This window comes from Serinus canaria, chromosome 5 (assembly GCF_022539315.1).
Source record: "Serinus canaria isolate serCan28SL12 chromosome 5, serCan2020, whole genome shotgun sequence".
Taxonomy (NCBI): Eukaryota; Metazoa; Chordata; class Aves; order Passeriformes; family Fringillidae; genus Serinus; species Serinus canaria.
In genome coordinates this window covers 9936642-9997830 of record NC_066319.1, presented here as the reverse complement: position 1 = coordinate 9997830, position 61189 = coordinate 9936642, and the positions used below count along the sequence as shown (strand labels likewise).

Below are 61189 nucleotides of genomic sequence, written 5' to 3'. Positions count from 1 at the left end.
AGGTCTCACCTGGCAGGTGTCGGATGAGCGGCCCGAGCAGAACCGAGCCCCGGTGGGCCCTCGTCCCGCAGGAGCGGCAGCGCCGGGCTCGGCCCCAGCGCCCGGCCCGGAGCGGCTCCTCCGGCCCGCGGCGATGCAGCTCCGCTCGTTCCGCTGAAACACGGCGGGCGAGAGCCCCGGGGGTGCGGGCACGGGGGCCGGGCCCCGCTCTGAGTACGATGGCCACCGGGGCTGAGGGGGCTCCGCATCCCCGCGGGGGCCGGGCCGGGAGCGCGCACGGTGGGGTGTCCAGCGGGGCCGGGAGCGCGCCCCGGGCCCTGCCGGCGGGGCCGCCGCACTCGCAGCAGCGCTCCGTGTCCGCCAGGGGGCGCCCCGCGGGGCGGTGGCGCTGAGGGAGCGGCCGGGCCTGAGGGGTCCCGGGGCCGGCCCGGGCGGTCCCCGCGCCCCGCCTGCTTCCAGCCGCGATCCAGCGCCTGCTCCCTCCTGCCGGGCCCGGTACCGACACAGCCTTGGCTCCCCGCGGCAGCAGCGGGACCTGCCCGGAGCCGAAGCTGGATCGTAGCCCCGCAGTGGCCGCGGTCCAAGCGGGAGCGGCAGCGCCGGGCTCGATCCGCGCCCGTTCCGGAGCGGCTCTTCCCGCCCGCGGTGATCCCGATCCCAGCCCCAATCCCGCCTCGGCTGTGCGGCCCCGCAGCCTGCCCGGCGAGGGAGAAGCGTCTCAGGCCGGGACACCCAGCAGAACGGGAGGGGCCGTTTGTTTCTCCGGTGATCTCTATGTGTTCCCTCTGCAGAGCGACGTGACCCCCTCTGCTTCCACCCCCCTCCCTCCCCCCGGGCCCCGGTCCGGCGGAGGGGGTCCCGGGGAGGAGGTTTGACTGGAGGGAAGAGTGCCCCCTCCGCCCCGCCACCCTCCCCGGGACCCCCTCCTCCGGAGGCGGCCCTACCCCCCCAGACCCCCTCCCGAGGAAGGGGCCCTGCATAACCCCCCTTCCGTACCCCCGGCCCCGGGGACCTCCAGTGTGATGCAGGGACAGCCAGAACCCCGTCGGTGTTGGGCGATGCATTGGACCGGAATGGGGGGACCCGCCGAGCGGGTCCAGCCCCGTGTGAGGGCCCCAGGGACACCGAGAGGCGCCGGGGCTCTGGGCTTTATTCTCCGGCTTTAAAGCCCTCTGGGCTTTATTCTCTGGCGTCCCGAGCCCCGCAGCTGTGGGGAGGACGGAGAGAGAGGACAGATGGAGATGAAGAGCGGTAGGGAATGGGGGATCGGAGTGCGGAGGAAAGCGGGAGGACAAGGCAAAGTCCACAAAGGGAAGAGAAGAAACGTGGACAGAGGAGGGAGAGAGGGCGAACAGACCGGGTAGGGACAGGAGAGGAAGGAGTGTGGGATTTGGGGAGAAAGGCGGGCAGGGTTTGGGGGAGAGGGGGAAAGGGGGAAAAAGCAGGCGAGCACGGGGAGAAGGAAGGAAGGGTAGAGGGGGGGACAAGAGGGGAGGCTGAAGCTCTCGCGCCCCTCCTGGGGAGCGCAGACCAGAAGCGGCAGTCCTCAACTTGCTCGGAGTGAGCAAATAGCCCCCGCCGCGATTCCTGGGGATTAAATCACCTCGGCCCCGCCCCGCGCACCTGAGCTGGGCCCGGCCCCGCCCCTGGAACCGCCCCCGACCCCACCCCGGGCCCCGCCCTGCCCGCGATGGGGGCGGGGCCATCGCTTGGGCCTCGCCCCTCTCACCTGTGGCGGGCCCGCCCCTCACAGCTGGGCCCAGCCGGGGCTCCCGACCCTGGGACCGGGACTTCGGGTCCAGGTCCCGGCCGTGTCCGCTGGGGGTTCCGGGGCCGGAGGACCGGACCGGGCCGGGACTGGGGCTGGGATGGGGACCGGGCTCGCCGCGGGTGGGAGGAGCCGCTCCGGGACGGGCGCTGGAGCCGAGCCCGGCATTGCCGCTCCTGCTCCGGCTGCGGCCCCGCCGGGGCTCCGGGCGCGGTCCCTCCACGGCCCCTGAACCCTCCATACCCCACCGGTCCCTGCAGCGCCGGAGGAATATTTCGGAATTTTTTATCCAGCATAGGCAAATAATTCTCATAGAGAAACCCCAAAAATAAATGCTATGGGGCCGAGGTAGGTGGGAGGGGCGGGCGATGTTCTCCTTTAAATTAAAACACATTGGGGAAAATTCATCTGTGGGACAGCTCATTTCCTCTCCCGGACTGGCTTCTGTGATTCTAGCTGTTCGCATGGGATTTCCAGCCCATGGGACTCCAATGGAATGCCAGGTGCTGAGCACGAGAGAACATAATGGGAAGTCTCTCTGGATCAGGCAGTGTCCCAAAGGTCTGGCAGCACCCAGCATTCCTGGCTGGAATTTGAGGATCCCAGCACAGCCCCTCCGTAGTGTCCCTGTGAACTGGCACTGCCCAGCATTCCTGACCAGGGATTGGGGGTTCCAGCACAGCCCTGCCAGCACATCCCGCTGCTTCCTCAAGTCCCCTCTAATCAGGATTCTTTATTTGGGGTGGGAGCACCCAAACCCAGCAGAATTGGCTTTAACCAATTTTGGGGGATCTCTCCTCTCCCCTCCTTACCCAGTTCCTCCTGCCAAAACCCAGCCAGAGGCTCAGCTCCTCATCCCCAGGCTCAGCTCCTCATACCCTCAATCTTTCCAAGGAATTGCACTTGGATTTCTCAGTCCAGCCATGCAGCAATGCTGTTCTCCTCACTGTGTATCTTAACTGTAGTCATTGCTGAAGAAATAATTAAAATAAATTCAAAGAATGAAGAGACAATAAAGAATTGCCAGCTCCAACCAAGGGCTGCTCGAGCCCCTCCTCAATGATCTGCTTTAATTAATCAATGCAAATGAACCAATTAGGATCACATCAAGATCACATTATTCTTTTTAATCAAGTTCTAGAGAAAAACTGCAGTATAGGAAAGAACATTTTTAACCCCAAAACTCTTCTAGGAGATCCACAGGGCAGGACTGCACTGCACCCCAAACTAAGGAGAATTAGGAGAAAAGACAAACCCAGACTGAGATTCCTGGGAGATTGGTGCAGCTTCTGCCAGCCAGCACAATCCTCGGTCTGAACACACACCTGTGAATCCTAGGAACCTGGGACATCATCAATATTCTCAGGAGCCTTTTTATTAAAAGCAGATTTCCATGGAGAATTAACAGAATACAGAAAATTAAACAGAAATGTAAAGGAACAGCTCCCCCAGCCCAGCACACTGCAGCATCCAAAAGAAAATGACCAGAAAGATGCTGGATTGGGACCATCACCAATCCCAAGTCCCTCGTGTGAAATATCAATCTGCTTTGGTTTATAAATCACCGCTTGTCTTGGTGGACAAACCCTTCAGCTTTGCTTCCAATTTGCAAAGTTCCCAACTGTGGCCACCAAAATTCTGCTGCATCATGGTGGGATCCAGGGAAACACGCAGGATATGGTCCTCTGGGAATGTTGCCGAGGAAGCACATGGCCCTCACCTGTGCCTGCAGCCCGAGGGAGATCTCTTCCTAATAGCTGCGGCTGAGCTCAGCATGTCCCAACGCTTCCCAGGCTGACACACCACAGCTTCCTCTGCCCACTGCCTCGGGAAGCATCCCTAAGGTGCCACCAGGAAAGGAGCCTCTTACAGACACAGAGTCTTGGGATTCAGGGGAAGAAAAGGAGATTTCAGTCTTTAGCATCTCCCACTCCGTCAGCATTGATAGCAAACATGGCTTCAGCCTCAGGAAGACACGGAGAGTCGTAGATTTTACAGATCCTGGTCTCACCTCTGCCTTTCCGCAGGTACAGCCTGACAGGGAGAGGGAAGGAAACAGGTCAGGATGGACAGCCAACTCCCAGAAAATCATCCTAATCCAGAAGGGAGTAAACAGAGCTGTACTGAGACGTTCATTTCCCTGCGGACTGAGGGCCCAGAGTGGCTCTGAGCTGAAGTACAGGCCTGCCATAAACAGACTGGAAACACCAGAAGTGAAAGCTACTCAGCCAATTCCATCAAATGTTCCCAACCCAGGCTCCTGGGATATGACCATCTCTTGTCTCACCTGGTGGTGGAAGCATGAGCAATGATATTGCCTCCGATGGGCTTTTTGGGATCTGCAGCGAACATGGCAGCTCCGTCTACCTGCGCCACCACCTGGTTCGTGATGACGACGGCCACGCCGAACTGCAGGAAAAACAACCCAAACCCAATTATTTCCCACAATCAGAAGAGAAAAGCAGGGAAAAGGACACAGGGGCACTCCTGGTGTCTGTAAGTGTGAGATCTAGCCTCTCCAAACCAATGGGAGCAGAGGTGGAGACAAAGCCCTTGGGACCTTTTCTCCGTCAGCAGTGGGAGAAGCCTTGGGTGGGTGAACTGACCATACCCCCCATTCCCATCTCACTGCACCACTGGCATAGGAGTTAGAACTGGGAAGGAGGGAGAAGTGGGGGTAAACTGGTTTTTTAAGAGCTTATTTTACTTCTCATTATCCTGCTCTGATTTTGTTAGTAACGATGTTACTTCAAATCTCTAAGTTGAGCCTGTTTTTCCCTTGCTGCTAATTGATGAGTGTTTTCTCCCAGTCCTTACCTCAACTCACAAACCCTTCATTACATTTTCTCTCCTCTGTCCAGTTGTAGAGGAGGGTGAGTGAGCAGATTTCATGGGTCCCTGGTGTTTGGCCAGACCAACCCATGCCATAAAGCCCAGTGGGTGCTCACCTCGTCGGCCAGGCGCAGCAGCATCCGCAGGAACCTGGCCAGGTGCATCTGCCTGGCAGAGAGCTCGCCCCTTCCTGAGTAATCCGTGCGGTACAGAGCCGTGGCGCTGTCCACGATCAGCAGCGCGTACCTGGCAAAGGGCAGGCAGGGCTCTAAGTCCTGGTTCCAATCCCAAGCTGCCTGCACAGCTCTCCTGACAGTGTGGAAATCATCAGCACTGTTTCTAACCACAGCTCTAAACTGAGCTTCCAGCTTGCTCCTCAAGGAGGAGCCATGAATTCCCTGTGTTTGTGCAGCCACACCAGCTGGAGCCAGTTGCTGGCACCCAAAATTCCAGCAGCAAGATGTGCTGCTGACAGCTGACTGCCCATGGAGCAAGCTGGCTCCCTGGAGAAGCCAAAGGCTAATCCCACATGGGAACAAAATCCATGAAATCAGTGTAGTTACCGTGACTCAGCCATCATGGCTGAGGCCTGGTACAGCAGCTGGGTCTGGTGGTCGGTGTTAAAGCCTCGGGCATAGGCCACGTTGTCCAGGACATCGCTGCCAGACAGGCCATACCTGCAAAATCAGGGAAAATAAAGGGATGAACCTTGAGTGACATCTTCATCCACAGCAGTTAGACAGGAGCTTTGCCAGAAGACTGGAAGAAAAACTCACATCTCTGGCAGAGAGAAAAAAAGACGGAGAAAAACTCAACCTGTGTTGATGAAAAGAGAACGGAATGATTGGAACCATTCAAAATGGATAAGAGGAAACAGCCTCACGTGATACCAGGGGAAGTTTAGGCTGAATATTGGGAAGTCTCTTAGAGGAAAGCCTGTCCAGCCCTGGCACAGGCTGCCCAGGGCAGTGGTGGAGGCTCCATCCCTGGAGGGAATCTAAAGCTGTGTAGATGTGGCACTTGGGGACATGGGACAGTGGTGGCCTCAGCAGCACCAGAGGAACAGTTGGGCACGGGGATCTCCCAGGGCTCCTCCAACCTGAACAATTCCCTGATTCCAAGAACACTCTGTACATTGCCAGCACAGACACACCTGTGCCTACTGCAAACATCATTTCACTTCCTCTCCTTTGCTTGGCTGCTAAATATTCCCTGATGACAAAGAACATGAGAGCAATCCTAGTGGCAGGAGAAGCCAGAAGGATTAAATCAAATTCCCTTCGGAAAGACCAAACAGGACCCAGCCAGTCCTGTCCCAGCTGCTTGGGAAGCTCCCAGTCCCTCCCAGTAGCAAAAGACAGGGAAATCACCTCATGCCAAGGGACAATGACATGAGAGCTCTGGGAAAGAGACCGGAGGGAAAAGGAAAGGAGTGGCAACACTAGAGCTTCCCGAAAGGAACATCTGCCATATCAACCCCCAGAACCTGTGGAAAACATTTTCCAACTGAGTTGTGAGTCCATCTATTCCTGTCTCCACTCACTGACCTCTCAGCCACGGCCAGGAGCCGCTCTGGACGGAAAGTCCCCTCCGTGTCGATGTACATGGCTTTCCCCTCGCCACCACCACGGTCTATGGGGAGCTAAAGGAGAAGGAAAGGAATGAACTGGGAATAAAGCATCCATAAATACAGCACATATTGGCACATGCCCTCAATGAGCTCATACAACAAATAACATCCCAAGTTATTGTGTTTAAAGTCTGATTTAGCTGGGAAAAGTGAGAGCAAAGATCCCTGGTCCCCACTGCTGCTGACAACTTCCTTCTGTAGTCCCTGACACCCTGGAGTGCCAGAACAAGGGGGAATGGCTTCCCACTTACACAGGGCAGGGATAAATGAGATATTGGGAAAAAATTCTTCCCTGGGAGGGTACTGAGGCCCTGGCACAAGCTGCCCACAGAAGCTGTGCTGCCCCTGGATCCCTGGAAGTATCCAAGGCCAGGAGGGATGGGGCTTGGAGCAAGCTAGGATAGTGGAAGGTGTCCCTGCCAATGGAACTGGATGGGCTTTAAGGTCCCTTCCCACCCAAACCATTCCAGCTTTCCATGACTACACAAGATGACAGGTGCTCAGCTTTGAGCTGGGAAGTTCAGGGAGTCAACTCAATGATCAAATTAAGTCCAAGCCTCTAATATTTTAGGGAATAGAAACGTCTAGACACTTTGAAAGTCAAAGCAAGTGCCCAAATTAGCAAATATCCCAAGGCTGTGGAGTCTGAATATTGGACTGAGGTGAATGAGGTGAACCCCCACCTGACAGGTGACGGCCAGGGTGTGACACAGCTGAGTCTTCCCAGTACGGAACTCCCCGAATAATTCTGTTATTGACCCTGTTTCTATTCCTCCTGAAGGGAAAATAACAATAATAATTATTAATAAAAATCAAAAGGTCACACACTACGTGTATGATCTAGGTATCCATGTATCTATCTCACACATAAAATATTACATTTACAGATACTCAGTTAAACACTGATTTTGGCTGAAAGTTTCAAAACTAAGAAGGAAAATTGCTTGTCATCATGAGGTTTGTTCATCGTGGGGCAAACAAGCCCATGGGTGTTTTTGAAGATGCTGAAGAGCTGAAATTACTTGTTTTCATTTTTGGATTATCAGAGGAATGAGGAGATGGTGATGCCTGGTTTTGTTTTCCCTAAATGCATCATGGACTTAAATAAACCAGAAACATCCAAAAATGGACAGCTCTAGATCTTGCATCATGACTAAAAGGACTAAAAGCTATTTCTGCAGCTTCTAAAATAAAAGCGATTATTCAAGAGCAGTTCTAGAGGTTTTTCATCCAACCAGGACTTGCATTACACAGTTCTGTGCAAGGATCGCACTCATGGGAAAACCCCATCCCAATAAGTGAGGTTAAGCAGGAAAGAGAAATAATAAAATGCTGACCTTGAAGCAGCTTATCCAGCTCTTTGGAGCCAGTGGTGATCTGGATGATCTCTGACCGCCGCTGGTGGAATTCTGTGGCCGTGGTGAACCCCATGGGAACGAGTTTGGCTGCCTCAGCCTGAGGGAAAACCCAACTGAGCAGTTAATGCCATTCATTAATCCCCCAATAATTAATATTTCCTGCCTTTTGGAGAGGTGCCTGTATCATTCCATGCACATTTCATAGACCTTGCACTAACTGGTGCCTCTAAACAGAACTGAAATTCTGCTCCAAGAAAAAGCTCCAGCATTCCTTTTGTGTGTTTTATGGAAATATCCTCCTCTTGTCCCCACCCTGTTCAGTTCAGTCCTGGTGTGTTTTTGCCTTTTCCCATCACAAGTCATGTCACACCTCTAATCACCCCTTACTGCCCTTTGGACACCTTCCAAATTCACCACAACACTTTCAGCCAACAGAAATAAACCTGTGGAATATCTTGGATTAAAGTTCCAGGACATCCTTACCAGGATTTTGTCGGCTTTGGCTTCACTGATGCCTTTAATGTTCAGCAGCTCCTTCTTTGGTGCATAAGCCACGGCCTCCACTGTGTGAAATCCAGCTTCTTCCAGCTTCTTCACATCATTGGCATTTATGCCACATTGCTGGGAGAGAGGGACGGAGGGAGAGGGGAAAAATGACACCTGTTGGTATTTTTGGGTATTCCTGGGGTTTTTGTTTGATTGGTTTTTTTCAACAGAACACAAGTAAGAATTTAGCAACAGAGTTTTCGGTTTCACCTTGCTTTTAAAGAAAAAGGTTCAGGTTGGATATTAGTAAGGAATTCTTTCCTGTGAAGGTGGTGAGGCCCTGGTGGAGAGCCTGGAAATGCTCAAGTCCAGGATGGATGGGACTGGGAGCAACCTGGGATAGTGAAAGGTGTCCCTGGCCATGGCAGGGGATGGAATGGGATGAGCTTTTAAGGTTCCTTCCAACCTGAACCATCACAGGACTCCATTCTAGGAAAAAGAGCAGCGAGTGCATCTATGGCAAACTTCCTCCAGATGTAACTCCTCACCTACCTCCAACCTGGATATGAGCTGTGGCCCAAAGCTCTCCTCCTCTGCTGAGGTGTCTGTGCTGGCCTCCAGCTGCATCTGCATGGCCATGGCAGCAAGGGCCCAGGACAGCCCCTGGAAGGAACCAGACATTTCAGTGCTCCCTTTTAGCCATAAGTTATGTGGTCACGTGAATCAGAATCATGGAGCTCCTAAAGCTGGAAAAGCCCTCTGAACTGGCCGCTGATGTTGGGGCTGGGCTGTGCCCCAGAGCTTGCCCTCGGGGCTGCCACAAACACCTTGGAAAGGGCTGGAAGATCCTGCAGAGGATCTGCACCATGCCTGGGATTGCTGAGCAGGATGGCAGGCAGGAGCTGCCGTGGGAAACTGAAGGATACAAGGGAATTCACACACCTGGGATATAACACACAATTTGAATGTAATAATGACAGGACAAGTGGGAATGGATTCAAACTGACAGAAGGGAAATTTACATTGAAAACTGGGAAGAAATTCTTCCCTGTGAGGGTGCTGAGGCTTTGGCACAGAAAAGCTGTGGCTGTCCCTGGATCCCTGGAAGTGACCAAGGCCAGGACTGGAGCAAGCTGGGACAGTGGAAGGTATCGCTGTCCATGGCAGAGGGTGGAACTTCTTGGCCATTCGGGCATTCCATAATCCCAACTTTACCGGGGCCTCGCCAGGTACCGCCCGCCGGCGATCTGGAGCTCCCTGGACTCCCCACGCCGTGTCCCCTCACTTCGCTCAACTCCAGCCCTTTGTCTAAGGCCCCCCACGGCTCCCCACAGCTGACGGCCTTCCCACCCTCCGCCGCCAACGCCCTCAGGCTCCCGCGGCCGCTCCCCGCTCCGGGGAGACGCCGGGGGGGCCCCGAGAGGCGTCGGGGGTCCGGCGGCCCCAGGCCCGTCCCGCCCGCCTCAGCTCAGCTCAGCTCAGCTCAGCTCAGCTCAGCTCAGTCCATCCCACCCCGGTTCCCGGGCCCGTCCCTCACCGCGGCCCCGCTCCGGCCGTTCGGGCGCTCCCGCCGCCGCCTCACGTGACCGCTCTGCGCAGGCGCCGCCCCGCCCCCGGCAGCGCCTTAAAGGGGAGCGCGGGAGCGGCCCCGGGAGCGGCCCTGGGAACGGTGTTATGGGCAACAGCTCCGGGTCACCGCGGCCTTCCTTTCTAATCCCCTTTCCTTCCTCTCTCTTTCTTGTCTTCCTTTTTGTTTCCTTTAACCATTTTTGTTTTTCTTCTCTCCCCTTTTCTTTTTGCCCTTCTTTTATTTTCCCCCTTTCGTCTTTCCCCCTTCTTTTCCATGTTTCTTTTCTCCTTTTGCTTCTCTCTCCTTGCCCTTATTTTCTCTTACTTTCTCTCTTTTCTTTTCCCTTTTGAAGCACCGTACCCCCATAAATCCAGCAGCCCACGCAATTCCTGGGCAGTGACAATTCCTCAGAACCCGACACCAAGGAGCTGGAGATCGAGACACATCTGGAGCAGAGGGTGCAATTCTGCACTGGAAGCTCCATCCCTTGACTTTGATGGAACCCCTTCACCTTGAGGCCTTACACAGAGTGGAGCCCCTGATTCCTCGCACATGGAAGTGAAGTTTTCCATGATTTTTTAAAGCTGGATAATGGAATAATTTCTGCCCAAGCTCCCTTCCTTACTACAAATGTGTGGCTTTACCTGCTGCTTTGAGTCCATATTTGGAGCAATAAACTCCCCCAAAAACTCACTTGAGTCTTTAGTTCCGGATGCTTCAGTGAGTAAATCCACTGAAAGAAAAGAAAACCAGCAAAAAAGAACAAAAAAAGAGAGGTGGATAATGCTCCTGGAGAACTGCCACAGCACTCTGCTAGTTACTGATGCACAGAGAACTGGCTGGGGAAATTCCAAATTCCAGGTATAGTACCTAAGTTGAGAATGATTTGGGTGCTATCTTCCTAATTAAAATACAATAAATTCTTGTGAAAAGCCAGGATATGGAAAAGTAGCACTAGAAAAGGCAAGGAAAAAAAATGATTTTGTGAAAAGCCTTCCCAAGTATTTAACATAATTATTTCAATATTTTGAATTTAATTTAGGATTGAATTTTCAGTCAGCACTTTAAATAGAGCAGCCCATAATCTCCATTTGAAACAGGAAGAGTGATAAATCCAATCTTTATTAAACTTCCACTTTTCAAACAGACACAAACTTTGTAAAAAGACAAAATATATAAACACTAAAATACAGGAAAACATTTTTAAATTCAACATTTTTTACAGGGTACAAAGATTTGCAGCTGCAGAACTGAGAGCTGAGCCAGAGTTGGTGCTTTGGCTCAGTTCCACAGGGTGAGATCAGTTCCAGCAGCAAGACCCACATAATACACAAAATTATGCACAAAACCAAGCTAGAGCTCACAGATACTCCCAAGTTTAAGGAGTTCAGTCTCCTCACTAGAGTTCCGTGGCATTCCAAACTGGGAGAGTGCCCCAGCACCCAGAGATAGTGCTGGACTAAGGCAATGCCAGAACTAACTTCTGCCAGGGAATCACAGTGATGGCTCTGAGGCTGTTGCATCCCAAAGTCTGGGCAAGAACAGGGATTTTTAGCCTTAATTCCAAAAACATTTCTGACTTTGGTGACTGGGGTGAATTGCTACAGATTAATTGGTTAATTAATCAGATGCAGGGATAAATAGTGTCTGGCCTGGGAGGGGTGCCAGGCAATGGATAAACACCAGATGTGGTGGGATCTGTTAAATTGTACGTGGTAGTGAAATAATGACAGCAGAAGTAAATTCCAGTCGTAATAACTTGGCGAATGCTCATCATTGCTTTTTCCAAGTGCTCTGTAAATGACAAAATTAATGGGCTATGGCAGAAGAATATCCATGCTTGGAATGACTATCCAATCATATCTGTGCCAGGAATGACCACCAGTGACTGGCAGAAGATAAAAAGCACCTTGAACTTGGAAGGGACCCAGGAATTTCCTTCTTCTCCTCTTTAGACACCCCTGCCCTTGTAAAACTCATGGCCTACACCTTGGTCTAAGCCACAAGGATACTAAATAGGCAGGAATAGTAGAGCTGAGTGGGTGACAGCATTCCCATTTCGGGGAGACACAGCAGGAATTCTCATAAGACCAAACTCACAGACTACCCATTTTGACTGCTTCAGTCCTGCCTGTGGATCCAGCAGATCATCTGGGACCCTGGAGCAGATTCTGATGGATCGAGGTGACTGCTCTCTGCAGATAGTGGTGACCAGCTGGAACTCTGGAGAGAACAGCAGCAACCTCCTTCTCCCTGGGGAAGATAAAATCATCACACATGTTGGAGAGGACCCTGAGTGCTCAATCCCCCATCCCTGCTTCGGGATGGAGTCACATGCACCGGTGCCCTGCCAGCTCACCCAATATCCCCAATGTGGGTTTGGACCCTGAAGGGAAGCACAGCAGATGGGTAATCATGAGAGAGAGCCAGAGTCAACTCAAACTTTGCAAAAGCCACTGAAGAGGAGAACAGAAGCTTCACCCTGTGGAAATAAACACAAAGATCCATGCAAAACAGTCAAAAGGGCTGCTTCCACCTTGGAATCAGTGCTAGGAGCAGAAATAAGTGATAAGGGATGCAATATAAGTGATGCAATAATAAGTGATGTCACTGATGCAACAAGCACAGCAACTTCTAAAGAATTCCAGCACAGACCCACAGGAACTTCAGGAATAAGATAAAAAAGGCCCTTCATACTTCACCAACACTTCAGAATGCAAGCCCCCAACATCCCCCACAGAAAAAGTTAATGTACACACAATTCACAGAACCATCCAGAAATTATGGGAGAATAGAGACTAAAAACATGTTTTCTAGTTAACATGAAACATTTCCAGGCAGTTAAGGTTTTCTAATGCTTTCAGTAGGACTGATTTACCTCCAGTTCCATGGGGTTTTTGGCACTCTTGCAAAGGGAGCTACAAAATTAGAATAACCTCTGAAACAGCACCAAGGTGGGCAGAGCAAGTTCATAACTGGGCACTTCTTAATTAAAGATATGCATCAATAATGGAGGGATGAGGTGAAATTGTATTTGTGTTGTACCACTGGGACATGCCACAAAATTGGGAAGTAGCATGGGAAAATGGAAAGAAAGCAAACTTCAGTTTCAGTGCATCCCTCCTTCCATGACTGATTCTGCTGGGCTGAGACAGACTCAAGATTAAAGGGAACAAAGCCCTAAGGTACAGGTAAGCTCTTGGCTCTGTTTCCTTTGCATTGCTACAATTTGGCCTCAATATTTAGGAAAGGCAAGTCAAGCAGGAAAACAGCAAGGAAGGAGAGGCTGTCTGATAGTCCTAAAATCAATGAATCCATGAACAGCCTAACTTCCATGCACTGGGACACTACAGTGCAACTGTGTGAAAATAAATTAAATTGTTCTTAAAAACAGCAGCATAAAATGTCACTTTTAAGAAAACCAAATTGAAATTATTTCAGTGTTTTGCTTTTGATTATCTAGAACCTCCCTCTTAAGGCTACTGTGAACTCCATCTTATTGAACCAGAGAACACCCTGAGTCAGAAAGGACCCACACAAGGATCATCAAAGTCCAGCTCCTGGCCCTGCACAGGACACCCCAACAATCCCATCATGATTTTCTGAATTTACTCACTCTGTGTCTTTGATATCTGTCTCCAGGAGCTGGAATTTTGCACCCCACCTCTGCAGAAATTCCAGCTCCTCTCCCAAGATTTTGCAGCGATTCACCACCAAGGAGATGTCAAAGAGAGCCTGGGGGGGCAATCAGAAAGCAACATCAGCACTCAGGGGGTGACCATGCAATGCCTGAACACACTGCTCATCCTAGAAAGAGTAACAAATAAACATGGTTTAACTGCTACCTCAGTTTGGGTGGAAAAATGAAATTGTACAAGTATAACAAATGTACATTTTTTGCTTTAAATTTGTCCTTTCAGCTTTGCCAACAGCCACACAAAAGTTTGCCTTGCCAATTTAAACCTATGTTCTTTAGGATGCAAAATGACCTTCAGCTCTTTTTTTTTTTTTTAAGACAAAAAAAAAAAGTTTTTTTAATAAACTTTGGCTTTTAGGACTCCTGCCTTCAGAGACAGATATTTTCCCTCACACCTCAGAATATTCCTGAAACAGATTTTGGTTTGCATTCCTGAAGCTTTCATTAAGGTGCTTTGCTTCTCAGCTCAGCTCTATTTTCTCTGTTGCAAAAAATAATAATTGGATTTTTTTTCAGAGTCTTCTACGTTTCCCTGGAATGTTACCTGGGGCAAGTAGCACAGTTTGGGACACTTCTTCTGCCAGCATCCCTGACTTTCAATAAACTGGAAGATGAGTTTTTGGACTAAACATGAGGAGGGTGGAGCTTGTTCCTCTGCAACACAAAAGAAAACCAGAAATCTTTGAAAAGCCATTTCATAAAGCATTGGAAGATGGAACACACATTTAGTCTTCCCAACAAAAGATTAGCAGGGCTGCTACTTTCACAATATTCAGAAATCTCACCATCCAGGAAAGATTCAAAGTCCAGGCTCATGATGCTCCTGGAAGGATGTGCAGCAAAAAACTCATCATCTGAGAAAGGAAATTTTAAAAAAACCCCAGTTATTTCCAGGCTTAGTTCTGGAATTAGAGCTCTTCACCTTCAGAAAAAGCCATGCATTACATACATTTCTGAATTTTCATATGAAAAACACATTCAAAGCCACTTCTCTCAGCTTACATACTGTAGTATGTTTTCTATTTCCGACTTCTTTTCAGCAGGTCTTTACAAATATGGCCATTTCCATTTTAGGTTTCTATTCTCTAACACTACAAATCCATAAAACACAAACCTACCTATTTTGTGACTCACCTATTGGGGGTCCAAACACAACTGTGAGTGTCACAGAATCATAAAGGAAATTAAAGACAGCTTGCTGCTCACTCCATTCCATCAACTCCCACTCAGTGAAGCTGAAAAGGGAAAAAACCCGCCATCACCCCAAGTTTCAACCAACCAACCCAAACGACTTCTGAGGGACAAACATCAGAGTATTAAATGCTCTTGCAGCTCTTACCACATCATACAGCAATGAAATTTTCCACAGCCAGAGTCTTTAATTCCAAAAGAATATAAGAATCTCTTGGGAATGCAAGCATATTACTATAAATTTTATGTCAGTTTGGTGATTGAAGGAGAATTGGATGTAGAAACCCTGAACACAGAGTACCACTGCAAAGCTGCTAACAGAATAACTGCCTCACACATGGAAGTCTTCCAAGGCTTTATTGCCTGCCTTAGGCTGCAAGGAGGTGGGCATTCCAAGATTTCCCACATCAAATAACAAGGAAAACCAAACCCAAACACATTCTAGTACAAATATGAGCCCCCAGAAACAGCTATTAAAAAATAAAACCTGGAGGTGTTTTCCTTACTCATATTTCTTCAGGATTTCCAGGCAGGCCCTTTCAGTGCTCTTGAGCTTCTCCATCTCAGCCAAATCACGCTCATCCTCAGCATCCATCTGTGACAGTTCTCTGCAAGGATAAACCAATCTCATGGGATGTGGTACAGTGCTTAAAAAACAGACCAACCCTCTAAAATCTGAGTGTGCAGCTGATTCTTAAATCCTCCTTGACATCTTACCTCAGAAGTTCCTCTTCTTGGGCTGTGATGCTTTGCAATTCTAAAGCAAAGAGGAAAAAGGAGAGAAAAAGAAAAAAGTGAGAGAAAAGAACAGCCCTAATTTGCTGTGCACTCACTGTTCTTATGGAGTTAAAGCTTATAATTATTGGACAATAAAGTGCTGAATATGAAAATCAGCACATACTCTTCAGGTAAACAGCTCTAAATTCCCTTTTTCCAGGGAGAAACCAGTCCTTTTCATTCTCTAACACCTATGTAATTAGCTATGTGCAATGCAGGATAGACAGCAGCTGTGTCTGCATCCCTCTCAGAGTTAATGCATCGGGGTGGGGGTTGAGCATCCTCCTCCCCAGGTTCTAAAACACCAGACAAAAAGTGCATTCAGCTGATTCCATTACCTTCCTGGACATTCTGCCCTCCTGCTGTTCCAGCACTGCAGTCAGCTTCCTTTTCATCCCAAAAAGAATCTGTGGGAAAGAAGTGTCAGGTCTATGCAGAACTTCCAGATTCAATACTTTGAGTTACTTTTGTGTGTTTGTGGGCTCTAGAAATCCCAACACTTCAAAGTTAACTAAAAAAACATACAAAAACATGGAAAAGTATCTACCAAAAACCTCAAAAGTGTTAACAACAAGCAAGACTTGTTTTATTGCACTGGTTTAGAGCTGCTACTGTGATCTGATTTCTACTCAAGGCATCGGAGGAAAAGAATTGAAACTACAGAGCATCATTACACAGTAGTGCCAAGTTCTGACTCAGCTTGTATCAAACAACCACAAACACAGAATCCTGAACTGACCTTTTAAACAGCAGCTCTGCAGAAAAAAGAGAAAGCAGCATAGTGGCCACCTCTTTGGAAACACACACCTGATTCCAGAGCAACCACGGAGCTCTCTGCCTCCTTCATCCATTCATCCACCTTTTTTATTCTTGATTGGAGCTTTCTGTATTGCTCCTAAGATGGGAAAATTGTACTTGAGTCAATGATATTCTTTAAAAAGCTGAATTTTTTCTGGGATCACCATGGGGCTCTCTTTGCTTGTTGATTAATTAAAGCAGCTAGTGAAATTTGTCATCATTAGAGGGAAGAGGCAACAGACAAACTGTGGGGGAGTAGCCAATAATAAGAAATGACCAAATGCTTACTGAATCTAGAGCTTTGATATAAACACTTCTTTGATCCCTGGCACAATGCATTACTTGTGCACTTCCTTGTTATTTATCAGAGAACCCCTGAATGGTTTGGGTTTGAAAGGATTTTAAAGATCATTCAATTCCAACCCCCTGCCATGGGCAGGGACATCTTCCACTACCTCAGGCAGCTCCAAGCCCCATTCACCCTGGCCTTGGATACTTCCAGGGATCCAGGGGCAGCCACAGCTTGTCTGGGCAACCTGAGCCAGGGCCTCAGCACCCTCCCAGGGAAGAATTTTTTCCTAAATACTTGCTACTACTTACCTACTTACTAACACTGGTCTTACTACAGTATAAAGAGCTCATTTTTGTTGGTGTTTCCTTTAATGCTCCAATTTTTCACTCTGCTAATCACCAAAACTCTAAGGCAGAAGGTTCCTACAGTGTAACTGCAAGAATGTCACTGTCCCAGTGTTATATTTGCATATAAATAAAAAGGAAATGTATTCATAAGAAACTTCCATGAGAGTACATATTTATAATTAAACTCCTACACATTTAAAGACAAGAAATGTGGTAGAAGTGATTTTTTGAAGGTAAATGCCTGCAGCCCTGTGGCTCCTTACCTCAGCACTCTGCAGCAGTTTCCTGTACAATGTCTCCTTCTCATTGTGAGACAAGATTTTAGCCTCCTTGGTGAAACAGGACTTCATCTTGTTCAGTTCTGCTCCAAACTTACTCAGCTGTGATGAATGAGAAATACAGAAGAGAAAGTGAATGGAAATATAATCCTTCCTGACTCTAGCTCAGCAGCCAACCTCAGTGACATCCCCATGCCAAACTAACAATGAATTATGAAAAATACTGTGTCTCTAAACAATTCAGACTCTTGATTTTCAAGGAATAGATCTTTATTCTTGGCATTAGAACCACAGAAAACAAAAATCTCTTGATCCACCTTCTCAGTTCTTTTGGGATACTTTTATAAATTTTCTGGGTTTTCTATGCAGTAACTGTGAGTCATTTCTTTTCCCTTTAATACATTTCAAAGGACACATTTCCTTGCACAATTCTCCTGACATGCTGGAAGTTCTCAGCAGTTTTCCACTGAGAAAATATTTTGCCTTGTTTCACTTGCTGTTATTTTGTGACCATTCTGGTTCTTATGTGATGTGAATAAATCAATTAACCTCACTTCTTCATTACACACAAACAATCTCTCCATGCAGCATTACCTCTTCATCAGTGCAGGTTCTCATTACTTCCCACAAACTCCTGATCACGTTCACCAGGGGCTGATCCAGGACAGTCACATGTGGTTTTAACCTGAAGTATGGGGAAAAAAAAAAAGTTGGAAGTCTTGCAGCAATTTCACTGACCACATAATGTAGCACAGTGATATTTACACTATTTATTTCTAAATCTGTAATAAACTATAAGCTATATTTTCACTTTTCCTCTATGCAATGTACTAACTTTCTTCAGGCCATTTCCATGCACCCAGAGCTGAAAAAATGGAATGACTGATAAACTGTGTGACTAGAAAACCACTCACTCCACTATTTTCTGAGACAGGTCCTGGCAGTCCTCCTCATAAATCCTCAGCTTGGGCCGGTGGATGTACTGGCTGTAGATGAGATCTTCTGCAGTGGGAGGTGCACTGACTGCACACTGAGGAAAAACACAGGGAGAAGTAGGAAGGAAAAGAAAAAAAAAAATCCATATTTTTCAGAAATAGTAACTTCCAGTCATTTCAATTTTGCTTTCACACCTTGTGTTTCCTCACACCAGAGCTCAGGCTTCCTTTTGGGATATGTGCCTCATCATTAGAGCTCAAAAAAATGAAAGTAAATATTACTGAAAGAGGTCTCCCTTTTAGATGAAGACTTGAAAATATGTATGTGTTATGCAGATAAAAGAGTGCTCCCCAACAAAACAATGTTTAATTCAAAGTTATGCTTAATTCAGAATTAAAGCCCCCAAAGCTTAGGGAAGCCTTATGGAGCTTTATTCTTCAAATAAATATGAGGGGAGTATTTCAGCAAGCTGCCTGTAGAGTAAAGCTCATAAATAACTGACATTAATTACTTCCACTCCTTCAGAGAAAGTTTTCAGGGGCTTTTGTGGGGGTGGTGTCTGTTTTTTACCAGTCACTAATCCACAGCAGCAGTGTTATGAAGCCTGATGAATACTTAGAGACAACTCAGTAGGAATAAATTTGTAAACTAAACTGTAACTAAGCTAGGAGAGTATTTTAAATAAAAAATGGAAAGTACTTAGAAGGCAGACTTCTGTTCTGTATTTCTTGCCCTTTCTTTAGGTGAGGAGATAAGAGTACCAATATCATAGTGAAACATTTCTAAAGGAGAGAGTAGAACAGGCAGGAGGAGCTGACAGAGAGTAGCTGCAGGCAGTAGTGGCTGACAGATACAGTGAGAAGATAAAGTGAAAAGGTCAGACTGAGCTTCTAATTCTTTCAAATTTATTGTCCTTAAAACAAATTTTAAAAGCAAGAATTAGCATGTTTATCTAAGAACAGTAATTCTGAATATATGGTATTTGGTGAGGAGATGGAAATCTGTTCTGGTTTTCATTTAAAGATGTCTGAGTTGCTAAAATTTAAAACCCAAAGCAACAAAGGAGTATTGTTTAAGGTAATTATATTGTTCCACTCACACTGGCTGGAAGCTGGCTGTGCCGGGGCTTCTGAATCACAACGTGGACTTGAAGGAGAGTAAAAAACTCCCCAACCGTGATAGCACCACTCTGAAATTTCTGTGCATTTGAGGAAAAACATACAGGTAAGTCCATTTTTCAAGACAGACTGCTCACTAGTGTATAAACACAGGAGATTTTTTCCTGTTAGGACAGGAAATTGCTTTCTTCCAGCCCTGTCCATACCTCCCATAAATTTTCTTCACAAATGCTGTCTGTGAGAAGCTGGGATTCCACCTGACTGCTGCGCTGGACTGGGAAAACAAAACAGAAAGGGGGAGTATTGGTGGGTTAATAACATCCTTACAGGGCAAAGAACACAAGGTTTGGGACTCTTATCACAAATGGTCTCTTACTTGTTGACTCTATGTCAGCCTTCACAGAATCCAGGCAGCTGCTGGTGCTGGCATGAGGACACCCAGGGCTTTTAGCTGAGAGATTTGAAGGCTCTGCAGCTTTTTCAGCTTCTGCCTGGTCCTGAGGCACAACATCCAAAGTCACCTGTTATTAACAAATTTTAAAAAAATAAATTAATATAGTTATATAAGACAACCTAACTGGATCAGTGGTTTATTGTAGCTGTTCCTTGAAAGGATTAAAGGGATACTAAGCAGAGAATGGTTTAAAATTGGCAAATCCCTCATTCTGCCTGCTTTGCCTGGTACAGGACTATTGCACACACCAACCTGATTCTTCTAACTTGGCAAAACAATGAAAACCACAGGGAATCACACAGGAAAATGACAGCAAACTGGTGGTTATGAAAAACAAGAACGCCTACTAACAGATCCACTTACACCCCCAAAACCTAAGCCCTGGTGGTGTTCCTATATCCTTATATCAAGAGACCAAGCTCACCTTCAAGTCTTGAGAGGCCCCAGCATCCACATGTTGATCCCTCTTGGCCTTCTTCGGGCTTTGAGGATCCTCCTCAGTTTGCCCTAAAGCTCTTTTCATGTTGCAAGTTTTTGTCTCTTCAAATGCATCCTTTTCAGAGTGGGGGGTTTGTTTTTTATTTTTATCATCCCAAGCGTTTTCCATGAGTTCGGAGCTGACAGATTCATTGGAATCCATTTCCTCCAGGCACACAGGGAGAAATTCTTCTGCTATGAACTGGAAAGGACTGAAGTTCTGCCTGCTGGGCTTGTTACCTGGAGTTTCACTGCTGTTTGCTGGAACTGGGGCTTCTATTCTGTCTGATTTTGTATTTATGTCCTGTGCACTGGAAACACGATTTCTCTTGTTTGGTAATTTAGGCTGGAATATACCCAGAGGGATATTTATTCCTGGATATTTATCCTTAGGCACCATTCCTATGGGATCAGCTCCAGATTCCAGACCTGTGTTCTCCTGCTTTTTGGGCTCAAAGAAGTTATTTGCTTCACTGACAGTGTTTTTTCCCAATGTCAGGGTATCCTCGGGCTGAGCTGAGGAACTGGGCAATTGGTCAGAAGAAGCAGTTTTGGAAACAGAAACAGATTTCCTTGTCAAACCCATCAGTTTTGAACACACACCTATAATACTTGAAGCTGCTGGTGGAAGAGTGGCTTGTGTCTGATCCCCTGAACTGTCACTGACCAAAGGTTGCCTAGTTTGTTCAGAGCTTATTTGGAAATCTTTTGGAGATGCCTCCCCTTCAGCTGACAGCTCCTCATTTTTCTTGGATTCCTTGTTAGCAGCTGGAATGAGGTTTGCTCCAGCCAAGCACAAATCTGAATCTCCAGGCTGAGATGAATCCTCTTCCACTAGCTGGCTTCTCTGAGTACCAGGGGCATCTGGATGGCCCTTCCAAGGATCTGATCCCTGCATGGGAAAGGCAACACAGGATCCCAAACTGCCACTTTCTTCCCTGTGATCCACAGGGCTCTTACTTGGGAACTCGAAAGATGCTCCCTTAGATTGCAGTTTTTCTGGTGGTGTGAGATCCTGCTCCCTGCTTACAGGGACAGAATTATCTGTGGGAAGGTCATGGTCCTGTGGTCCCCCCACATCCATAGTACTTTCTTGAAGGGAGACAGAATAAATGGAATGTGGTGTTGTGCCACTGGGGACCTGGCTAGCTCCTTTCTCACTAGGAAATGCTGAGTCTGACAAAGCAGAAGAAGGAATGCTGGGCTTATCCTCAGGTTTTGTGGCATTTTGTGAGGAATCCATTTCACCTCTGCAGGACCCCAGCCCACCGTGCACGAGCTGTGGGGGCTGCTGGGTGCTTGTGTGGGGCCCCTGCTGGGCCTCAAACCCACAGATGTTCTTACTGACAGCAACAGTGTGGGATGCAGTGATGTCCATGTCCTCCTGGTCGTGGGCAAACACAATGGTTTTGTCAGCAGGAATGGCTGGGATGGGCTGTCTGTGCCACGCTGTGTGAGTTGTGGTGATCTCCATGTCCTCAGCCAGAGCAAAACTGACGGTTCTGCCACGTGCAGCCTCCTGCCCACCCCGCTCCGCCGGCGTTGTCGTGGTGACCCCTTTTTCCAAGGACATTGCTTCATTTCCATCTTGACCAAAGCCTCCAGGTGCTGCTTTGTTCTGTGACAAATCAATGCTGACGCTGAAATCCGGAACCATCACCACACACCTGCCAGTTATGTCCATGTTTTCACCGTGGGGAAACACAACAGACTTTTCTCCAAAGAAAGACAACTGGGAACTTTCCTTAGGTGCCTCAGATGTCCTGGCCCACACCTCTTCTTCTGCACCCCTCTGGAGCAGCCCTTGAGATGAGGGAGGAATTTTTAAATCCTCTCTTGAAGAACCTGTTTCACCCATGGAAAAATGTCTGTCAGAGTCTCCTTGGGTTGGCAATATTTTGCTTACTGCCCTCACAGGCTGGGGTTTCTCTTGCCTCTCTGAGTTTTGGCCTTCTGCATTTATTCCTGTTACTGTCCCAGACTGTTCATTTCCTCTCATTCCAAAGGGAGCAAGATTGTTACTAAAAGTAAATGAAGCACTTGGAGCCAAAGCAGCAACAACTTGCTTGTTGGTGTTCATTTTCAAGTCCCCACATTCCACTGGTGCAGTTTGACTCACGATATCCACACCATGACGACTGGAAAGTGGGAAGGGCTGGTTGTGCAGCTGCCTGGATAGTGCAGTGTTTTGATTATAATTATTGGACACTTGCTCTGTGTTAATAGGAGCAATCTCAAAGGCAGCAGGATGAGCTTTGGTTATGTCCATGCTTTGATCAGCCAAAAACACACCTGTTGTGTCATTTGTGCAGAAATCTGACGGGCTTGGAGGGTTTTTTTCCAGAGGCTGTGATACAGCTTCTTGGCTTTGCAAAGACAGGGATGCACCAGTGTTAGTGACAACATTCTTGGGGACTCCTCTGTTTTGCTCTTGTGGCAGACACATGCTCTTGGCACAGGAACTCAGACCACTTGCCTGGAAGTTGTTTTTTCCAAGCTTCTTATCAAACATTATCATCTGAAGATCTTGAGCATTCCTCTCCATAGCCTGGCTCCTTTTAATATTCCTACCAATATTCCTCACTTCAACATTTTCCTTGTCCATATCTACAGAATATGCAGATATGTCACCCTCAGTGACATTTTTGTTCTGGTTCTTTCTTGGAATGATTTTACAGGGCATTTGTTTTGTCTCTGCTGTTATCCCAGTGCTCTGACCATCAAAGAAAACAGTGTGGCATCTTGTTATTTCCATTTCTTCCTGCTCAGTTACATTGGAAGATGTGGATCTGTTGCCCAGGAAATGAGGTTGGCACGTGACAGAGGTGAACACTGCAGTGGGATGTTCATTATCAGCATTCTCTCCACCATCCTTTACAAAGGTTTTAGCCAAGTCCATGTCTTCTCCTCCAAATATTACTGTCTTCTCACCTGAAAAAACAAGCTGGGGGTTTGCAGAGGGATCAAACCTGCTCTTCAGAACACCACCAGCCACAAACTGTGTATATGAGCCAAACCCAGTGCTGGCTACAGCAGGACCACAAGCTTGAGACACATTTTCCAGGTGTCCACCTGAGGCTGAAGGCAGTTCAAGTGCACTGTTTTTATAGGGCCTAGCAGCAGGTTTATCTCCAGGTGCCAAATCCTTTGGAATGTCTCCACATGCCAGGAATCTGCTCCCTGTCAGCAGAGGGTTGGTACCCATTGGCTTTTCAGAGGTTTTATGGCATGAACTGCTCTGTTCTGTGGTGCTGGCCTCATAGATGATGTCTGTGTAATTCTCAGTCATTTCCATGTCATCACACTTGGAAAACACAATGGTTCTGTCCCCTCGGAAGATGGTCTCAGACGAAACAGATCCCTGGATGGCAGACAACACCCCAGCCTCCTGCTTCCCAGCTCGCAGCACTGGGGGGTCTCCTCTGCCTTCAGCACTTGCTGCTTTTCTGTCTGCACAAAGCTGAGGGTCCTGCTGAACATTTAAGCTGTGATTAGATGCTCTCCTGAACACAGAATTATCCAACTCTGTGGGTGGGAAATCCTTTTGGAAGTTGAGCCTTTGGTTCCCGACAGTGGCGAGGGCAAAGGACACTTTTGCAGTGTGACTGGTTGTCACGTCCATGCCCTCGTCTGCAAACGCCTGGGTAACATCCCCACACTCCCACTGCTCTGCTGGAACCTCACTGACACCAGGAAATGGAATTTTAACATCAGCTGCCTCACATTTTGTCATCTCCATCCCACCTTCTCGGCCTCGAAACACTCTTGTCACGTTGCAGGTGTCCAGCGGCTCATGGGAATAGCCAAATTCCCCAGACAGTCGTGTCACGTCTCCCGAGCCTTGGGAAGGGACACAGCAAACATTGTCCTTGTCAGGTCCCTCAGCAGCATTGTTTGACTTCAGTCTCAGCAGAAATTCATTGAAATCTATTTTTTTCACAGGAGTGGCTTCTTCCCTCTGTTCCAAAGACGGGCCCGGATGGTTTGTGGAGTCAGAGAGCAAACTCAATTCCTTGCTGGTTTCTGCCTTCCCCTGGCTGGAGTTTAACTTAGCCAGGAAGGAGGTGAAGTCTATTTTCTCAGTTCTGTCGGGCTGGTGGGTGCTGAGGTTCCGTGAGATCATGGCTGTGTGACTGGCTGTCATCTCCATCTCGTTCTCCTCTGAGAACACGAGGGTGGTGTCCTGCCTGTCTGTCCTTGGAGCGGTGTGGTCCACGTCATGACACTGAAAAACAACAAAAAAAGGAGAATTCAGTGACTGGCACTCAAAAGAAGTGATCTGTGGTTTATTCTATTTAAAACAGAAGTCAGCTAATGCTGATTAACCAAAGTCCTAAGGTTTTAGCTCTGTAAGTATTTTCTTAAAAAAACCAACCTGTTAATTTCAGGCCTCCCCGATCAGCAGTAACATATTGGAGGAAAGGACAATGACTAAATTATGCAAATATATAACATTTAAATGGCTTGTAATGAAACAATGTGTCTCATCTTACACTTCACATCTAGTCACATCTTTGCAAGCACAGACCAATTACTGAGGCTTATGGATCAGTATTTTCTATTTCTCTACAACATGATTTCCACCTTTTACTTCCACCAGTTTATTGTCCACCTGCACCAAAGCAGCAGCACCATGCTGCATGTTTCAAAAGACTTTTTCACCAGTGATAAAGAAGATTTTAGTCTCTTTAACAGAAAGCACTTACAGTTTTATAGCTGTGGGGGGGTAATTGTAATGAGATATATTATATTTAATCAAGCATAATGAATATATTTGTTACCAGATGATAAATTGTCTACACCTGGTGAATTATCAAAATGCTTGTTCTCCAAAAACTACTGGACTGTGGAACTGCTCAATGCCCATTGTGTAAGAAGGAGAACTTATTAAAGTTTGTAATCAGTGGAGGCCACTTTATACACTGGAAGATCAAGAGATGTGGCCTAAGGATAGAACCTTGCAGTATAATAAATATTGCAATTTTTGTTGTTTTGTAGAATGGAAAATAAGTGGGATGAAATTCCTTGTACACTTGAAAAGGAAAAGAAAGGCAAAGGGTTAAAAGAAATGCTTAAAGTGCAGGCAAGAAGAAGAGGAGGATGATTTAGAGCTGATGGTTGCTCTTTGGTAAAGAATAAAGGGGGTGAATCATGAATCACCAGGGAATACAGTCAGACACATAAATGAGTCTTGGAAAAGTGAACCGGAACAGAAAGGTTTTAGGGGATAGGAGGATTTTGGTCTGATTGTGGGACACACTAGAAGGCAGCAAGGAGATGTTGAGAGAGATGCCAGGGAAGTTCTGATGGCTCCCCTCCAGCAGGTGGTTAGGAATTATGGTGGAGTAACCTTGCTTTTAATAGTGGATTTAATGTCATGGAGAAAGGTGGCAGGAGTTAAAGGGAAAATCTGGACAGAGCTGCCAAAGTGTTTGAAACCATAATCAGGACTCAGGACCCCTCTCAGTCAGAAACAATTGGTTAATTGTATAAAGTATACTTTAGTAACTTGTAGTAATTAGTGGCTGAAGTATATCTGGCAATTTGCATTGTGATAATCTGTCTGGAATGTATTTGGCACTTTGTGTTGTGATAGTTGATAGCTGAAATGTATTTGGAAATCTGTAAAAAAAAGGGGACACTGGAAAAGGGAGAGTCCCCTGGCCAGGCAAGTCAAAGAAGGAATCTAAACCAGGTTTTTCAAGCCATCAGGCCCAAGACCTTAAGTGAAAATGAAAAATCCCCCTAAAGGAACCAGGGGAATCATCCTCAGCTGAGCCCTGGTTACATTATTGCTGGGAATGAAAATGTAAATTTTAAAATTGATACAGAAACAACTTATTCAGTACTGAATTCTGCAGAGGAAAACTTAGCTCAGAACCTGTAAGTGTTGTGGGTGCAACAGGGAGGAAAGAGAACAGGCCTATTTTACAATGATTGCTATTTAAATTAATAGAACAGCGGGGGAAACACCAATCTCTATACTCCTGAATGCTCAGTCCCCTTGCTGGGGAAAGATTCATTGGGAAAATTGGATGTTCAAATAACTTTCTAGGATGGGAAATACAAATTGAAACACCAGAATCAAAAGCCATCCAGGCAAAGATTTTTATGTTGCAGGACTAAGAAGAGTTGGATGAAACCCCAGAGGAAGCAGAGAATGCTGTAACCCTGTTGGTATGGGCAGCTGAGATGCCTGGATGATCAAAGGTGGCCAAATTAGTGAGGATTACTCTCCAACCTGAAGCCAGACTGGTAAAGCAAAACCAATATCCTATTAAGTCTGAGGCGAAGAGAAATCAGACTTATAAAAATTTTTTAGAATATTGAAAGAATATGAATCAAAATATAACACATCAATATTATCAGTTATAGATTAGTACTAGATTTATGGGCCATTAATGAAAAGTTCCTGATATTCATCCAGTGGTAGCTAATCTGTACACACTCTTGACAGCAAATAAAATTGGAAACTATTCTGCCAGCAATCAGGACTGAAAGTAAGTGACTCAATGCTACGGTAAGTCTGCTCCATTTCTTAGACCTATCTGGATACAGAGTGTCAAAGATAATGGCACAAATAAGCAAAGCAGCAGAAATATATTTTAGTTTTGAGATCTTGCAGGAAAAAAAGAAGCTTTGGAAGCAGCTGAAAAGAAGCCATTTGCCAGACTGCAGAGCCAAGAACTACGAGCCTCCTTATGTATGGCTGGATGGTGTCACTTATGGATTGCAGTTATGGGGTACTGGCAGTACCCTTGCATGGTCCTCCACCAGAAATACTTGGTTTGGACTCCTGAGAGCCAGAGCACCTGAAAAGCCCTGAAAAAAACTTAATGCCAACCCCTGCACGGGGAGCCTCACTCTTGAACCAAACCATTTGAGTTATCTGTGCAGGAAAGGATGCACCTGGCACTGGGGCATTGGCTGGTGTGTGGGGTCATGGAAGCAGCCTGTCCAAACACTGGACAGTGCAAGGGAAGGTGACCCAGATACCTGAGAGCAGAGGCAGCTACAGAGAAGCACAAAGCTGATATGTGCCCCCCAAGGGCACAGCTGGCTTGGAACAAAAAGGAGGACATTGGATATTGCCAGCAGGATGTCCTTGTAAAGCTCATCAGTGTGGAGAATCCCCAGTTAATACAGGGAATCAAGCAGCTGACAGAACAGCAAGAGAAGTTGCTGAAAAAGGTATCCTGGCACTAATGACTAGCAAAAGGTTGAATATCTGGGAAGAAAAAACAAATCAGGGCAGGCAGCTAGCCCCACTACTGGAAGCCACAGAAAATCTCAGCAAGTGATTAGTAAATTCATGTAGGTGAGTAATTGTACCTCCAAATTAATGTATAACAGAGCTAAAACCATCAATAAACACTTCAGGAAATAGAAAATATAGTAGCTGATGTATAAAGGAATATAGTAAGCACAAAGATGTCAGAAATCAAGATCAGTTAAATTGAAAAATAAGTAATTTGTTTTGCACAATAATCTCAAGGAAGGAAGGCCACCTCTCCAAGGCTAGTAAAACAGAGGAATTTACCAGGTAATTACTGAATTTGCAGAACTGCCCAGGCAGAATGAAGGGCTGGTACATTTTAGTATTTTGGTACTTTCTCTAGATGGCCAGAAACTTTCCCGTGCCACACCAACAAGGCAAGGGAAGCCACAAAATTTTACTGTAATTAATATAATAGTATTAAAATTAACTCTTGTAAGTTTTAAAAGGTAGATTGTTACCAAGAAATCATTGGGACCAGACTTGCCTGTACATCATTTCAAACCAGAAATGAACCTGGTGTTCATCAGCACCTGGAGTTTTGGACCAGCCCAGGAGAAGTGGAAGGGATCATATCAAATCCCCCTGGTGACCCCCACACTGCACTCAGAGTGGAAGGAATTGAACCCTGAGCTCATCACACGTGGGTAAAAGAAGAACCACACATTAAACAGCAAGACTGACTCACACCATGGAGTTTTTATGTAGATATGCAAATCCTACTGTTTCAGGATATGATATGATTTTCTAGGGATACATTATTTATTACATCTAGATGAAAATTATAAATAATTACAAATTTATAGTAATAATAGAAACTATAATTTCTTGGAAGGAAAATGTAGTCTTAAAGTTAGTAGATGATTTTGGCAAATTACAGAATGTAACTTGTATAACATGGGAACTTACAAAGCAGATTAGCTTTAGAGCTATTACTGTTACACAAACATGAAATATGTAGTGATTTAAATTTAAACAATATTCTTCTTGTGTGCACATTCCAAATGTGACTGCTAAATCAGATTATCAAATAAGATAAGAACTGCTTGCTGCATCTAGCAGAGAATTAAGGGCAGAATTAGAAAGTAACTAGTCAAATAAAATATTTAAAGAATTTGTCTTTTTTTCTGACTGGTTAGTTGGCCTTACTTTTGCAGAATATAATTGTGATCATATGATTATGTGATTATTATACTTGCCTTAAAAACTTATATTAGTAAAAATAGTAAGTGAGGCTCATGAAGGCTTGCAAAGCAGACAAGAATGGAGGAACTAGTTCATTGCTGAGAAGTTGTAAAGGAATTTCAGAAGCAAGAGTTATTTATGTTGCAGTCTAATGACTATCAGATTAGGACACACCTCAAACCATAGAACACTCAGTTTCAAGAGAATTTTATGTGAATACAAAGGCTGTTAACATTTTTAATCTTTACTACACAAATTCTTGTGATGTATTTTGGACACTGGTATTTTCAGCCCCAAAAAATTAAAGCCTTCACATACCTCAGTCTGCTGCCCCAAGGCCTGGATGGGGGCATGAAGCAGAGTGTTCATCCCTGTGGAAAGAAAGGGAATACTCCAGCTTTTGTGCTGTTTGCTCATTATTTTATCCACTGAGCTGAAGCTCAATGCTCTGAGTAAATAAACACAATTAAACCCAAACATATTCTGAAAAATATTTTCATTAGTCCCTTCAGCACCTCAAAGCCCACCCAGACTTCCATAACAGGATCCTTGTAAACAACTCCAAGGGAGAAAGCCCATCCAGAGAGAGCTCTCCCAAGGCAGGGAGATTGCTCTAGGCACATTAAAATTTCTCACACATCATCAATACCTTTAAATAAACAGAGTAATTTAAATCTGTTCTCAAACTCACCAGTGATCTCACATGGAACAGGCTCAGGGTCCTCATTCCTACAAAAGGTGGGTTTGAGAAACAGTTTGTTAAAAGGTTTCCAAGGGAAGCCTTGATCTGTAAACTGAAGATGCAGAGAATTGTGCTGCACAGAATTCTGCAGCAGAGCTCATGTGGGTCTGGGCAGCAGATACCAGACACTTGTCTTCAATATATTCTAATTTGAATCACAACCTTATTTTTCCCATGAAATTATCTATTATGCCACAAACCACTGTTCAACATACAGCGGTATTTTAAATTTTAAATTACAAGAAAAGATTAATTTTTTATTTTTCACAGAATCTATGGTTCTGTGGAATTCCCCTTCTCACATACAAAGTGTCTTATCTGTTATTTTACCACCAAGTGACTTTAATTTTACAGATCCCACCATTGTGCTTTATCTACAAGAGCTCTGAGGCCAGACTAATGCTTTATCTTTTTCTGAGGAAAACATTTGGTAATAAACATTGAAAAAGAACAAATATCAATCAGACATGATACGTACTGATTAGTCAAGGTATCATCCTTCTCATCTGCTAAACACCCTAAAAATAAGAAAATGACAACATTACAATGTGAGAAGGATATCACAGTTGTAATTGATTATCTTAAAGGTTTTGCCCAACCCACACAATTCTGACTCAGTATGAGACAAGAGTGAAGTGCACAGAAAACAATGTTCTGAAGTTCTCACTCTGGATGTGTTTTCTCAAGGCAAGAACCTTGTGACTAAGGAGTTTTCAGCCAGGCCAGAACAAAGAGCTGAACACATTGCTCATTCCCCAAACGGAAAAGTTCTGATTTCTTAAATTCAAGCTAAAATCTTGTTGCCAATAGTCTGGGAAACCTGTCAGGAAAAGCAAAAGGAGTTTTACCTGTATTTTCTGTCTCTGATGCGCTGTTCTTAAGATCTCGCTGGAAGACTCTGCAGCTAAGAACAAAACCACCAGTTTTTAAAAACACAAAACCATCTCTAAAAGCAAATGAAGATGCCAGTATGATATTTAAGACGCATGAATGGAAAACAAAAATTCCTAAATGTATTAATTTGACTGAACTGGGGGCTTTTTATCAGAGAGGAAAACGAATAATGGCTCTCAGGGTTCAACCCAACTCAATATAACAATCTTCCTGCTGCTTGCAGTCGTTTGTGAATACCCAGTGAGGACACTTTCAGGGGGAAGGGTCACTCCCTGCATTTTTTGGCTGAGGAAGGGGTGTGGGTGTGCAGCTCCCTCACTTGATGGTGCTGGCGAAGCTGACCCTGCGCGAGCTCCTCCTGCGTCTCTCTGCGTGGATGTCCTGCCAACAAAGAACACAGCAGCTTGCTACCCACGACAGGCACAGCTTTCCAAGAAACACAAAACCAAACAAAAGGGGTGTATGAATATTAGTATCAAAACTGGTGCATTAAAACCACCTGTGTTATTACAGTGACACAGCAGTGAATCAGGAAACACTGAGGGGGATTGGTAGGAAAGGGCTTGGTAGACCTACCTCTGTCATTTCATTCCCATTTCCCAGATCATCCAGAGGATTTCGTGGAGCCTTTAAAATCTGAAAGAAAATACAGAAAATTCTGTAAGATAATGCAGCTGAGAGTCCAGCTGCAGCTCTAAGAGCTGCTTTCTCAGCTGAAGAGAGTTTCTAAGAGCCAGCAGTGCCCCAGTCAATCCTCTCAGGACTGACAGTCAATCCTCTCAGGATAGACAAGCTCTTTTGGAATGCTTTTCTTCAACTCCCAAGAGCAAGCAAGTTCCTCTGTCAGCTTCCCTTGGCTCCTTCCCCTGCGCCCCCACCCACCCCCCCCCCCCCAGTTTTATTTTGAGGAATGCTGTAGGTTACTCACGGAGGACAGACGCTTCCTTCTGATGTGCTCTGTGTTATCCCTGCAGGGCAAAAAGGAAAACAGGTATTGATGCCTAAAGTTTTTAGCTTTTATGTATTTTTCATATATTTATAGCTTTGTGGACTGTTAAATGCCTCAGTGTAACTTCCAGAACTTTCCCACCTTTCTTTCCTACAGGGAACAGGCCCTTATTGACAAATTCCTAAAAGTTTTTTTGGTCTTGCCTGTTACTTCTCCAAGGACATTTTTATTTTGCACCACGTAATCACTGGCATAATAAAGGTAGGGGAGGAGGGCAGAAGCCAGGGAGGAGATTACATAACCAACAGCTCCTCCAACTGGACAATATTGGCCAGATACCCTAATTGCCCCATCTTACCAATTGCAAGGATCTAATTTGGGGCACTGGTTTTCACCACATTATGTACCTGAAGGCTTCCAAGTAAAGGTTTGTTTTTATATTACCATTATGTAGCCTGAAAAAGTTTGTGTTCTATTTCCAGGCATCAGTATGAAGGCACAAAATTGCACCAAGGTTCGTTTTCTGAATGGTCCTGCCATGGTTTTGAGGCTAATAAATTGATTTCTCTGTTATTTTTACAAGTGTGAAATTAAATAAACAACGTACTTGGAACAGATTGATCATTTCAGCACTGGTTCCCAGGATAAGCTTTGGAAAACTCAGCAGATTGCCCCCCCAGTCCCATGGTCAGTTCATCTCCTGACAATCCAGCACTATGAAATCCCCTCACCAGAAACCAAAGAAACTCCCAGGTCTTCATCACAATGGAAAACACATTTCATTCAAGGGATGCTGAAGTGCATTACAAAAGGTTTTGCCTCTAAAGGGCAATATTTATATCACAGTAAAATTCTTAGAGGGTTTCAACTCACACTTCCATGTTAGGGTCTGTGTAAATCTTGTCCATTGCTGAAGGATATGCTTTTCCTATAAAATACAGCACCAAAATTCAAAACCATTAATGAGCCTCACTAGGAAAACTGCATAAACCCACAACTGGCTATCAGCTTCTGATGCTGTGTTTTTTCTGTGATTTTTTTTCCTCTCCATCCTTCTCTAGTCACAGAAATGCTCTGAATTACAACAGGCCTCTCATGTCAATGTTCTCCTGTAATATTCACATTAGACATATATTTCCTATTGTATATCATGTTAGACAACAGCTGTGCAAACAATTTAAGTATTACTGGTTATCTGACCTTTTATTTAAAGTTAAGATTCTGGTAGATGCTGGGAGATAAATGAGATCAAACCTTATCCAAGACAATGTTTGCTCTGACACATACAAGACATTTTCCCTCTCACTCTGAACTGAATTTCTGGTATTTCAGCTTGTGCCTGTTGCTTCTTGTTCCTTCTCTAGATACCACCAGAAGAGTATGGCTCAATTCTCCTAAAACCCTCCTGAAAGGAATAAGAGGAATGTGTTTTTACAAACTATGAGTCTGCCTAAGCCAGAGACTGATGGGTGAGCTAAGCAACAGGAGAATGTTACTTACTGACACAAACTGTTGCTTATGCAAGGCACTGCTAAATTCCTGGACTTGGGGAAAAAGAATATACAAAGAAAAGGAGGGGACGGGAGTGCACATTGGACGAGGGTCTGTATTAGGCTATTCAGGAAGTCTCAAGTATCCCTCAAGTACCTCAGCACACGGGGAAGGGTAAATTAGGATAAAAGGAGGCTGCATCCCTCAACAATTTGAGAGACCCCATGGAAAATGGCCCATGGCCTCTCCCTTTATTAATGACTGCAGCTACGTCACTCCTCTGTCTCCTTTTTAGAGATAAACCTCATTAATTAATTTTCCCAATGCATGAATTAATTTCTTCCCAATATCCCATCTAAACCCACTCCCGGTCAGGCTGAACACGCAAAGAAGGGAAGGACGGGGAAGATCCCTGTGCGAGAAAAACCTGGAGCTCTAAAAGCCCTGATCACTCTGCTATTGGGGATATTAACTTGAAATTCACTTCCCAACCACCTTCCTTAAGTGTTCTTCTCTAATCCTGCTTGAAGGTCCGCTACAATCCTTGAGGGACGAGCTGAAGACTCCCACCCCCTTTTTTTACTCTCCCGTTTGACTCTGCGAGCACAGGAATCGCTCCATAACAATTCAGTCCATCCCTGCCGCCCATCCCGCCCCTCCTCGGCCTTTTCCCCATCAGGATAAACCGATATAATCGCTTTTTCCGTCTCTTTTTGTCCCTGCGCCCTCGCTTTACAGCCCACACAGCCCAGGCGCCAATCACTTATCGATCACAAACGCAGCATTAATCACCTCTGCCATTACTTACACCACATCAACGCGTTCCCCAGACATTAATTACCTCGGATCGATCCGCACCGCCCTTATCGAGGGGTTCCCCACACGTTCCGCGCCCACCGCAGGTGGCACCGCCTCAGCGCTGCTTCCATCCCGCCGCTCCCGGGGCTGCGCCGCCCTTCTCCCCCCGCTTTCTCCCGCGCTCCTTCCCCGCAGCGCCCGCCCGGCCCCTGGCAACGGCCGCCGCCGCTCCCGCGCCGCCTCTTCTCCGAGGGGATCGCTCGATCGCTCTTACCTCCCGCTCGGGGCCCCCCGCTCCCGAATCCCGGTTTCCGGGTCTCCGGACCCGGTTCCCGCTCCCCGGCCGCCGCCGCCCCGTTCAAATCCAACCGCCCGCCCCGCGCCGTGACGACACATTGGCGCCGTACTGGGCGGCTGCTCCCGGCTCCGTACAACATGGCGCCCGCTTACGCCGTACAACATGGCGGCTTCCTGGATCGCCCCGTTGCTGCCATTTCGGTGTCTCGCGCGGCCCTCACGCCCGCAGCCGCGGCGATGGAGGTGGCGCGGAACTGCACCGGCTCCGCGGGGTGCTCGGTCGCGGCGCGGAGGCTTCGCTCCGCACTGTGCCCGTGCAGGGCCGCGTAACCGGCGGCGCCGTAAAGGAGCGGCGGGCGGGAGGAGATGATGGAGGAGGTGGGTATACTTCCTTATAGGTCCGGTGAGAAAGCAGTCCCTGTGACGAGGTGGCCGAGTGGTTAAGGCGATGGACTGCTAATCCATTGTGCTCTGCACGCGTGGGTTCGAATCCCATCCTCGTCGGGAAGGAAAACTTTTCCCTCACACCAAAAATTTTTTTTCCCCTAACACTTCCAAGGGGACCTCTCCCTCCCTCCTCTCCCTTCGGCCCTATGGGGAAAAGGAAAAGCGGAGGTGGTGCCCGGGACGGACAGGCCAGAGCATCTTGAGGGATTCAGGATCAAAAGGCAGAATAGAGTGTCCCAAAGATTCTAGGGGTCACAGCCCGCGAATGTCATGAGGGATCTAGGGGTCACCCAGGATAGCATCCCAAGGAATTTAGGGGTCACAGTCAAGCCAGAGTGTCCCGAGGGACTGAAGGGTCTTACCCAGTATCCAGCTTCCTGTGGTGCCTCTCCATGGGGTATCCTGACTTACCTCCTTCCTCAGAGTGCAGCTCTGCTGCGGAGCTTCCAGCTGCGACACTGGGAACAAACCCCTTTAAATCTCAGCCTCCTCTGGGATCCCAGCAAAACGTCCTATTAGGGCTGGCTGGGTCCTTCGTGAAAGCTCAGATTTAGAATTAGAGGGATGGAAGATCTGTCTAATGAGGAAAGGCTGAGAGAGCTGGGATTCTTCAGCCTGGAAAGGAGAAGGCTCCAGGGAACCCTCAGAGCCCCTTCCAGTGCCTAAAGGGGCTCCAAGAGTTGGACTTTGGACAAGGGGGAATGGCTCTGAACTGGAAAAGAGGAGATTTAGATGGGATATTGGGAAGAAATCCTTCCCTGGGAGGGTGAGGAGCCTCTGGCACAGGTTGCCCAGAGAAGCTGAGGCTGCCCCTGGATCTCTGGAAGTGTCCAAGGCCAGCTTGGACAGGGCTTGGAGCAGTCTGGGATAGTGGAAGGTGTCCTTGCCCATGGCAGGGGAGTGAGACTGGATGGGCTTTAAGGTCCCAGCCCCTCACTGAAAATGGTTCACTTAAAAAAAAAAAAAAAAAAATCTGGAATTAGAGGCCTGGAATTAGAAGTCAGTGAAACTCAGAGCTTCCAGGAGAAGGGACATCTCCCACCTCTGCTGTGACAGCTCTGAGCCCTCCCTGCACATGCTGCCACAGTTTTAGCTATACTTAAATCCTTCTGGGAATTGGATCATACCCAGTCCTGGGCAGAGTGGCCAGATCACGATGGTGCAGCCTCACAAAAGGTTCCCAAACACAACTAAAGCACAACTGGACAAGCAGCTCACTCCCGTACTGCGTGGAAGGTGAGTGCTCAGGGGCTGATTCCAGCCAGTCCTGCACAGGGAGAGGCCAAGGCACAGGGAAGTTTGCCACGAGGGTTTATTTGTATGGAAAAGTGCTTCAGCACAGTGCTTCAGCACAGGAGACAGACATGCTCCTGATAAAGACAGAATCACAGGATTGTCTAGGATCAAGTCCAAAGCTAACGCAGCACTGTCAAGGCATGTCCAAGTAAAGGTGTACTAAGGAAAGGAATTCTTCCAGGACCTACATTTGGTATGGAAAACTTTATGCCAACAACCAGGACCCAGTATTTACCTCAGACCCAATCTCAGATGGGAATTTATCACAGGGCATCTCCAAGAGCAACATCTTCCCAGCTAACAAAACATCAAACACGGTTTTGACTAAAATAAATTTTAAAAAATTAATAAAATAAAAATAATAAATATAATAAAATAATAAATGTAATAATAAAATAAAAAAATTAAATTAGAGGTAGTATCCTTGTGAAATAAATCCTAAATCTTCATAGTTCAAAGAATCTTGGAAACAGAAGCCCAGGAGTTTCTTGACCAGGAAATTAAAAGTTGCCAGTACCAGCAATTATTCCAGGAAAAGGGGAGAAAGCAGTGCTGAGCTCCAGTTCCTCATCAGGCCTTTTGGCCCCAGTGTCAGTCAGGAAAATCCCTGACAGAGCCTTTATTTTGTAACAGAAATTTCTTACCAAAAAACCTCCCAGCATAACTTGGGACACATGAAAATCTAATTCAACTGTCGTCCCTAAATCTACCCCCATTCCCCTGCATCCAAATCCAGTGAGAGCTCCAGCCACACTTTTTTATACACTGAAGATGCCCAAGGTCCATTTATTTCCATGAAAGGTGTATTCCAATGCATCAAAAATTTGGCCAACGCTGATTCTTAGCATCACCTCTCTAAATACCTGGAATTAAATTAGAATCATGAAACCATTGGCAGGAGGTGGAAGAGCAAAGCTCAAACCTGAGTGAATTTTAATGGAAATATTCAATAACATTTGGATGATCCAGCAGAGAAAGACACCACTTGGCTCCTGTGGGCTACTGGAAGCAAGCAATGTTTTATTGTGATTTGGGAGTTATGCCCTGACCCTGGTGACATCATCGAGTGATTTTAGGAGGAAGGTACTAATTCCTGTGGGCTGGCCAATCTGAGATCTACAAAATGAATATAAAAACCCTCCCAGAAGCCAAGAATCAACTGTGTAAACACTAATGAAAATAAGAACTATGGTGATATTATTCATTCACATAAAATTATTTTAAAAGAAGACCTGCTTCATGGAACTGCTTTTGTTTTTCTTGAAAGCTGACTGTCACACTGAAGTGTTTTTAAAAATCTCTCCAAGACAAAATCTGGGGATCAGTACCTTCAAAACCAGGCCCAATACCTGCACCCAGGTAATACTTAATTACTTAATTAATTAATAATTAATTAATTAAGTAATTATCTGAATGAATGTTGGTAATTTCAAAGGCAAGTGGATCTTGCTGACAAACAGCAGGCACAAAACAGACCACAGTGTCCTGGTTTTACCTCACAGTGTTCTCAGGAGTAATCTTGTAGTTTTGAAATCAATCTGACAACAAAATACAATAAAACCAGTTTTTTTTATGACAACCAGCAGCTCTTACTGTAAGACACAGGAACACAGCAGGCTGGAAGAAAAATAAGTTTTTGACTTTTAGTGCATACACTTCATTATCCATGTGGATAATTGATCCAGAATCCACTGAGGTGAATGCAAAGCTGCCTGTGCCAAGCAGAGTTCAGTCCTTGCTGCCCTCAAGTGCCAGTTCACTGAAGGGCAACATAAAACTCCTGTTTTAGCCTCGCTTCCCTGCTCATCTTTCACAGCACCTGTGGGAAGTGGGATAGTTCTCCAGCCCCACGGATCCCTCCCAGCCCAGCTCAAGGCACACTTTGTTCACCTCCACCACAATGCAAAGTCCATCTTTGGCCTCTGCCCGCCGCTGTCCCGGCCAGCAGGGTCTGCAGGTGCCGGGTGTCCTGGTCACTCCTGCCAGTCCTCCATGGCCCACTCGGGCATGCTGGAGCAGTACTCAAAGTCGGCGCCCTTGTAGCGCAGGGCGTGCAGGAACATCACCAGCTCCTTGGGAGAGGGGTCCCGCCTGCTCATCCTGCACTCCACACACAAAGGGTCCTTCTCTTCCCAACCCTTCTCCCCCGCTTGCCCATCCTGATTCCCACACAAACTGAGCTCTTTGTCTTTATCAAGCAGTTCCAGGTTGGTATCAGAGTTCAGTGGAGAAGCTGCTACGTCATTCCTCTCTGGATCCTTCTCGTCCTCAGCAGGGCAGGAACTCCCGTTTACAGGATCGGCCTCTGCAGACTTTGTGCAGTCACCTGAATTCCCACAGTCTTTACTCTCACCAGCGCAGTTCAAGTCCTCCTCCCCAATACCCAAGACCTCCAGGCTCTGTTTGGAACGATGCTCCTCTACCAGCGCCCTCAGCAGCTCCTCATCAGTCTTGCCGATCTCCCCGCCCTTGCCCCGGTGCGGGCCCCAGGCCTCCATGTTGTAGATGGGGTCGTTGACGATGGGGTGTCCCAGGAACTGCAGGTGCACGCGGATCTGGTGCGTGCGGCCCGTGCGCGGCAGGCACCTCACCACGCTGCTGCTGCCGTTGTAGCTGAGCCGCTGGAAGAGCGTTTGGCACGGCTTCCCCTTGGCATCCACGCGGCACACGCCCACCTTGTAGGAAACCACCAGGATGGGCTCCTCGCAGACCACCTCGTGCTCCGGGAACTCCCCCACCACCCGGCACACGTACTCCTTCTCCAGCTGCCAGGAGACACGAGAGGAAGGCTCAGGAAACACAGGGGGAAACACACCCAAGCTCCAGCCTTGCTGCTCCTCCCTCTCCCCTCAATAACATACAACCTGAAGTGGCATTTTATTACAACAGGAAAGGGAAAGAAATGCAATCAGCTACTTGAAGCCGAATTTCCCCACACATTTTCCTCAGCTAGTTGGGAAATCAAGAGCAGAAAGGCCTGGCCTATTTGCCTTGTTTTAATTCAGGAGCCATCTCTCCATAGCCTTTGGCTTACAGCCCTGAAGCCAATCCTGGAAAAAGTTCTGTTTGGATCAAGAGACTGGAAAAATGGGAATTTTAAAATTACAAAAGTGGTGAATAGTTGACATATGTCCACTCACATATAAATCTCATCTCTAACTGGTCTGCATGATCCCAGTAAGTTTGCATAGTCCCGTGGGATAATCCCTTAAGAAAGATGATCCACTTCAACCCAATATTACTGAAATAATTTAAATTTTTAGGAGACAACTTCCAACCTAAAATTACCAAAATCAATTAAAGTTTAAGGAGACCCTTTACAATTAAATATTACCAAATCAAAATAAATTTGTAGGAGATCCCATTTAATCCAATATTACCAAATTACATTAAATTACCACATAAAACTAAATTTTTAGGAGATCACTTCCAATCCGATACCAGCAAAAGCAGTTAAATTTTTAAGGTTTTCATTCTAATATTATCACACTAGGATTACCAAATTCAGTTACATTATTTAGGAGCTCCCTTCCGATCCAGTATTACCAAACTCAATTTTTACTCTCTCTTTACCCTATTAGGGACAAGAAGCACCAACAGGTAAGAACAGCAACACAACCATGACTTGCCTGGGGAACTTGAGCTCATCTAGAGACCAAACCTGGCTGACTGTGGAGCACAGCAGCAGCTCCCAGCCCTCACCTGCCTCTGCCGGACCTGCTCGTCGATGCGCTTGGACACGGCTGCGGTCTTGGCGAACATGAGCACGCCCGAGGTCATGCGGTCCAGGCGGTGCAGGGTGTGCAGCTCCCGCAGGCCGTGCTCCTTGCCCAGGATGAAGATGACCGTGTTGTGCCGGAACCTGCCGCAGGGGTGCACGGGCAGGGATGAGGGCTTGTCCACCACCACCACCTCCTCGTCCTCCGCCAGGATGCGGATGGGCTGGGCGGTGACCGGCGGCTCGTGCCGATGCACCGTGTTCCTGAGGAAGTCGTTGTTCTGGAAGTATGGGGTATGGACAATCAGCCTGAATCCAGCTCGTGCAACCACCCACCCGGCCACAAACAACAGGGACCTGACACTGTGGGAGGAGAATTAAAGCCCCTTTCTCCTGGGATCCCGGATTCAGGATAACTCGTGTGTGTGTCACCACGCAAATCCCATCACCTGCCCATAGGGTATTCCCGTTCCTAAGGGACGAACAAGCCGTGGGGCACGTGTGGGGCTGTAGGATTCACACATTCCCGAATCCAGTGGGGCAGGGATTCCCCTGGAGCCCTGATTTCCCCTTTAACCCCTCCATTGGGTCCACAGAACCGTAAACTATTTGGAATTGAAAGGAACCCATCAGGATTATCTAGTCCAACTCCCGGCTCTGTGTTATCTGACCACACCGCTCATGGGCTGATGCTCTCGGCTCGGGGCAGGCCGGGCTCTGCCCCTGCACACGATCCCGCCCCGGGGCCCACCCACCTTGAGCACGATGTCCAGGTCGCGCACGGGCTCCTCGTTGAGGCGCAGGCGGCCGGCGCGGGCGGCGGCGCGGTAATAGGCGAGGGGCTGCGCTCGGAACTCGGTACTAAAGACGTGCAGGAGGCTGCGGCCCACCCACCGCCCCTTGCAGTAGGTGCGGAAGTCGAAGTAGTAGGGGCGCACCTTGCGCAGGCCGCCCTCGAAGTAGTACGAGGTCTCGGCGAAGTGCTCGGCGCCGAAGCTCACGCCGGGGTTCAGCTTCCGCGGCGGCGGCACGTACCGCTCGCCGCCCGCCAGCCGTCGCTTCTTGGGGGCCGGCGCCGCCTCCTCCTTGCCGGCAGGGCCCGGCTCCTCCTCCCGAGCTCGGCTGGGGCTGGGGCTGGGCCTGGGGCCGGGTCCCGGCTCGGCCATGTCCCCGCTGGGCGGCGGCGGCGGCCGGACCCCGATCCCCGCCGCGCGCACCCACGCCGGCCACACCGCGCGCCGCACGCCGTGACGCATCGCGCTGCGCCGGGCCGCGCGGGCCAATCAGCGCGGGCTGGCCACGCCAGGCCACGCCCCCGGCACCCCCGTCCCGTTCCCGCCTCCCCCCCCGCCCAGCGCGTGGCGAGGCGGAGACAATGGAGGAGCGGGAACGGCTTTATTTATTTATTGATTTATTTATTTACCTCCCAGCAGTTTCCCCCCTCAGAACTGCTCCACCAATGACCCTCGAGCCTCACCGCCTGCCCCTTGTGAGCCTCCTCAGTCACCGCCTGCGTGAAGGACGCGTCAGGGAAAAGCCGAACCATGAGCATTTTTTATAACCCCAATCAGAAGAGCCAAGCAATGCACATTTTTCGTAACCCCAAAGAAGGTGAAGTCCAGAAATCAATATTTTTCAAAACTCCAAGCGGAAAAAAACCAAGCATTTTTCATACCCTCAAAATCCAGTGTTGCTGCCCACCATTAAATTAGTTGGTGCAGGCAGGAAGAGAACACGCGCCCATATCTTAAAAAGTGACAAGTCAGGGTACGTTGCTGCTCCAAGACACTAATTGTGACTTATTTTCGCCAAGCATTAGGCAGAGTAGTCGATATTAAAGTGGTTTTAGTGAAGCTTTAAGTATTCCTGTCTGCTGTCAGAATTCTCTGTGAACTGATGTTATCTAGAGTTTATCAGAGAGGAAAGCTGGAGTTGTCTGGATCCGCTCCCTGGAAGCTGTCAGGGCCTCCAAGAGCCTCCCCTGGTCCTGTCCCTGTTCTCCATCCCTCCAGAATGAGCTCCTCAGAAGCAGAACTTCCCTTTATCCATTGATGAAATTTCCATTAAAAAGCAAAACCATACTGACCATCTACAGGCCTAAGTCCCTCTCATGAGCTTTCTGAGGTGCCTTTAGTGATATCCATCCATGTGTCAGAGGTCATCCCTGAGGCAAAGGAAAACCAAGAGTTACTACTCCCTCCGTTCTGTGCCAGCATCGCATGGAATTTAAACACACACTCCAGAAAAAGAGGAAATAAGACTCTGCAAGCTCTATCAAACAGAAAATACTCCCTGCTTTGCCAAGCTGTTCTTTTCTTTTTTTTTTTCCACAAACAGCATCTGCCAGAGATCCAGGACTCGGACAGCAAAGCCAAGGAGAGCAAGCTCAGAGGAAGAGGAAGGAGTGTTCCTCAGGGAAGAGCAGGTTTTACCGAGGCCACTGCTTCTCCTTGTCCGTGAGAGGGACGTAGATGACTCCCATGAGCTGGGTCTCCACGATGTGCCCGTCGCTGGTCTTGTCGTACTGCATCAGCACCTGGTTGGCCCCCTCGGGCCCCACGGGCACGATCAGCCGCCCGCCCGGCTTCAGCTCCTTCAGCAGCTGCAGCACCGAGACACCCCAGTCAGCAGAGGCAAAAAATCCCCACAGACAATGGGAATAAGCAGCGTTGTGAAGGTTGTGACAGAAGATAAGCTTGCAGTGGTTCCCTCCTTTTCTCTAGGGACACCCAGCACGGCCTCTCTTACCTCCTTGGGGACGGAGGCTGCGGCCGCTCCCACGTGGATGGCGTCGTAAGGAGCCTCCTCGGGGTATCCCTGCCTGCCGTCTCCAACTGCAGAGGGAAAACACCCAGGGAACACTTGGTTTGTGCCATAACAACTCAAAGCATCAACACAAACTGGAAGGGCTGTGAGGAGCAGAGCCAAGGGGAAAACCCTGGGACTGCAGGGAGCTCACCCACAAGCTTCACGCGGCCGGAGCTGAGCAGCGTGGGATCATCCTCTTGGACGTTCCGGATGGATTCGTGCACCAGCTCCTTGATGTGCTCCACACCCACAGCTTTTCCTGTCGGGCCAGTCTGCAAAGAACATCAGTCAAACACCTGATGCCTCCCATATGGAAGAGACAGGGCAGGTTTCAGTGGGAACTGGGGAATCTCCAAGAAGAAACTGCAGAGCAGAGGTTCTGAAGAGGAGGTGCAAGCCCTGTGCCCCTTCCTTGGTTTTAGGGCTGAATAGTCCCAGTTATACCAGCTAATTAAGGGATGTGCTTTCCAGGCTGGGAATAGAGTGCCGTGAACTCACCATCCTGGCGAAGCACGCGGTGAGGTATCCGCTCCCAGATCCCACATCCAGCGCCTTGGCACCTTCCACCAGCTGATCCTTGAGCAGCTCCAGAGCGTGGGCGTGCTGCAGGGACACCCAGGACAAGGAAGAGGGAAACATCCCAGGGTTAGTCTCCTCTTCCAACACTTTTTCTTGTTTTCTGATTTAATCACAGCACACCTGGCCTCGTGCCTGACACTTCCAGAGCAAAACTCAAGTGTCAGACCTGGAAGATTTTTTGCAGGACATCATTTAGGCAATGGCTCAGGAATTAGATGTGAAACAGCAGGAGAAAAGGTCTCATGCAAAAAAAGGGGCAACATGGAATTCCCATCTAAGCACACTTTTAAAGCAACTGAAAGAGTATAGGGGAAACTCCTCTACAGAAGAAAAATCCGTAAAGAAAGAAGCAGGATAATCATGTCCATGGGATGTTTCAGTTTTTTACTTGAAGTAAAATTAAATATAAAAAGAGAAATAATCAATTCCCCATTGCTGTTGAAAGTGAGGAGTTTTCACCTTACCATGTGCGGGGCGCTGATCGTCGCCTTGTAGCCTAAAAGGAAACAGGTGACACAAGTCATTTGACAAGGAATAAATTCCCAGTGGGAACAGTTCCTAATTCTCCCCCACTTTCCACCCAAAATAGGAAAACACTTGTCTCCTTTCACAGAATGACAGGATGATTTGGATTGGAAGGGACCTTAAAGCTCATCCAGTCCCAGCCTCTGCCATGGAGTAACCTTCCCTTAGACCAGGTTACTCCAAGGCCCATCCAAACTGCCCTTGAACACTTCCAGGGATAAGGATTGCACAGCACAACCATGGAGCACCTGCCGAGGCACCTCGTGCTCTGCTGACAGCAGATGTTTTGCCAGAAGTGACTCACCAATGGATTGAGGAGAATCCATGTATGGGAAATACTTGATGTAGTGACCTCTGTCCGTAGCCAACAGCACATCGAAGACTCTCTGAGACTTAATGATCCCTTTTTCTGGGAAAGAAGGAAAAAAGAGACAGACAGCACTGAAATCCTGGCATTCCAGCAAGAAGAGATTTGAAAGAGGAAACACACTTCAGGGAGTTTGTAGATCTGGGGGTATTAATGAGATAGCTGAGACAGCAAACCAAACACTGATAGACGGACATCCTTTCCCATTCCCGCTGGGGCCCAGCCACCAGCCCATCTCCAGAGGGTGGCCACCTGCAGCCACAAGGCCTCTGGCACTGCCAGGGGTAACGGGAGTGAACCGGAGTCTCGTTTCACGGCTTCAGGTTTCAGCAACGAACTCAAGGGCCACTGCCGCAGAGACATCCAACATCCCTTCAGACCTTTCTGCGGGAATTCTGGGGAAGTTTACAGCTGTTTTTATGTGTGTCCCAGCCCGCAGTCCTGAGCGGAGCGGGAGCACCGGGCACCATTCCAGCCCTCGGGCAGAGCTGGAGGCACAGCTTGGATGTGCGGGACACTCGGCTGCACCGCCGGGCTCGAACACCGAGCTGCAGCACTCTAAAGGGCGCCACACACTTCAGAGGCCGGGAAGGAAGGTGTGGAGAGGCGCTCCTGCCCCTCCTGGCACAACACCTTGTTTCCAGCTATAAATAGAACGAGTTCAGGCTGGGACAAATGCCGAAATTCAGGAACATTAACCCCAACCCTTCCAAGTGAGCAGCGTCACACGGCGTGACACCAAATATCCGTATACAGACAATAAATATCCGTGCACTGACATTCCAAGGGATGCTGCCGGCACTCACTGTAGAGGTTGTTGACCAGCTCCGCGTGCGTTTTCCCGCTGGATGTCCAGGCCATGGTCCTGGCGAAGAGCAGCCCCATGAGTGCCAGCACGGCGCCGCACGGCAGCTGGCTCATCCCACGGACACGGCAGCGGCCTGCGGAGAGAGGGGGTTCAGAGCCCCGCCGGAGCTCCTCGTGTGGCGCTGGAGCACATCCCGGCCCCGCCGAACCGCGGCAGGGGCGGCAGCGCCTCAAGGATGTCACACCGCGCCCGCCTGCGCCGCCCGGCACCACTTCCGCCCTCTGCCAACATGGCGGCGCGGCGGCGTCAGCGTCACCCACCCTGCCGACCAATGGGCGGCCCCGCTCCGCCGTCGGCGCGCGATGATTGGTCAGATCCGGGCCCGGTGGCGGCGGTGATTGGTCGGACCTGGGCCCGGTGGCGGCTGTGATTGGCCGGGCCCGGGGCCGGAGAGGTGCGGGCAGAGCTGCCGCGGTGCCCGGAGCGCGGGCGGTGGGTGCGGGAGCGGGGCGGCCCCTCCGCCTCAGGGGCAGCCGCGGGGACATCGCTCCCTGCAGGGCGGCCGGGAGTCCTGGTGGGATGAGAATTCCCTGGAATGTCCGCTGGCGCGACTTGGGCAGAGGGAGGTGGGTGGTGGAGGCCTGGGCAGGCGGCTCGGCTCGGTGCTCACCGTTTGTTCCCCCCGTGGCAGGATCCCACGATGAGGATGATCGAGAGCGTGGACTCCGTGGTGACCAGGTCCAGCGAGGACCTCTGGGCCGAGATCTGCTCCTGCCTGCCACATCCCGAGCACAAGGACGCCGGCGATGCTTTCACAGACTCCTTCGTGGATTCCTACGCCGAGGGCAGCGGATCGGGCGGCTCTGCCCAACCTGCCCTGAAGCCCTGGGCACCCCTGAAGGACTCAGAGGTGTATCTGGCATCCCTGGGTGAGTGTCTGCCTGGTGACAGCTCTGTTTTTGTGGTGCCGGTGCTGTGGTCAAAAAGTCTCCCAGCTTAAATACACAGAATCTGACTCAATTCCTTCAAGTGCAGCAGTGGAAAGGTGAAGCTCAATCAGAGCTTCTTCATCTCTGGCACAGAAAGGAACTTTTTTATAAAGCAAAAGCTGAAAAAAGTTGGTTTTTACCCTCCACAATAAGTAGGAGGCTGCACACAGCAACAGAACAGGTGGCAGAAGTGGCTTTTTAAGCTTTTATTTCTGCCAGAATTTTCATCGTGCCTTTGTTGCTGTTTCACTGTGCACCAAGTAGTGCAATGAGAGTGATTTAGTTTCCAATTTGCATGGAAATTGTGGGAACTCAGTGCCTGTGAGATCTGTGCCGTCCTGTGTGATTTCATGGAAGCTGAGCAGTAAGTGTGAAAGTTATTAAAACCCTAAACAGGCAGAGCTGGCTGATTGCACAAACCTTATTTCCTTCAGAAGCATCACCTGAAAAACACCATCTTGTGTATATATAGGAAAGAAAGGCAGGCAGGCTTGAAATACAGGGGGGAAATTACTTTAAAAATAGAAATTAGTCTTGAAAAGTTAATTTAACTTAATTTTTGAGGTAGAAGTCCAGATCCTTCTCTTCTGTCCTTCCAGAATAACAACATCCCCTCTTCTCCTGACAGAGAGAAGACTGATGAGGATCAAAGGCCTGTCCCAGGAGGTGACCTCCAAGGACATGCTGCGCACGCTGTCCCAGGCCAAGAAGGAATGCTGGGACAGGTTCCTGCAGGAGAAGTTTGAGGCAGAATGTTACGTTGAGGGCCACGATGCTGACGAGAGGTAACGAGCAGCTCGGTGGGAAGGGGCCACCACTTACCCCTTAAAAACTAGAAGAAGGTTTTGTCAGGACGTGACACTGAAGTACCATCTCCCTGCAGCTCAGAGAGGCTGCCACAGGATTCCTGCAGCATTCTGGGAATACCCATTGGGGTTGTGCCAGAGGGAACACAGAGCACGTAGGGTTTGAGCTTCCCGGGCTCCTTTCTGAACTTTGCACCCCTCGGACTGCATGGAAGCAGCTGGGACCTACTCAGTGATTTCCCTCCTCACACGTGGGGTAGGGAAAGAATGGAGCAGAGGAGGGAATGTCCAGTGTGTCTCAGATGGGGGTTGGTGCCAGTCCTGGGATGCGATTTCCCTTCCCTGCCTCTCTTACAGTGCTTCTGCTCTGTCCCCCGCTGCCCTCTCACAGATGATGTCAGAAGATGGGAGCCCTTTCCCTAAGCAGTCTCCCATTCCCAATCACATGGAACACTCTCCAAATTCCTCATTTCTCAGCTGACATTGTCCATGATTGCTTCTGGGTGACAAGAGTATTATTTCTCTCCCTTCAAGAAAATCTATTTAAGCCAGAACTATGAAAAGTAATCCCTGTTTATAAGTAGGTTTCAGATGGTTTCTTTGGTCCCCAGTTAACCTCAACGTGATTTATATTTAAAACCAAGCTTTTATGGGCTCTTTCTACTGTTTTTAAAGGGTGGGAATGTTGTCCATGAAAGAATTTCAGTCCCTAGAACTTGACTATGAAGTTGGAGGTCACTCCTGAATGGTGCTGAAGGTTTGAGTCTCAAGCACCAATGTAATTAAACAGGCCTTAACTTTTAAGTGCACTGAATCATGATGTTAGACTGTTAAGATTATATTGTTTTTTTAACCTTCCAGTGCTATTAGTGCTCTCACATTTTGAGATATTCTTCCAGCTTCGGTTTTGTTCCCTTCCCTCCCCGCCCCCCCATATTTCCTGATCTTCATCACTAAGAGGCAGCTGGGGGTTTGGTTTGTTTGAACAAGAGGTTTTTTTCTTCCAGCCCAGAAAGCTGGAAACTCCTGGAATCACAGATTGGTTTGGGCTAGAAGGGACCTTAAGGCCCATCCAGTGCCACCCACCTGCCCTGGGCAGGGACACCTTCCACTATCCCAGGATGCTCCAAACCAGCATGACTTTGAATATTTCAAGGGATGGGGCAGCCACAGCTTTTCTGGGCACCCTGTGCCAGGCCCTCAGCACCCTCACAGGGAAGGAATTCTTCCCAATATCCCATCTAACCCTGCCCTCTGTCTGATTGAGTTGGAGTCTTTGGCTACAGACACAGAGGAGAACTTCAGGTGTGTAAAGGCTGAAAGGGCTCCTGTGCAGGTCCTTCACACTGAGAGAAATCAGAGCATAAAACGTGTTCTAACCACAGTTTCAAAGGCCCACCTGCAGGGAACGGCTTTGGACAATGACAGATTCTGCTTGTCCCTCTGCCACCAGGATCCATCCCACGCCAGACCTCACCTATGGGAAGGGGAATACCTGCAGAGGGGCAGGAATTGCCTGTGGAGGCTTTTCCTGTCGCTTCTCCTGTGTGTTCCCGTGTGGCTCTGTCACTCCCTGGTCTCACGGTGTCCCTTTGCTGTCCCCAGCACGCTGGAGCACCTGAAGCGCTGGCTGCAGCCTGACAAAGTGGCCATCAGCTCCGAGGAGGTGCAGTGCCTCATCCCGCCGGAGCCGCAGCCGGAGAAGCCGGAGGCTGAGGAGGAGCCTCCAGCTGCGGAGCAGTGAGGGCTCCCGGCCGTGCCAGGGCTGCCTCTTGTCCCAGCCCCCAGGAGGATGTACCCAGCCAAAGGAATAGCAGGAAGAGGGGCACGGAGCAAATTGTCAGTGATTGAAGAAGTAATTTTTAAAAGAAAGAACTCCCAACACAGCAAATCCCAGCTCTGGAGCTCCGCAGACAGCGGCTGGCGCTGGTAGGGATGAGAGGGAACGCCCGTGACACAGCTGAACCAAAACCTCATGTGGATCTTCTCCAGCCTGCAGCCACCTCATCATTCCAGCCTGGATGTGGATTGTTTGGAATCCATCAGGAGACACATTAAACAACAACAGCAACAACAACAAAAGCAGTTGTGCAGAAGCACCAGGAAACATCACGGTCTAGAATAGAGCAGAGAAACCAGTGAATCACTTTGGTCCTGTCTTTTACCTTTTCATTACTCAGCTGGGCACTTTTTTCCTCTCCTGCCAAATCCACTTTGGTGTTTTCTCCAGATCTTCACTGTTTCAGTCTGACTTGGCCCCAGGCTGTGCCAGGAAGAAGATGGATATTTCCCACCTCTGTGAATTTGAGACCCTGAAGGAAGCTCTCACTGCAGTCAATAAATTGATGGTGTCATTGACATTGTAGCTATTTCACATTCCTCTCTGTAATGTACCCCCTAATATCCCACTTTATTGCCCAAAATCTCTATCACAGACTGTAAGGGGGGTATTTTTCCTCTTGTTGGTCGTTTTGTACCTCTTCAGCCTCTCCAGAAAAAGATCAGATGAGATTCTGTGTTGGGAAACCAAGAGGGGTAGCCAGAGAGGGTACAAACAACTTGTTTTCATCACAGAATTGCATAAAATTCTCTGACTTGAAATATATTTAGTATTTAACTGGTTTTTTTAACCCTGCTTTACTCTTCAAAGGGTTATTTCCTTTTACTAATCCAAGAATCTGTGATATTGTGCTGCTTTTTCGCTGGTCTGTGTGTTCTGCCTCAGCACCAACACTGGGGGTCGGTAGAGTGAAGCAGCACAGTCTGTCAGAGCTTCTTAGGGGAAATTGTGGTTCTAGGAGTTAATCCTCACTGGATTCATGCCGTGTTCATTTATGTACCTGTTTGAAAGTACTTTTTTAGGAGTAAATTTTTGCTGGAGCCTCCCAGTTTCCTGTCTCTGTACCCAAATAGAGGCGCTGCTCTCAGTCACCACATCACAACTCAGAGGCTGTTCCCACCATCAGCTTTCCTGGTGCAACTCCCACCCCAGACTCACCTCCCAGAAAAGTCACGCTCAGAATTCTCCATTAAAACAATCCTTTGGTTTTTGAACCTTGAGGAATGTGGTGAATCATCTGAGTGCCAGTGATGCACAACTCGCAAGCCTCGAGTCTTGCTGGTTTGCTCATTAAATGTCCTTTTTAATTTATCCTTTAACTGTCCTCTATTATGTTAAGTCTGTGTCCTTGCAGAGATCTCTCTCACCTGATGTAACAAAGCTGTGACAAAGATGCAGAACTCTGAGTTGTTCCCAGAAATGGTTTGTGCAGAGACAGAAAGCAGCAATTTCTCTGTCCCCAGCCTATTTCCCAGTCAATAAAATTCTTCTTATGGGTAGCAAGCGCTGTGAGGATGCTTTATATTATCTTATCTGTTCTTAAACATATTTGAGGAAGAAATGTACCCAAAAGAACTGTGCTGAAATTATTCCACATCCACATCACCAGGCATTTCCTTTGGAGAAGGGACCTGAGGGAACAGCTCTTATCATTTAACTTTTAAAAATAATAACCATTCCAAGATTCTCTGACCTCCTCTGTGGAAACATGTAGGGCAAAAGAAAATCCAACTGATAATTGCAAAGGTTGAGCAATAATTTCCTTAAATGAATTCTTTATATAGAGTTAACTTTTTTCCCCTCCCAGATATAATAAATATAGTTACATAAATATAATTATATATAATTAAATTATAACCAGGAATATAGACTTGGGGTGGGTCTGTACTTAAATCACCATTAAAAAAAACCCCTTTAAAACTTCTTTACAAAATCACTGAAACTGTGAAGAGGAGTGTGATGTGTCTGAGCAGCATTGTTGCACTTGGTGATGGCACACATGATGTGAGTTGCAAGGGCTTTACCTCCCAATATTGGGCTTTATTTTGGGAAAAACAGGCTGCTGAGCTCCTCTGCACTAAACCAACTCTTGCTGGTAAAAGCAGCAGCCTCACTAGGGGTGGGTTTTGCTTCTACAGCAACACCAATTTTCCTGTGTGTGGAAATAACTCCCACAGAGGGAGAATTGTTGAGGCTGGAAAAACCCTCTGGGACCGTCAAATCCAAGCCCAGCACAGCTGAGCCCACCCGTGTCCCCAAGTGCCACAGCCACATGGCTTTAAATTCCCCCCAGGGCTGGGGACTCTACCCTTGCCCTGGGCAGCCTGTTTTTAACAATTTAACCCAGAGGAGACATCAGGGACAGAGAAGGGGCCCATCCTCAGAGGCACAGGCAGATCTGCAGCTGTGGTGCCTGGTGGCATCGGCTCCAGACCATGAGGCACAGGGAATGACTTTCAGGCAGGATAAATGAGTAAATCACAAAGGAAAGAGCAGCCCCCTGTCCCTTTGTACCTTTTAAAGACATTTTTTTACCTTTTTTCTCTGCATGAAACAGCATTTCTGCACCCCTGGAAGCCAGTGGAGAGCCCATGTGGTGATGCAGCCCCAGCCTAGCAGGGCTTTGCTTTCAAAATGGGGCAGAATAAAGTACCTAACACATTCACCTGCTGCCTTGTCAGAGCAAGGGGAGGGCAGGCCTGGCAGAGCACTGTAGGCAGCAAGGAAAGGCTCCCACCATCCAAACAGGAAAAAAATGTGGTTCTCCACAGGCTTGTGGCAAAGGAATCAATCCCACAGAAGCATGAGCTGGAAGCACCCTGTGGTGCTGCTGAAAATCACAGAATTCCAGGATAGTGTGGGGTTGGAAGGGACCTCAAAGCTCATCCAGTTCCGCTCTGTGCTGTGGGCAGGGACACTTTCCACTATGCCAGGCTGCTCCAAGCCCTGTCCAGCCTGGCCTTGGACACTGCCAGGGATCCAGGGGCAGCCACAGCTTCTCTGGCCACCCTGTGCCAGGGCCTCAGCACCCTCACAGGGAAGAATTTTTTCCTGCTATCCACCCCAAACCTTTCCTCCTTCAGCCTATGGCCATTAAATATTCCATCCTCCTTTGGAATTGACAGGGTCTCAGGGATCTCTGGTTATTTCTAAAAACCACCCTGGTGACATGGAAAAGGATAAAAATCACAGGAAACTGATTCCTGTCCATCATCTGTGAGGGATGGGAGGGACACCAGGATGCAACAGGAGGGGTCTCCAGCACCTCCAGCTCGACCATCAGGGTGGGCTGCAGCTTTCAACCCATCCTTGTACCCCTGAGCCAGGACCTATGGCGGGGCAATACGAGCTCTGGGAATAAGAGTGATTTATTCTGCAGGCTCTGGAAGCAGAAAAGATGATGTCAAAGAAGGTTTTTCCAGGATGAGCCTGTGCAGGGGAAGGGCTCCCAGTGCTGCAGCCGGGTCACCCTGGCCATGGTGCATCCGGGTGGGGACGGAGCCTGTGCCTTCCTTGGGGTGGACTCATCATCCTGCAGTCGGCTCCAAAGTCCAGCTCTCCTCTCAAACCAGCCTCTGGCTCTCCTAATCTGATTGTTCTACTCTTTAAAATTAACAGCAGCTCTCGTCAGGCACTGATATGGAGACAAAGATGATTTTCTTCCTGCTGATTATTCGGCAGGGGTGAGCAGTCTCCTCTTGATCGGCTCAGCCAGCTTTAATAACCAGCCCAGCTCCATCAGATCGGGATGAATTAATCACTGTCTTGCACCAAAACTCTCAATTTTCTGTGACTGCTCTGCAAATTTCCATTCCTCTTATCCCCCCAAAATTCCAGTGGATGATCATTATTTATAATTTTCCCTTATTTAAGTAAGGCTGACCCTGATATCCTTTCTCATTTGGGAACTCTTTCACAATGGCTGGACCTCCCTCACCCCATCCTACACTTGCCCCCCCATCTGGGCCACCAGCACCTCGGGGCTGGGTGCCCATCACCCTACGGCTGGGCCACCCTCACCCCACTCTGCCCTCACCCCACTTTCCCCCTCTCTTCCCTCGCCCCCGGGCCGGGACCCCCCGACGGGGCGGGCGCTGCCGACTCCGGGAGCCCCGCGGGATCGCTGCGCCCGCCCGCCCCGTCCTCGCCGCGCCTTCCCCTCCTTCCCTACCGGGAGAATGTGCCTGGATCCGGCCCCGAGGGCGAGGGAGGGGCTCCCCGCAGCCCCCCGCTGCTCCCCGCCGGGCCGGGGGGCGGGATGCGGCTCCACCTCGGTGGGATGCGCGCGTCCCCCCGGGTACCTGGAACACCGAGCGCCGTGGGTGGGAACGTCCTGTTCCTCCGGGACTGAAAGGCTCAGGCAGCGGGAAATAAAAAAAAATAAAGACAAAGCAAGACAACAAAAGCCCCACACCACCAAAAGCCGGCTGAGATCGGCTGTGCCGGAGTCTCCCGGTGAACACCCTGCGAAGGGAACGCTCCTCCTCATCCTCACGGGAACATCGGCGGGCAGCGGGCGGCTCCCGGCCCCGAGCACCCCGGACCCCTCGGCAGGTAAGAGCTCCGGACCGGGACAGGGGGTCCCGCAGCCACACCCTGGACCCCCCAAAGCCCAGCCAGAGCCGCGGTGTTCAGCGCTTATCAGAGAGGGAGCAGGACCCTGGCGAGGCACAGAAGGGCTGGTTTGACTCTCGTGGGTACACAAAGCAGAATTAAAGAATTTAATTGAGCTTCAGAATGTTCATTCTGTAAGTTAATGAGCATTTTGGCTTCTCAGCTGCAAGTTTCCTGATGGATTTTGTGCTCCTGCCCCAGGCAGGGCACGGGGACCTGAAGCTGTGGTATCACAGCATGCACCCTGTGAGTGCAGCTGGGATGTAGAAAACCTCAATATCCCTCGGTTAATTACAAGGGTTTCTTAATTAATGCTGATTTGACTCTCCACTGGGGGAAAAAAGACTGTCCAGATCCCAGTAAGGGGGATCAAACAATAATTTTTGAGAGTGTGGGGCTTGAAAGGAGGGTCCTGGAGGGAAACTCTTATTTTCCATATACATTTTACCTCATTCCCCTGAGTGGGTTTGTGGAGGTGCCCAGGGAGCCAGGCACTCCCTCCTTCCCTCCCTCCCATCACAGCTGCCACAGGAAAAGACAGGAGAAGCCAAAGCTCCATGGGTGATGAAGATATAACCAAGGGGATAATAGACCCCAGTGGGATGGGTTGGGGTGGGGTGAGCTGGCTGGGAGAGACACAGGAGTGCAGGGGATGGAAAGGATGCTCCTTTCCCAGCCCAGCCAGGAGGCATGGGGCTGGTGGGTCAGGGTGGAATTAACTGGGAAAAATAAAAAGCAAGAAATGCAGGAGTGTCTTTCTTTTTTTGCCTTAAGTCAGCTCAGCTCCCAGGTGGAAACTTTCCATGAGGTTTCTCGAGCTGATTTTTAGGTCCTGCTGCCCCAAGCTGTCAGCTCCCCACAGATCTGTTCTGGCTGCTTCACTATTTCACAGCCAGCTTCCCAACTCTCCTCCATCCCGGAGCTCCTCCGTGTCTGTCCCAGGGCATCTTCACTCTTAAGCAAGTCATTTAAACCAGCCAGTGCCTCAGCACAGGGCTGTGCAAAAGCCCAGACTTGGGACAGGTCCTTCTGCCCAGAAGCTCAGCCAAAATGTATTTATGCCCCCCTCCAGAGCTCACAGGCTCATCTGTGTTTGACTTTGAGCTGCGTCAGCCGCAGGGGCTCCCATGGCTCAGCTGCCCAATGGCTCCTGGCACAACGACTCAGCCCTGATCTTCACGGGCCTGGACCTGCTGCTGGAGCTGAAGCCGCTCTTCATCCCGCTCTATGCCACGCTGGTGGTGGTGGCGTGCATCGGGAACCTCTTCCTCATCCTCCTCATCGCCCTCACCAAGAAGCTGCACTGCACCACCAACTTCCTGATCGGGAACCTGGCGGTGGCCGACTTCATCATGTGCCTGGCCTGCGTCCCCCTCACCGTGTCCTACGCCTTCGAGGAGCGGGGCTGGCTCTTCGGCATGTTCATGTGCCACTTTGTCACCCTGCTGCAGGCCGCCACCGTCTTCGTGTCGGTGCTGTCCCTCACGGCCATCGCCATCGACCGCTACGTGGTGGTGGCGTATCCCATCCGCAGGCGGATCGGCCGCAGGGCCTGCCTGGGCCTGGTGGCCGGCATCTGGCTGCTCTCCATCGCCGCCTCCGTGCCCACCTCGCTGCACACCCACTACCTGGACCTCAACGCCATCGGCCACGACATGATCATCTGCGAGGAGTTCTGGAAGCACGAGGAGAGGGAGCGGCTGCTGTACTCGTGCCTGATGCTGCTGCTCTCCTACATGCTCCCGCTGCTGGCCGTGTCCATCTCCTTCTGCGCCATCACCTACCACCTGCGCAGGAGGAACGTGCCGGGCGCCGCCTATCACTGCCGGGACAAGTGGACCAGGACCAAGCACAAAACCTTCCGGGTGCTCACCGTCTCCGTGGTCTGCTTTGCCGTCTGCTGGCTGCCTCTGCAGGTGGTCAACTTCATCCGGGACATCGACGAGGAGTTCACCATCCTGGACAAGAGGTACGTCAATGTCATCCAGGTCTCGTGCCACCTGATCGCCATGAGCTCTGCCTGCTACAACCCCTTCATCTACGCCTCCCTCCATGACAAGTTCTGGTTCCACCTCAGCAGCTACTTCTACCGCAAGAAGCAGAGCTCCAGGAGCACGTCCTGCAAGGCTTCCCGCTTCAACACCTGCTCCACCCTGGCAGATGCTCCCACCGGGGCCTCGGACAAGATAGCTTTGCAGTCCAGGTTACCTTAGCCAGAGGACCTTGGGGGATTGGGTTTGCACTGCCCCACATCCCAAAGCGCGGCTAGGCCATATCCCTATATCCCAAATCATGGCTGGGTGTGGTAGGTGTCCAGTGCTACATTTGGAGCACAAAGACTTCACCCCATGGTTTATGCAGGAGGTGGGTCAGTGTCTGAGGAAGGCAAACGCCCATTGTGTAAAAAACTCTTTGGAGAGAGCACATCTTCATTTTAGTAGGATATAGATTGTTCCTAAGCAACAGGCAGCACTTTGTGCCACGGGAAGAGGTCGACTTGCACGGGGAGCCGTGAAATTGCTGCACATTTATCCTTTAAAATTGTGGCTTACTGGTGAGGGGACAATGTAGGACAATGTGCATTCTGCAGGTGCAGATGGGGGCACGTGGCTGCTGGCAGCTGATTGCTGTTTGGAGTGAGTGTGACTTTCATAACCTGCTTGGCCTGCTGGAGGAGCCACCCGCGTAACCAGACAGGGCATCCCAGTTTCTCCAGCCAAAGGTGCAGATGCAGCAGGGCACATCCATGAAGTCATCACTGCTCTTCACGGCCAAGAAGGACTCAAAAGACCTCATGTGATGAGTTTGCTGGGAATGATGTCTCAAATTCTGCTCCCAGGGAAGTTTACCTTGGTGCATGTCCACGTTCAGGGTCCTGCAGTGGAGGTGGGAATCCCAGTGCCAGGCTGCCCTACCCCAGAAGCTGCCAGATGAAGGGTGGGTTTGCTTGTCAGTGCTCCTCCGTGTCTGAAGTGCCTCTGTGGCCTCTCAGGCTGCTCTGTGCAAGCAGCACATACAGAAGGCAGTGTCTCCTTACACCCAATTCCCCTCTAGGTTTTAACCTCTTGATTTCCCTGGAGAAGCCCTTGGGAGGGAGTAGCCCACAGGCAGCACAGCTCAGGGCCGTGGCAGCTCCCAGCTGCCCTGCTCTGTGGGGTCTCTCCATGACCTCCCACTGCTCCTCGTGCCCGAGGACAGCACTTCAACCCCCAGGCAACAGGTCTTCAGCCCTGCACAGAGCCTGCCCACGACACTGGCCAGCATCCCCAGTTCTGCCAGCAGCTGGGGAGCACTCAGTGCAGACACAGCTGGCTGGACCCCAAGAGGATCCCTAATCCCCTCCCCTGGCGCCCACCCACAAGCTCACTCACCTTCCGGCCGAGGCCCTCGTGGTGGCCCTAGAACGACTCGTGGTCTTCAGTGGGGTGACCAGCAGAGACAGACACCCATCCAAGGTAGTGCCAGTGACCTCTGTCGTGATCCCACAGAGCAGCTCCCTCCTCAGCTTCCTGCAGCTACCCTGGGCCTGGGCTGCTCATCCTGGAGGAGCCAAGCAAGGCTGAAGATCCCTGTTTGTCCTTCCTGTAATAAAGGCTTCAAGAGCTTGGGCTCTGTGTGTGTGTGTTGATGTGAATCCCACAAAACTCAGAAACCCTTGACTGCAGCTCAGACACATCCCAGGAAGATGCCAGCTTGGATGTGCTTAGTTCTGTCCCAGTCCTGGGCAGTGGCAGATCCTTGGGGGTAAGGCTGGGATTAGTGCTGGACCAGGTTGCTCCAAGCCCCAGGCAGCCTGGCCTTGGACACTTCCAGGATTGGAGCAGTCACAGCTTCTCTGAGCAACCTGTACCAGGGCCTCACCATCCTCAGAGCCAAGGATTTCTTCCAAGTATCCCATTTAACCCTGCCCTCTGTCTGCCTGAAGCCCTTTCCCTTTGTCCTGTCAGTGCTGGTGTTGATTCCTTCTCTCTTCATTTCATCCCATCACAATCTCTATTACTTCACTCTTAATTAAAACCCCTAAGTTTCCCTAAATTACTCTTAGCCTTTTTTTTTTCCCAGTTTCACCACCCCCTTATTCCCATCACTGTATTTATCTGCAGGACCATTTAAAATCCATATATCCATCCTGGAGAACTGATCCACAAAGAGGATGAGGTTTCTTCTTCCATGTTTCCAGACTAGACTAGAATTTGCAGTTACTGAGCACTAGGAAAGAAAATCCCCACCCTCAGGTCCCCCTGTTTAGATGTTTTGTTGATTCCCTAAATTACCTTCAGGAAAAGGGAAAACACTATTTTGGGAGAGTGAGCTAAAAGCTGAGTGACTTCTGAGAATAAACACAGAAATCCTGGAGCTGTAGTCTGTGATTCACAGAAACTGGATACATAAAGGAGAACATGGTTGGTTTTCTTAATGAAAGTAAATTAATCAGATAAATGAGAGAGAAAAACAGGTTTGAAGGCTGATTCTGCAGAACTTTCCTCAGGAAGCTGCTTGAAGCATTTCTCCCAGGAACCAGGGGGTATAAAGGGGATATTATTGTTAAATCATCTTCAATTATTAAGAGCTTTGCACAATATTCTCCCTGAGGCTGTTTCTTCCTCACAAACTCTCTTGTTGGTTGAAATATGGTTGATAACAGTTGGACACTATGATCTTAAAGATCTTTCCCAACCTAAACAATTCCATTCTGGGACCCTCTTCTCTACCAGGATTTGGTGCCTGTAGCTCTCCCATCTGCCAGGACACAGCCCAGGATGGGAAAACATTGGTCAGCCTCTTCAGGTGTTTACAGCTTCAAGGGGCAGATAATATAATTGGGGCAGATAATATAATTTATTCCAGTGATGTTCTCTCAAAAGCACTCAAGAGATGACTATTTGAAAGAGCTTACCTACAAGCAAGGTATTATTCCCATTATTTGGTCCCCATCCAGATTTCTCCCATGGCTGCAGATGATGAAGCCCTTTGTCCTGCACTGCAGAATGAATTGAGATGAGGATCAGCTCTAAATGCACACAAAGGATCAACACCATTTTCATGTGTACTCCTAGAAATTTCCTCCTCTGTCTCCAAATCAGGCACAGCAAACAAAATTAGCTTGGTAATTTTCCATTGACTTTTAGTCCCCCTCTCACTGTTTTTGTTCTGTCTGGATGTCACCAGTGATGAACAAAATCCAGAAGAGAGAAGCTCTTCCACTGAGCCAGGATCATTGGGCAAATTTTATTTGTGTATCTGGAAAAAGCTTAGAAATTGCTGATTCATTTATCATCATCATCATCATCATCATCATCATCATCTCCTGGTTTATTGTGAATAACATTCTGACTCAAGCCACTGCTTCTGATTTCCTTGACAGGGCTTGCAAAATGCCTTTTGCATTTCTCTGAGCAGATCCCATGGGCTGTACAAACCTTGGCCAGCTCTCTGCCCAGGTCTTGGCTCTGGTTAAAGAGGCAGGTTTGTGACATGTACATGAGTAAATCAGGCTTATTTTCACTTATTTTGGCTCAAAGCACAGTTGATACAGCTCAGGCTCACAGTAATGACCCATAATGGGTCCTGGTTTGGGATGGAAGGGACCTTAAATTCCACCCAGTTCCGCCCCCTGCCATGGGCAGGGACACCTCCCAGCAGCCCAGGTTGCTCCAAACCCCATCCAACCTGGCCTTGCACACTTGAGGGCTGCATCCCACTGGGTCAGGCAGACTGAGCAGCTTCCCGTGGACATCACCTCTCTCTGACCTGCTGGATCTCCCAGCATTGTTGAATTATTGAAAGCACCACAGGTGATTTATGGATGTACCCACTTCTGACTCATCCCATATTCCTCCAGTGCCTCCTCCTCCTCCTCTGTCACTGCGAGCGCTCACACTTTAATTTCTGTGAGCGTAGTGAGCTCTTGCTGCAGCAAATTAACCAAGATTTCCTAAACCCCAGTTTACTCCTCATTCATCTGTTTTATCCGTCATCCTGCTCCCGCTGCAGATGCCAAGAATCTCCTGAGTCACACACTGCGGTCACCGTGCCCCAGCTCGGGGACAAATCTGCCATTTACCAGACTTACTTCACCACTGCTCCCCAAGGTGGTGATGTGGGATGGGGTGCTTTGTGCCAGTCCCCAAAAACCTACAGACACATCCCTAGCTTGGTGGCACTGCCTGTGACTCTCCAGCATGCCAAAGATGGAGCAGGGCTGGGAGACACCCCAAAACCCTCCCACTCACAGCATCATTTTTACTGCAGGTTAGCATCCAGTTTTGGGAGTAATGAGGGAGACACAGACGTTTCCTGCAGCAGGGATGGATGGAGTCATCCCACAGCCCCTGGCAGCAGAGAACTTGGGCTGATGCTGCAGGCAGATCCCCCCACGCAGGGGGCGTCTCCAGCCCATGTCCCGACTGTGATGAGCGGGATGGGGCCGGGGCCACACGCGGGTGGCGGGCGCTAATTCCGCAGATGAGGCGAGCGCTGATTGCCACGCAGGGAAGCGCTGCCGAGCGGCTCTTGGTTGCCATAGGAACCATCAACCCCCCTGGGAAAAGGCAAATGACTGGATCGGCGGCTTCTCTGGGGGTGACAGTGGGGGGCTCTGCGTGGTGACACCCTCCTGCTCCAGGAACGGAACCAGGGCAACCTCAGGGGGTGAAAGATGGCAGAGGGGATGCCTAAGGCTCCAGGGAAACCTTGGAGCCCCTTCCTGTGCCTAAAGGGGCTCCCGGAGAGCTGCAGAGGGATTTTGGACGTGGGCCTGGAGTGACACGGGGGAATGGCTTCCCACTGACAGAGGGCAGCACGGGAGATGGGGAAGAAATTCTTCCCTGTGAGGGAGCTGAGGCCCTGGCACAGATCCTTCAGAGGAGCCGTGGCTGCCCCATCCCTGGAAGTGTTCAAGGCCAGGTTGGACAGGGCTTGGAGGAACCTGGTCCAGTGGAAGGTGTCCTTGCTAAAGGCAAGGACTGGGATGGGATGGGATGGGATGGGATGGGATGGGATGGGATGGGATGGGATGGGATGGGATGGGATGGGATGGGATGGGATGGGATGGGATGGGATGGGATGGGATGGGATGGGATGGGATGGGAACAAAGGGTCCCTACAGATTTTACCAGGGCTCTGAAGGGAAAGTCTGCATTGCTGAGAACATGCAGGATGTTGATAAAGCTCCAAAGTTCTGAACTAGGATCTTCGCAGATCTTCATCCCAAAAATGTAGCCAAAAAAAAGATATTGCAATAAACCCATTGGGTTGCAACAAGAGCCTGGTGAATCAAATGGATGAATTTTCAATATTTACCCTCAAACTCACCCCAAGGCACAGCCTGGTCCTTTCCAGTTCATCAGGAACCATCACCTCCTGGGCCACCCTGAGCCTGAACACCCGAAAATACCCAGGCAGGTTTACTCATCCCTCCTGCAAAACCAAGAAATCTTAATTTCTCCCTTTGCCATGGGGTGTTTCCAGGCTGACAGCTCCCTCCTTCCACGGAAGACGACACAGTTCCTGGGTCTCCATAATTATTTACATGTGGGCTGTGTTTACTGGCAATTAAATGGTTCGGTGGCTGCGAGACATCAGTCTCCTCTAAACATGTTGTCTGCCAGATTGCTTCCTGCCAGCAGTCCCTGTGGGACCGGGAATTCTGCCGAGCCCTCCGGGGCCGCCTGTGGATGGGGGGAGCAGCTGGCAGAGCGCCCCCCCGCCCCGGAAAGACAGTAAGACAGTGCTCCGACGGGGCAGGTTTGGAATTGGGAGCCACGGGCAGGGCTGGGGTTGTGTTAAACACTGAGCAAACAGGCGGGGCTGAGCCCTGGAAGATCAGAGGGATGGCAGGCATGGGGTGTGCAGGAGCATCCCAGGCTGGAGCAGGGAAGGGCGGGATGTGACAGGATGGGATGGGGCCGTGGCACCGCGTCCCCACCAAGGCAGCTGCCCCAGCCCCCCGGAGGACACTTCCCACTTACAGTCTTCAAAGACCCGCTGCACCGCTGCAGGGCTCACCCTTGCTGTCGCAAGCCTCGGCTAAAGCCATTTTTTATACGGAATTGTCTGAAGCCAGCGAGCGGAGGGTGGATTCCTGCGGAACTGCTCCAGGGAAGGCTCGGGCGCGGAGCCGAGTGCGCACGGACTCTGGGTCTCTGCAAGCACGGTCCTGTCAGCGCCGGGAATTTGCTGCCGTCCTGCAGTCCCGGCTCCGGGGGGGCTCTTTGTGAGCACTCAGCAGGACAGACCCTGCCGTGCTGCCAGGGCTCTGCCACAAACCAGATGGCTTCACGGCCACCCCAAGCGTCCCCAGCTCCTCATCCCCAGCTGCTGCTTCCTTCAAAGCCCCCAAAAGCCTCCCACAGAACACCTTGATTCTGGATGGGGCTTGGAGCAAGCTGGTGTCGTGGAAGGTGTCCCTGCCCATGGCAGAAGGTGGGACTGGATGATTTTTGAGGTCTGTTCCCACCAAAATCATTCTGGGATTCTCCCCAAAGGATAGGCTCGTCAGGCTCTCATCAGCTTAACATCCACTTGGACTCGCCATAATCAGGAGGTGGGATTGAGGTGTGGCAAGATAAAGTAGCATGGGAATCCAGATATTTATACGCATTTTCTATGTTTTCACATTTTAAATCTCAAGCCTTTGCTAATTCCCCCTGCTTGGCCCTTTCCCAGGTTAGAAATGAGCCTGAACCTTCTGAATTCTGCTCTGCTGGTGGAAGGGATCTGAGCCTACACCCAGCCACACTCTTTATCCTT

At 49.0% G+C, this 61189-nt stretch overlaps 6 protein-coding genes and 1 non-coding gene across 11 annotated transcripts; 3 read left to right on the top strand and 4 right to left on the bottom strand.

Annotated features, from left to right (window-relative positions):
* Positions 1–2796: 2796 nt before the first annotated feature.
* Positions 2797–9669, bottom strand: RAD51 (RAD51 recombinase). Its single transcript, XM_009097142.4, has 10 exons — positions 9612–9669; positions 8627–8737; positions 8072–8209; positions 7568–7685; positions 6914–7005; positions 6148–6242; positions 5164–5277; positions 4717–4846; positions 4056–4177; positions 2797–3802 (listed from the first exon to the last, which is right to left on the bottom strand). The coding sequence occupies exons 2-10, from the start codon at positions 8711–8713 to the stop codon at positions 3679–3681; spliced, it is 1020 nt and encodes a 339-aa protein (XP_009095390.1). The 5' UTR covers positions 8714–8737; positions 9612–9669; the 3' UTR covers positions 2797–3678.
* A 1059-nt stretch (positions 9670–10728) lies between these two features.
* Positions 10729–33852, bottom strand: KNL1 (kinetochore scaffold 1). Of its 2 annotated transcripts, none has more exons than XM_018922128.3 (26): positions 33619–33852; positions 31929–31983; positions 31035–31074; positions 30683–30742; positions 30426–30487; positions 30061–30116; positions 29691–29730; positions 29162–29199; positions 28789–28841; positions 19957–24234; positions 19455–19599; positions 19285–19352; positions 19060–19158; positions 17939–18054; positions 17619–17709; positions 17010–17126; positions 16117–16204; positions 15648–15716; positions 15250–15289; positions 15039–15140; positions 14476–14576; positions 14127–14195; positions 13886–13995; positions 13261–13379; positions 12004–12126; positions 10729–11897 (listed from the first exon to the last, which is right to left on the bottom strand). In XM_018922128.3, the coding sequence occupies exons 1-26, from the start codon at positions 33779–33781 to the stop codon at positions 11792–11794; spliced, it is 6408 nt and encodes a 2135-aa protein (XP_018777673.3). In that variant the 5' UTR covers positions 33782–33852; the 3' UTR covers positions 10729–11791. The 2 variants fall into 2 exon arrangements, with proteins under 2 accessions (XP_018777673.3, XP_018777674.3); XM_018922129.3 differs by lacking the exon at positions 33619–33852 and adding an exon at positions 33388–33516.
* Positions 33853–34063: 211 nt separating this feature from the next.
* TRNAS-GCU (transfer RNA serine (anticodon GCU)) lies at positions 34064–34145 on the top strand. The gene has a single exon. It is a non-coding gene; the product is annotated as a tRNA-Ser (tRNA).
* A 1802-nt stretch (positions 34146–35947) lies between these two features.
* Positions 35948–40373, bottom strand: RPUSD2 (RNA pseudouridine synthase domain containing 2). The gene is made up of 3 exons (XM_030240372.2): positions 39858–40373; positions 39087–39383; positions 35948–38149 (listed from the first exon to the last, which is right to left on the bottom strand). Exons 1-3 carry the CDS (start codon positions 40356–40358, stop codon positions 37358–37360), a joined length of 1590 nt encoding a protein of 529 aa, XP_030096232.2. The 5' UTR covers positions 40359–40373; the 3' UTR covers positions 35948–37357.
* Positions 40374–40482: 109 nt separating this feature from the next.
* LOC103822176 (protein-L-isoaspartate(D-aspartate) O-methyltransferase-like) lies at positions 40483–44447 on the bottom strand. Its single transcript, XM_009097143.4, has 8 exons — positions 44188–44447; positions 43319–43423; positions 42954–42985; positions 42409–42513; positions 42062–42182; positions 41851–41936; positions 41535–41704; positions 40483–41266 (listed from the first exon to the last, which is right to left on the bottom strand). The coding sequence occupies exons 1-8, from the start codon at positions 44300–44302 to the stop codon at positions 41254–41256; spliced, it is 747 nt and encodes a 248-aa protein (XP_009095391.2). The 5' UTR covers positions 44303–44447; the 3' UTR covers positions 40483–41253.
* Positions 44448–44576: 129 nt separating this feature from the next.
* Positions 44577–49323, top strand: CCDC32 (coiled-coil domain containing 32). 4 transcript variants are annotated; one of them, XM_009097146.4, is made up of 4 exons: positions 44577–44681; positions 44881–45118; positions 45807–45963; positions 47590–49323. In XM_009097146.4, exons 2-4 carry the CDS (start codon positions 44890–44892, stop codon positions 47726–47728), a joined length of 525 nt encoding a protein of 174 aa, XP_009095394.1. In that variant the 5' UTR covers positions 44577–44681; positions 44881–44889; the 3' UTR covers positions 47729–49323. The 4 variants fall into 4 exon arrangements, with proteins under 4 accessions (XP_009095394.1, XP_018777677.1, XP_018777676.1 ...); XM_018922132.3 differs by having other exon boundaries at positions 44583–44643; XM_018922131.3 differs by having other exon boundaries at positions 44620–44685.
* Positions 49324–53565: 4242 nt separating this feature from the next.
* On the top strand, positions 53566–54651 carry LOC103822177 (prolactin-releasing peptide receptor-like). Its single transcript, XM_009097145.4, has one exon. It carries the CDS (start codon positions 53566–53568, stop codon positions 54649–54651), a length of 1086 nt encoding a protein of 361 aa, XP_009095393.1.
* Positions 54652–61189: the final 6538 nt, after the last annotated feature.

Excerpts from the sequence above, each read along its gene's own strand:
- RAD51 (XM_009097142.4), bottom strand. The coding sequence starts at position 8,713 with ATGGCCATGCAGATGCAGCTGGAGGCCAGCACAGACACCTCAGCAGAG. Across the intron at positions 7,686-8,071 it reads CCAAAGCCGACAAAATCCTG|GCTGAGGCAGCCAAACTCGT; the intron begins GTAAGGATGTCC and ends GTTTTCCCTCAG. Across the intron at positions 6,243-6,913 it reads CCCTGGCCGTCACCTGTCAG|CTCCCCATAGACCGTGGTGG; the intron begins GTGGGGGTTCAC and ends CTTCTCCTTTAG.
- KNL1 (XM_018922128.3), bottom strand. The coding sequence starts at position 33,781 with ATGTTGTACGGAGCCGGGAGCAGCCGCCCAGTACGGCGCCAATGTGTC. Across the intron at positions 31,984-33,618 it reads CGGGGGGCCCCGAGCGGGAG|GAAAAGCATATCCTTCAGCA; the intron begins GTAAGAGCGATC and ends TGTATTTTATAG. Across the intron at positions 17,127-17,618 it reads GAACCTGCACTGATGAAGAG|CTGAGTAAGTTTGGAGCAGA; the intron begins GTAATGCTGCAT and ends CATTCATCACAG.
- RPUSD2 (XM_030240372.2), bottom strand. The coding sequence starts at position 40,358 with ATGCGTCACGGCGTGCGGCGCGCGGTGTGGCCGGCGTGGGTGCGCGCG. Across the intron at positions 39,384-39,857 it reads ACCTGGACATCGTGCTCAAG|AACAACGACTTCCTCAGGAA; the intron begins GTGGGTGGGCCC and ends CCATACTTCCAG. Across the intron at positions 38,150-39,086 it reads AGCAGGTCCGGCAGAGGCAG|CTGGAGAAGGAGTACGTGTG; the intron begins GTGAGGGCTGGG and ends GTCTCCTGGCAG.
- LOC103822176 (XM_009097143.4), bottom strand. The coding sequence starts at position 44,302 with ATGAGCCAGCTGCCGTGCGGCGCCGTGCTGGCACTCATGGGGCTGCTC. Across the intron at positions 42,183-42,408 it reads CCGCGTGCTTCGCCAGGATG|ACTGGCCCGACAGGAAAAGC; the intron begins GTGAGTTCACGG and ends TGTTCTTTGCAG. Across the intron at positions 41,705-41,850 it reads CAGCCTCCGTCCCCAAGGAG|CTGCTGAAGGAGCTGAAGCC; the intron begins GTAAGAGAGGCC and ends TCGGTGCTGCAG.
- CCDC32 (XM_009097146.4), top strand. The coding sequence starts at position 44,890 with ATGAGGATGATCGAGAGCGTGGACTCCGTGGTGACCAGGTCCAGCGAG. Across the intron at positions 45,119-45,806 it reads GGTGTATCTGGCATCCCTGG|AGAGAAGACTGATGAGGATC; the intron begins GTGAGTGTCTGC and ends TTCTCCTGACAG. Across the intron at positions 45,964-47,589 it reads GGCCACGATGCTGACGAGAG|CACGCTGGAGCACCTGAAGC; the intron begins GTAACGAGCAGC and ends TGCTGTCCCCAG.
- LOC103822177 (XM_009097145.4), top strand. The coding sequence starts at position 53,566 with ATGGCTCAGCTGCCCAATGGCTCCTGGCACAACGACTCAGCCCTGATC.